At 51.6% G+C, this 70,618-nt stretch overlaps 1 protein-coding gene across 1 annotated transcript; it reads left to right on the top strand.

Annotated features, from left to right (window-relative positions):
* Positions 1-21,460: 21,460 nt before the first annotated feature.
* Positions 21,461-49,550, top strand: BDH1 (3-hydroxybutyrate dehydrogenase 1). Its single transcript, XM_041002849.1, has 7 exons — positions 21,461-21,665; positions 28,855-28,983; positions 35,843-35,915; positions 36,381-36,491; positions 44,118-44,259; positions 47,821-47,973; positions 48,812-49,550. Exons 2-7 carry the CDS (start codon positions 28,901-28,903, stop codon positions 49,279-49,281), a joined length of 1,032 nt encoding a protein of 343 aa, XP_040858783.1. The 5' UTR covers positions 21,461-21,665; positions 28,855-28,900; the 3' UTR covers positions 49,282-49,550.
* Positions 49,551-70,618: the final 21,068 nt, after the last annotated feature.

Below are 70,618 nucleotides of genomic sequence, written 5' to 3'. Positions count from 1 at the left end.
GTAGTTTTTGATATACATGTTGCAAATATTCTTCTCTATTTTTGTCACTATCTCTTAATTGTCTTGAGAATGTGTTGGTGTGTGTGTATGAAAATATATGTGTATACAAAGATAGATAGATGTTAGGTGAGAAATTAGCAATCTGTGTGTGTAAGAGAGGAGCCTAAAGTAGCAAACATCCATGGAAAGCGTGCAGGAGCCTTGGAATTCACCCTCATTTTACCCTGCAGAGTCCTGCTCATACCCCAGTGACGTTGTAGGTACGCCCTTCTTCCCCCAGGGAAAGCACCCCAGCACTATCCTGTCTGCCCTGTGCCGGGTATGCTAACATGGCACAATAAAATCTTGGAGGAATGTAGCCTGTTTCACATACAATCAGTCTGAAGCCAGGAGCTAGAAACTCCCACGTGGGTGCACATGTCCGGGTATTTGAGCCATCTTCAGCTGCTTTCCCTGGTACATTATCAGAGTACTGAATTGGAAGTGAGGTTGCCATGATTCAAACAGAAGCCCATATGGGATGCCAATGTTGCAGGTGCCTGTTTAACCTGATATGTCACAACAACACCCTCCTGCTATCTTGTGAGAAGACATGAGCCTCTCTTCTATCCATCTCTGCTAATACCAATGCATGGACATATCTTTTTAAAATTATACTTGTATAACTATGTAAAGATTTTGTGCTTAAAATTTATCGTTTTTGGGCCTGGCGGCGTGGCCTAGCAGCTAAAGTCCTCACCTTGAATGCCCCGGGATCCCATATGGGCACCAGTTCTAATCCCTGCAGCCCCGCTTCCCATCAAGCTCCCTGCTTGTGGCCTGGGAAAGCAGTCGAGGACGGCCCAATGCTTTGGGACCCTGCACCCATGTAGGAGACCTGGAAGAGGTTCCTGGTTCCCGGCTTTGGATTGGCACAGCACCAGCCATTGCGGCTCACTTGGGGAGTGAATCAATGGATGGAAGATCTTCCTCTCTGTCTCTCCTCCTCTCTGTATATCTGACTTTGTAATAAAAATGAATAAATCTTTAAAACAAAACAAAAAAACAAAATAAAATTTATCGTTTTTCTTTTTTTGTGAAATATTTATTTATTTGAAAGACTGACACATGGAACGCCCATCTGTTGGTTCACTCTTTAAATCCCACAACCTGAAGCAGGGCCAGGCCAACCTGAAGCTGGGGGCTAGAAGCTTAATCTGGGTTTCCTACATGGGTGCCAGGACCCAAGAACGAGCCACCACTGTTTCTTCCTGAGGTATGCATTGGCAGGAAGCTGGTGTCTGGAGCACAGCCAGGATTCCAACCAGGGACTCTGAGATGAGACGGGGGCATCCAAGTAACTTCCACCTGTCACACCAAATGCTCAACGCTTTTCTCTTTTTACTGTAGCTGTTCTTTACATACTTCATATATATTTTTTTTCCTGAAATACAGATTAATCCAAGAGTTCTTTTTAAAATACTACCTAAACTTTTTCCAACGCATTGTGGACATATATTGTGTCTTGAGTCAGTCAACCCTCAGCTTTAGGGGAAGTAGAATGGAGGCAGAACAGGAAAAAAATATTTAAAGAAATGATGGCCAGGAGCCAGTGTTGTGGTGCAGTGAGTTAAACCGCTGTCTGTGACACCAGCACCCCACATGAGTGCCAGTTCAGTTCCAGCAGTGGTGGGGGTGGGGAGGAGGGGAGTGGGTGAAAAGAAGATAAAGGAAAAATGTAACAGGAACAAAGGTAAAGAAGATAATAGATTTCCTACTAGGAAAAAATGCAAGCAGGAAAAAATGGAGCATTATCTTTAAAGCACTACAAAAAAATAAAAATTCCTGTTAACTAGAATTCTATAAGCAACACAAATACCCATCTCAAGGAAGGTGAAACTAAGGCTCCAGACACATAAATTCTGAAAGAATTTATTAGCAGCTAACCTGCACTATAAGAAAGCTTAAAGGATATCCTTCAGGCAGACAGAAAATGATAGCAAATAGCCTCGGCCCAGCCTTGGCCACTGCTGCAGGCATTAAGGGCCTGATGCAAGATCTCCTACTTTCTCACTCTCTCTGCCTTTCAAACAAGCAAGCAAATGAATACATAAAATTAAAAAAAATAATGGTCGCTTAAACAAAAATAAGAACAAGATGGTATAGGTTTTGTAGCTTAAACATAGTATGAACAACAACAAAAGGAAGATCAGGAGAGAGGTGAAAGTTGACCATGTACGGCTCTGGTATTACATGAGGATTACATGGTTGGAAGGTGAACTGGCTAAAGTTGAAGAGGATGTGTAATAAACCCTAAAACAGGCTTTTCTCAGTTAATGATTAAATATTCCTACCTGGGAAAAAAGAGCTTTTTTTGGCAAGCAGATCAATATAATATCTTTTAGCTGTCTGGTTACCATGACATTATATGTGCCTGGAGGCCCCTGGATCAAGTAATTCACAAAGTCAAGGCTGCGTTAATTCATTGAACAGATACCGTACATGGTGACTCATCTCCTTTCAAGTCTACTTCTGTTTCTTTATCCCCTGTTTTTCTCTCTCTTCCCCACCCAGAGAACAAACTTCCTAGTGGCCTCCAGTAGGTCAAGTTCTTTCCCTAGGTGTTTGGGTTCTGCCTGCAGTATTGGAGAGAACTCAAAGGCAAGAATAGCCCACCAGCCCTGGGTAAAGGATCAGAGCTGCAGTCACTCTGGTGCAGACACACAAGTTGGGCTAACGATGTAACTGCTGTCTGTTTGGTGTGCTGCTAAGGTCTGCCTCACAGATACACCTAGCTGCTTTTGGCAACATCACATCAGATGTCACAGACTCCACTTTGGGATCTGAGATGGTGTGCAGCCTTGTCAGCTATGCTCCCTGCGTTTCCAGAAGAGCCGTTGCTGCTGAGGTGGAATTCTCAGAGCTGCAAGGTAGTGAAGTGAGAGAAACCAGCTAGACGCCAATGTCTCTTATCTAAGATAATGGAAACTTTGTGTTTAACAGAGATCCCATCTGGTAGCTTAAAAAGAATTTGCATTATTTAATGATTTCCATCTTGTTTTTCCACATGAAACTAAGGCTCTCGAACTTCAATTTCCCCATTATTATAATGGAAAAAGAGAGAGAGAGAGAGAGAGAGAGAGAGAGAGAGAGAGAGAAAGAGAGGTGAGATTGCCTTGAGGGGTCAGTGTCACAGCATGCAGGTTAAGTCACTGTGATGCAGATTCAAGTCCCAGCTGCTCCACTTCTGAGCCAGCCCCTGCTGACGGACTTTAAAAGTAGCAGAGGAAGGTCTGAGTGCTTATGTCCCTGCACTCACCTGGGAGACTTGGATGGAGTTCTAGGCTCCTGGCTTCCACCCTGGCTGTTGCATCATTGGTGGGTGAACAAAAGGATGTAAAATCTCTCTCACCTCTCTGTCTCTTTCTCTCTCTCTCTCTCTATTCCCTCTAACACCCCCCCCCCCCACACACACACACACTGCCCTCAAATAGATTCAGCTGTTGGGTCACAGTCCTCATCTTCTGAACCACCACTCCCTCCTGCCTCTTGAACATACTTTATTTACTGGCTTACAGATCCCATTTCTTGGTTCTTACTCTCTGTTCTCTTTTTGTCTCCTTTACCACTTCATGCTGTCCTACATGCCTTTTAAATCTCAACAGGCCTTGGGATCCAGCCCTAGGACTACATCATTATCTGTACTGTCTTCCAGGTAATCTAATCCAGGTTCAAGATGAATTTGTTGGAGCGGTCGTTGTGGCATATCTTCTTAAGCTGCCACTTGTGTCACTGGTATCTGATGCAGGCTTTAGTTCAGATCATGGCTACTCCACTTCCCAGTCTAGCTTCCTGCTAATTTGCTGGGAATGCAGTGGAAGATGATCTAAGTCCTTAGGCCTTGGCATTCATGTGGAAACCTGGAAGAAGCTTTTTGTTGTTGTTGTTGATTTTTACATACTTGATTAGGATGCTAAGGATCAAGGGCTAGAGAAAGGTAGATGAGACTGTTGTTTCCATGTTTTCTTTTTTCCTTCCTGTATCTGGGGGAAGGCGAGAGATTAAGAAAGAAGTCACACCCAGCCACTCAACCATTCCTGGGTCCACGATGCGGGGCATGCTTTGAGGATCATGCTCAAGTGTCTTTTTAAACATATTTATTTATTTTTATTGGAAAGGCAGATTTACAGAGAGGAGGAGAGACAGAGAGGAAGATATTCTGTTTGATGGCTGGAGTTACGCTAATCCATAGCCAGGAGCCCAGAGCCTCTTCCAGGTCTCCCACATGGGAACAGGGTCCCTAAGCTTTAGGCCATCCTCAATTGCTTCCCAGACCACAAGCAGGGAGCTGGATGGGAAGCAGAGCTTCCAGGATTAGAACCAGGGCCCATATGGGATCCTGGCTTGTGCAAGGCAAGGGCTTTAATTGCTCAGCTGTGCCAGGCCCCAAGTGGTTTTAATAGTTCAACAGTTCTGAATTGTTGCCAATCTCACCACTCCAAGCATGATGAAATCTCTCCAGAATCCACTGGCTGACATAGTCCACCTTAGAGTATCCATTTACCCGGATATACACTGCCAACACTTGCCTGGGGTAGTTGATCAATTTATTCTGTCCTCCGTCCTCTGTTATGGTACCAGGTGTCCTCTGCAGCCCCAAATGTACTGCCATATCCTCCATATGCAACTGGATATACTGCCCATTGCTCCATCTAAGCCACTGAGAAGGTCCCGCTCTGACACATGCACTCCACAATCAGACCATGAAACCTGCAATTCTTTCCATGGTTGGAGTTCTGAGTCCAATGGTTCAGTTGGGGGGATCCCAAAAGAAACATCATCTGAGGGGATCTCAGACCTGATTCTTGTGTGTGCTTGCCAATTCAGTGTCTAGCACAGTCCATCGCCCAACTCAGTCTATGCACATGCTGGTGGTTGCAATTGCTGGGTCAGTTCTGGCTCCAGCCCTGTCTTCTACATAAAACAATGGGTGTTGGAGCTCAGCCCGATCCTGCCCACCACACAGTTGGCCTTAACATAAACCAGTGGGAGCTTCAGTCTAGTCAGAGTGGCCCCAAATAACCCTACCAGGCCCACCCTCTGAGCTGGTTCCTATGCTTGCCAGTATGTATAGCAGACTAATCCAGTCTGTCCCACATCCCATTCAGCTCTCATACATGTCAATAGGTATTGAAGCCGAGTCCAACACAACCAACCCCACTATCCAACCCACACACCTGCCAATGGGTGCCACTCTCTGTCTAGCCATGCCTACCCCATATCCTGATTTTCATGTTCACCAGTCAGAGTGGTAATCCCTAATGGGCCCACTCCCACTCCTGGATCTTGCACTGTCCAGGTGGTTTTGTAGTTTAGCCTGATAAAATTTGCCTCCCTGTGCCAGCATCTGCCAGCAAAGTCCAACCAACCCTCACCCACTCTGGCTTATGCATGTACTAGTAGGTATACTCAACCCAGCCTGGCTTTCCCCCGATCCAGCTCATATGCAGATCAACAGGTATTGTAGCCCTCCCTAGCCTGCTCTGCCCAAATCCCAGCTCTCATGCTCACCGGTGGGAGTAGTTGTCCAGCAGGGGAATCCCCCATGTCCCCCTACCAGGTTTGCCCCCTCCCGCCCCAGGTCTCATGTGTGCTGGTTGTGTGCTAGTTGAGCACTGTGGCCCAGTCTGGCATGGCCCTCTTCACCTCGGCATTTGCCAGTGGGTGCTATAGTCTGGCCCAGCACCGCCCCCAATTCCAGCTCATGCTGGTGAGGGCTACAGCCTAGTCCAGTCCTGCCAACGCCCAGTCTCAGCCCTAATGTGAACTGGCTGGCATTGCAGCCTGACCCAGCACCCACATACCATTCTGTTGCTCAGATTTGCCAGTTGGTGATATGGACTGGCCCAGCCTGGCTTACCTCTGACCTGAGCCAAATATTTGCCAGTGGGTACTATTACTTGGCCTGGTCTGAACTGCTCCTTGTCTTGGTTCTTGTGCTCACCTGCAGGGACTGTTCCCAACAGGGGAGTTCCTCAAGCTCCTCCATCAGAACCTCTTCCAGTGCCAGAGCTTGTGCACACCAGTAAGTCCATGACCCACCTCCACTTAGTCTGCTTCCTGTGCTAGCAGATACAGTGGCCTTTCCTGACTGGTCCTCACCCATTCCAGCTCTTACTGTTGGGTGCTATAGCCAACCAAACCTGGTCCACATTCAGACACAGCTCACGTATGGCTCAGCAAGGACAAAGACCTAGCCCAGCCCATCCTATACCCATCCTGGTTCTTGCAAGCCCCAGTGGGTGCTGGAGTCTAGCCTAGTCTGGTACACCCCAGAACCAGTCCATACCTGTGTGAGGGACACTGCAGCCATGTCCAGACCACATAGCAGCTCCCACTCTGGCCCTTGTACTCACCAGTGGGAACCACAACTCACCCAGCACATCCCCTTAACTCCCCAATCAGGCCTATTCCCAGCCACAGATTTTGCACATGCCAGGGACTGATCTCACCCAGCTTGGCATAGCCCCTCCCCTGTCTTGGCCTTTGCCATCAGATGCTACAGCCTGGCCTGACCCAGCCAGCCTCCAGTCCCAACTCTCACTTGCGGGTACTGCAACCTGGCCCTGTTCAATCTGCTCCATCCCTTGCTCATGCAAACTGGTAGGTATGTTGCCTAGCCTGGAATGACCTGTGCTCCAACTGTTCATGTGCCTGTCATGACCCAAGTGGAGCCAGCTGCACTGAAGCAGCTGGTGCAGTGGAATTCCCATGTTGGGAGGCTAGGCTGCACTCCCTCCTACCAGCCTCTGGATCCTCTAGGAATGGCAAAGCTTCCAGGTTACAAATCCTTGTTTCCCAGTTCTGAGGGTAACAGCCTCTCATCTCTATTCAGTTCCTCAGGAAATGTTGTAGTTTCTCTCCTCTGCCAGGTTCTTTGTCTCAGAATGAGGCACATGGAAAAGGAGGAATGAGCAAAGCAAACTGCTGGCACGTGTTTCCCCAAAAGGGTTGCCAGCTAAGACTGCCTGGCTTGGGATTTTTATGTGTTTTTATGGCAGGAAGTTTGCCTGATTGATCAAGGTGTATGTTAATAAGGCATTCTATGTGACCCAATCAGGGAGTCAGCCATAACCTGCATGTGATTAATTCGACCTGGAACGAGTCAGTATTGGCCTACATGGAGCTCTGTTAACATAGGGAAGTTAGGAGTGTACTGGAAGAGGTCCATGGTGGGCAGGACATTCAGCAGATGCAGCCATAGCCGAAGATTAACTTGTATGTGTTTCTCCTCCAGTCTACAGCTGGACCGGTCCAAAGCCAGGAGCCACAAATTCCCTCTGAGTGTCCTACGTGGGTACCAGGGGCTCAAGCACTTGGGCCATCCTCTGCTATTTTCCCAGGTGCATTAGCAAGATTGAAAGTGGAAGATTCAAGATTGAAAGTGGAAGATTGAAAGTGGAAAATTCCCATCCCATAGGATACTGGCGCCACAGATAAAGGCTTAACTTGCTGCGCCACAGTGCCAGCTCCTCTCTTACTGTTTCTTAAAGAGTGTCTCAAAGTTGCAAAAACATTATAACTAGGATTGTAAAAGTCAGGCAAAAAGCAGAGTAGTGGAACATTGGCAAAAAAAAATGAGGATAATGTTGAGTTTGTCTTTCACAGAATGTTCCAAGAGTTAATCTTCCAAACTTGCACTCAGAGGGGACTCCACTACCATAAACAAGTAACAATCAAAGCTGCAGGGCCCAGCGCAATGGCGCAGTGGTTAAGGTCCTCGCCTTGCACAAGCCGGGATCCCATATGGGCGCCGGTTCTAATCCTGGCAGCTCTGCTTCCCATCCAGCTCCCTGCCTGTGGCCCAGGAAGGCAGTTGAGGACGGCCCAAAGCTTTGGGACTCTGCACCCACGTGGGAGACCTGGAAGAGGCTCCTGGCTTCAGATTGGCTCAGCTACAGCTGTTGCGGCTGCCTGGGGAGTGAATCATTGGACAGAGGATCTTCCTCTCTATCTCTCCTCTCTATATATCTGCCTTTCCAATAAAAATAAAATAAAATCTTAAAAAAAAAAACCCTGCAAAAAGCCAGTGAGTCAGATCTCCATGGTCTAAACTGAAGTGTTCTCACCTGCTAAACCCTCCATCTAAGCAAGGAGATTGCCACCATTTTCTGAACACACAATGTATGAAGAGCATGAGTGCATCTACTCTCCTCTTTGCTAATCCTGAACACTTCTCCTGCCCGAGCTATAAAAGCACTGGCAGGGGCTGGCACTGTGGCATATCAGGTTAAGTCTCCATCTGCAAACACCAGCTTCCCATATGAACACTGATTCATGTCCTGGCTGCTTCACTTCCAATCCTGCTCCCTGCTAATATCCTAGCAAAGCAGCAGAGCATGGCTCAAGTCCTTAGGCCTCCACCCACATGTGGGAGACCTGGCAGAAACTCCTGGCTCCTGGATTTAAACCAGTTCATCTCTGGCCATAGCAGCCATTTGGGGAGTGAATCAGCATATGGAAAAGACACCCCCACTCCCTTCCCTTCCCCCCAACCTGCCCTACTACCTTTCAAACAAATAAAGTGAACCTTTACAGGAAAAAAAAAAAAAGCACTGGTAAACTCCTTGGAGAGGTAGTTTCTTTAAGAGACGATACTTTGCACTGTCTCCTTTTCTTGTCACAGTAAGGAAAGTTTTATTTGCTTAAGGCAGATTATGTAGTGACACTCCAAGCAGACAGAACATTGTGTCTGCTAACAAAATTGCTGACCCAAATAGGACAGGGAATCCCAGAGCAGGCTAAATGGCAGCCATAGCTCCTCCCTGGGGATTGGTCACCCTGGACTGTCAGCACAGGAGGTTTTGCTTTGTGTCTGGAAGTCCAGTTGCTGACCTTGAGATCCAAGATGGCAGGGGCCACCTGGGCCCCTTTCTGCTGAGCCAGTCCCAGAGTGGAGGAGGGAGGATTGTGGGTTTGCTGCACTAGATCAGTCCTTTACACAGTGCCTTACTAGAGAAAGGCCAGCTTGGAACCATCATGTCGTCCCTTTCCCAGTGGCATAGCCAGCATTCTCCAGCACAGACCGGTGACAAGTCTGGGGGAGGCATGTCCCCCTCCATCCATCAGGCTCAGAGGAGGGGAGAGAGCAGGGTTGATCAGTCAGCACCTCTGACTTGTGTAACTGCAAGGCACACTTCAGGTCTGAGCGACAGTCCTGATAAGAGGTAACTTACAACTCGTAATTCCACCCAGACAGGGATTCAGACATTCCTGATAGTGGAGAAGAAAGCTGTGCAAGCAAAGCCAGGCTGGAAGCCGACAGGCAGAAGAGGCCAGGCTAATAACCAGTATAAGACTGGCTACGGTGTTAGTCTCAGTAAGGGCCCCACAGTGGGATCCCAGTATGTCAAAGAGCCAAGGAGGTCAGAGCATTATAAACATATGCAGCTGGGGGCTGGTGCTGTGGTGCAGCAAGTAAAATCTGGGGACTTAACAGGTGCCATGTGGGTACTGATTCAAGTCCAGACTGTTTTGCTTCTGGTCCAGCTCCCTGCTGATGCACCTAGGAAAGCAGCAGAACATGGCCCAGATGTTTGGGTTCCTATGGACACACAGGAGACCTAAAGGAAGCTCCTGGCTCCTGGATTCAATCTGGCCCAGACCTGACTGTTGCAGCCATTTAGGGGATTGAATCATCAGATAGAATACCTCTCTAACTCTCCTTCTCTCTCTCTCCTTCTCTCTCTCTCCTTCTCTCTCTCTCCTTCTCTCTCTCTCCTTCTCTCTCTCTCTCTCTCTCTCTCTCTCTCTCTCTCGGATGCTGCCTTTCAAATGAAGAAATAAACCTTAGAACAAGAGTATGTTATGGAAAGGCTTGCAAGAAGTGAGCAGGTTCCCATCAGATGGAGTAAGCTAAGATGGCTACCACATGAACATGAAGAAAGTGCCTCTGCTTTCCCGGAGAAGCAAAGCGAGTCTCTGACAGTAAACTTCTAGGACCCTGATTCCTGGCAAAATCACACAGCCCTGAACACCTGTTCACAGCTCAGAGTGCTTCAGACATCCCAAGAAAGCTTCAGAGATGAATTCTCAGTCTGTAGAGGTGACCTGCAGAGCTCTGCACAGCCGCAGAGCTGCAGAAGATGAGCAGTGAGACACTAAGACGCAAGGGCAGGTGGCTTCACCAGCTGTTGTTATCCAGCCGGTCTTGGGGATTATCCAGGAAATTGAGCCAAGTCTTCATGGGCAAATAACTGGTCCCAACATGGAGAACTGACCACAGGCCACTAGATATGGTAGGGTTGAAGCGGTAAGCCCCTGTAAGCAGGGGAGGCCGAGAGAGGGGGTGGACTTGGGGTAAACCTCTTCCTCTCAGCAGAAGCCAGGGTGTTCTTGGTTGGATAAACCAAAACCTTCTCCAGGGAGCCTCTAAGTAGCAGCTCCACTTCTGCAGAAGTGCCCCAGAGCACTTGCTAATGCCAAGGGTGCCTGAAAGTAGTACAGCAGTCTGGAAGCAAGAAGTTAAGACAGGACCTGGGAAAGTCGGAACAAGTCAGATTGGACTTGGAAATGGGTCAGGCTGTGTGGCGATGGACAGATGCCATGAACACTGCAAGAGTGCTCCAGACTCACCAGGTAAAGTACACTGGCTGTGTGAGTCAGTTGGTGATGGCAGGAGACACACTATGCGGATGCAGCTGTCGGGGATGGATGCTGCTGCATCTAGCCCTGCCACCAAATACCCAGTTATCCAACCCACATCTCTGGGAACAGTTGTTGCCTGTCTAGGACAAGCTTTTGACCTGGGGCCCACATGTCTTTCTTTACAGCTTAGCTGTAAAGAACTGGAGAAGAACTGGGGGGGGGCGGGGGGGGAGAGCAACAGTCAAGAAAATGAGGTTCTGACGCTGGCGCCTTGGTGTAGCTGGTAAAGCTACTATCTGCTACCTGCAGTGCTGGCATGCTGTATGGACACTGGCTCAAAACCTAGCTACTTGACTTCTGATCCAGTTCTCTGCTCTTGCACCTGGGAAAGCAGTGGAGGCTGCCTCAAGTGCTCGATGGGAGATCTAGACAAAGTTCCAGGCTGCTAGCTTTAAACTGGCCATTACAGCCATCTAAGAGTGAATCAGAAGATGGAAGGTCTGTCTCTCTTCCTCTCTCTAATTCTCTAATTAAATAAATCTTTTTAAAAATGAAAGAAAAGGAAGAAAGAAAGGAAGAACAAAGACTAAAGAACTCTAAGGATTGCAGTTTCTGCTGGTTTCAACACATTTGGGAGCAAAATGATGCACTTTTTATATGGTAACTTTATTAAGGGAATGAACATCTACAACTTCACACAGCACCCAGGTTTGTTCCACCATAGATTTTACAAGCATCTTCCACAGACTTCCATAGCCCATGTGACTGAATGTCTTTCTGTTTCTTGCCAAAACACAGTCATCATACTCAGTAGTTTATCTTAGAACATGAATCTGGCAGTTACAACTGAACATGGGGCAAGTCATTCACTCATTGTAGGCAGAGGCCATAGTTGATGCTCACTGGAACACTATTGAACACCAGCTCTTCCTAAAGATTTATTTGAAAGGCAAAGTTGCACACAGAGAGAAAGATAGAGATCTTCAATTCACAGATTTAGTCCCCAAATGGTTGTGCCAAACAGGGCTGGACAAAGCTGAAGCCAGGAGCCTGGAACTTCTTCTGGGTCTCCAACATGGGTGCAGGAGCCCAAGCACTTCGGCCACCCTCCACTGCTTTCCCAGGTGCATTAGCAGAGAGCTGGGTGGGAAGTGTGCAGCTGGGGCTCGAACTAGTGTCCTTATGGGATGCCGGCACTGCAGTCAGCAACTTTGGCCCCTCAGAGAACTTTAAGAACAATAAAAATCAAAACAGCAAGAGTGGGCTCCACTCTTTTTCAGGGGCCCCTTGGACTGTCTTCCTTCAGGATCCAGAGGATATGGTAACCAATCAAACCATTGGGAACAGGACAGCTGGAGCTGTCTCACAGGACCTAGGAGAGGAAGACATGCAGGTGCCTGGCTGGCCCCAACTGCTCCACACAAGATGTCACCATGGTGTCCCTTGGAGACTCTTTGGCTGTCATCCCAGGAAACAGAGGCGACTTCTTGCTTCATGCATGAACTTCCCTCCAGTTGGCACTGAGCACCCCCCGCCACCCTGTCCACGACTGGGTAAACATTTCAGCCTGGCTTCAGGGTAGTTGCCATTCTGGCCCCATGCAAATGAGGGACAAAGTTTGTACCAGATCCAGGAAAAGATCACGTGTGATGTATTCAGTGTTGGGGTACTGTGTAAGTCCCCAAAAGGCCAGCAATTTGCCATGTCTCCAGTGTTACATCAGTAGTTGAAATTCCTCATGGTTTTGTAGAATGAATTAATACATGGATATTGGAGTTGAAAAAATATGATAGTGCCCTGCCTTCAGAAGTCTTCTACATTTATTTTTAATTAAAAAGAAGGGGGAGGGCCCGGCACGGCGTGGCCTAGCAACTAAAGTCCTTGCCTTGAACACGCCGAGATCCCATATGGGCGCTGGTTCTAATCCCGGCAGCTCCACTTCCCATCAAGCTCCCTGCTTGTGGCCTGGGAAAGCAGTTGACCCAAGCCTTGGGACCCTGCACCCACATGGGAACCTGGAGAAGGTTCCTGGCTCCTGGCTTTGGATCGGCACAGTAACAGCCATTGCAGTCACTAGGGGAGTGAGTCATCGGATGGAAGATCTTCCTCTCTGTCTCTCCTCCTTTCTGTATGTCTGACTTTGCAATAAAAATAAATAAACCTTTTTTCAAAAAAAGGGTGGGGGGAAGCCATCTGACCTAATGGTTAAGACATTGACTGAGAAACCCACATCTTGTGTAAGTCGGTGGGTCCTGGCCTGGCTTCTGATTCCACAGCTTCCTGCTGTTGTGCAGCCCAAGAAACAGCAGGTAACAGCTCATTCTCTTAGGTCACTACCTCCTGGTCGCTACCAGGAGGCCTGGACAGTGTTTCAAGTTGATCAAGCTTTCTTCCTCTAACCACCACCCTCAAAATGCACTGAATTCTAGATTAACATGAAAGGGAAAAAAATCCTCTTTTATAATGTTGCCTTCTTTTCTGGAACCATGCAATCCAACTTTCATGTTTTTCACTAAGGCTTATATTATAAGGGTTTTATGTATTCCTGTCATTGCCAGGTGCTTTACCATGTTTGTTGCTATTGTGATTACAATGAGTTCTTACCATCATATTTTCTAAACAGGAAAACTTTTCATTTCCTTCCCTATATTTGCTTTATTTTTAACCACCTTCCTAAGTGTCTCTATTTTTCTAATAGTTATGTTCTTTATACTTAGAAGTCCAGATTAGTCTCTGGTACCTGCTTTAATGTTTGACTCCTTTCACTTACTTCATTTCTGTTTATTGTCTCCTGCCCTTGCTCTTTAGAAGAGCATGTGAAAGTGCTGCGTCTTTCTCAGGCACCCTAGGAGCATGACTGTAGACCCTGAATTCCAACTGTGTGGGGGGCAGGGGAAGGCTTTTTGTGAGCCCTCCTCTGCCTGTCACCCTTCTCTCTTCTGTGGCCACCATCCCAGCAGAAACCCTGACGATGATTGGTTTGCCTTGAACTGTAGCACCCTGTTGTAGCTCACTTCCCACCCAGCCTGTCCCACCTCTTCCTTCTAGTACTGTCACCCTGGCAAGCCTGGACTGGACAATCTGGTGGCCTTTTGTGTCTAGGCCCCCTCATCCTTTTTTCCCTCATGCCTTCTGCTCTCTCGGGCTCTTCTATAACTGATCCAGGCCAAAGTCAAGTGCCAGGAATTTCTTCCAGGTCTCCCTCATGGGTGGGAGGAGCCCAGGCATTTGAGTCATCCTCTGATGCTGTCCCAGGCACATTAACAGGGAACTGGATGAGAAGCAGAGCAGGCATCTAAACAAGAGCCCATATGGGATGCCAGTGTTGCAGATGGTGGCTGCCACAATGCCAACCATGATGATAAATGTTCCAAATATTGTTACTGGTGAGGAACCTTTGTGAATTCTTTCCTTAGCTTAGTATACAAATAAAAAGCCAAAACACAGTTGCTATCAAAGGAGAAGCTTTATTAGCAAAGTAGAAGAAAAAGTACTTCTCAGTGAATGGTGAGATGGAGTACCGCAAGCAAGACATTGATTTTTAGAGTGTTCCTTGTGTTTAAGAATTCCCAAGATGTCCACTGGGTTGCCCAACTGGGCAGGGATCCTTCTATTGAATGCTTACTTAGGTACTTCCTTCATTGGGAGTTTTTGGATAAAGAATTAAACAATTCCTGTGTTGACTGCTGGAGAAACATGTTGCTGGCCATCTGGTGAGGAACCAAAAGTGGCTGCCTTCTCACTGGGCAACCTAGGCTTCCCCAGGTAAGCAAAGCACCCTGTTTCTCGCAGTCTTGTACAGTGAGCATGCTCAGTACATGCCAAAATGAACTAGTGGCATAGAGGCCAGAGAACTATAATGGCCTTATATGGGCTTACCCCAGAGCCTAATATGGAGTTCCAGCAGAACCCAGATGATCCCAAACATGAGGATAGCCTCATTCATTCATAGCTCTATAGCAGAACTGTCTGACCTTTTGATATCAAGGCTAAACTCTTTGGAAGCGATGGGTCTCCACATCTGCAACTACTTTCAATTGAGTCAGCACCATGCATGTTCATGTACAGGGAAGAAGATCAAGCAAGTGTGGCAAACCTCACAACCAGTGAATACTGATGATGAGTGTTCGGGTGCTCGTGACACTTGCATCTTTTCTGTTGAGTTTAAACTGTGTCAAGATGAAAAACTAAAGGAAAAAGACCCTACTTACCTTGGAATCCTAGAGTCAAGGCCATCACCTTCTCCATAAAACCCTTTCCTTGGCCCCACCCTGAAGAACGGGCCTCTTTCCCACCCTCCCAGGTCCCATGGTTATGCCTAAGCCGCCTGACCGGACTATGTGGCCTGGGCATACGGGTGGCTGCAGGTGTGGCCGCTACCTCCTTGGGCTGTGAGCACCTTGGTGGGAGGTGGCAGTGACCAAGAGGCCCCAGGACATAGATAGTGACAAGCAAGGTTTGGGACCAGAACTTTTACTTCTGACTTGTGCTCCAAGCCCTAGACAGAGGGGAATCAATTCCACAGGAGAGGAATCTGTTTCAGCTACTTCCACGTTGCATCAGATCCAGTCAGAGACGCTGGCCATTGGTGTGGATGTGGGTTCAACAAGTTCACGGAATATGTGTGTGTGTGTGTATCGAGAGGTGCAGTAAGGAGAGACTGTTTTTGCACAATTGGTTCCCAGCAGGCTGGGGACCCGGGAAGAGTTGCAGTTTGTAGCCAGAGGCAGTCTGCTGGGAGTGCTCTCTCAGGGGTGGTCTGCTTTCAACCTGAAGCCCCCAGCACCCCTGCACTACACAGAATGCAACCTGTTCCACTTAAGCTCCATCCACTTACATAATAATCCCTTTCAAAAAGTGCCATCACAGAAATATCTAGAACATCTGAGTAGATATCCCAGCACTGTGGTGCAGCCCAGCTGACACACTAACCATCAGAAGCCCACTCCTTGTCAACTTGGCACCTGTTCCTTATCTCACATTTAGCCTCCAGGTGGTCCTGCTTCTGCCACAGAGGGTGCCAAGTCCCAAGGTGGATGTTTAAATTCTTGCTATCATGTAATCTAAGTATCAGGATAGAAAGTTCACACTACTTAAATACCGTGGAATAAAAATATGTCTCATCATGTGATAAGAGGATAAGGAAAGGAAGAAATCAAAGCAATTTCCTATACACACACATTATTGCAAAATCTGGCAGAAAGATTTGTGACAATTAAACTTTTGTTTCCGTAACTGGCCATAGCTGCTATTTATTTGTAGTCGCCTTCTTCCACACACTATTCCTTCTTGCCTTTGCTCTCAACAATCACTTCAGCTGGTTCTGATCCTTTGCCAGCACAGTCTGGGTGGCGGTCCTGCCTGCATCAGGCTGTTGTGACTTTCCATTGTCTTTATCTGCAAGACACAGAGCATGTCCCTCCTTAGCTCAGCTGTACTTTTCCTTGCCTCCTTCACATCATGGTTATGGGTTTGGCCTCATCTTGCAGGCCCCACTGAGCCCTCCGGCAGTCTCTCTCTGTGCCAGTTCTGGGCTATGTTCTGGCATTCTCGGGATCTTCCTGTTGTGGTGAGATCCTCTCCTATGTGAATTTTTGCCCACACATACCTGATGGGAAGGGCTGACGATGGAGTCAACTGGGGCTGCCCTTTGGTATCATGTATCAAAAATTTCTTTCAACATTTGCATCTTCCCTAGATCCTCCACTTGTCAAAGGGTCAAACTCCCAGACATTTTAAGCTTAAAACAAACAGTTACACAGCTGGACTTTGCCTATTCCATGCCAGACACAGAAGCCCTAGTCCTGTCTGTCCTTTTATCATTCGGTGACTTTACCTGAGGAAAGTAGAGGAACTTCCCTCCTGTTCCAGGGAAAGGCAAGCCTGGAGGGAGGTCTCCAGGGGTTCTTTGGCCCCCTAACTGAGACGTGAGAGGATTCCAGGGCAGTTGGCTGCTCATTAGCCTGGAGACAGCTGAGCTCTAAACATCAAGGGTGCTGAGTGAGTCCAGCTGTACCTGCCTGTCAAGGTGAGAGGGGCTGAATGCGACAGCCCCAGAGCAAGTGCTTCCAGCCTTGGGGAGGGCCCAGGTGTGAGCGGGGCAGGTGGGTGGGCAGGAGCCAATGGGCTTGTGCAAAGAGGTGCTGGCGACCACAGGCAGACAGCAGCTCTGCAATCTGATTCTCTTTTCAAAATAGCATGCTCTGTCCCTGGCAGCAATCACAGAAATGAAAATAATACAAAGAAAAATGCATCCATGGGAGGAAAGACTGGGAAAAACTGAACAAAAATAGCATATACAATTTTATCTTTTTTTAAAAAAAGAAACAGCTTGTAACATATTAAATACTCTTTGGAAGATATCATTGGGAACTCAGAAAATTGGAGAATACTTAGAAGTTAAGAATCTTGTCTAATATTTTGGTCACTTGAAGTTGACATGCTCAATTAGGACCTAAGATCACTTCTTTTAGTTGAGGGCATCCGAAATGTACTCCTTGGGAGAGATTTCCATGTAACCAAGCAGTTTTCATGGGGTTAACTACAGAAACAGTGTCCATCTGGTTATCACTGAAATGTGTATGATGCACATGTGGGGCTTATCAAATCCCAAGAGACTTGTCTCTTCCCCTGCATGTGAGACTGACCCTCCCTTCCCAGATAAAGGAGAACTTTTCTTCTCAAAGAAAGAACCTAGGACATGTGGTGTGCTTCAAGCCAAGTTGTTGGAGAAGGACAGACTAGGTCAGGCTTGTCTCTTGTCACTTTTTACTTGTACTGCTGCAGGAAAACTGCCCCACCTCTCTTAGCTGCAAAATGGGCATAATGTTAGGTTGCTTTTAGGACCACTGCAAGAGTAAGGAAAAAATGACACCGAGGACACCTGGCAGGTACACGTGCCACCAGCTAAGCTGTATTAATCATGCTATGTTGTGTTATTGAAAACGGGGAACCGTCCCCAGAAGAACGTTGATCTACTAAAAGCACAGCAAAAGCTTGGGGTGTAATTGGGGCTCAATCACTGTCAACTGAGGGAACAAGCAAAGGTCGGTGATGGTTTCTTGTAACTCAAAGATACTGAGGTTGAGGCTGTGGGACTTGGTTGTTATTTTTCACATTCTTTCCTTTTCAAAAATGCCAATCACCTCAGAAGCACTTGGCTGTCCGGACTGCCCACTTCCATGTTCTCAATCTTGCAGCTTACACAATTGTCTTAAAGAAATCCATCGGAGTCACCAGACAGAAAGGAATGTGTGTGTGGGGTGTATGTGTGTATATGGGTGTGTGTGGTGTGTGTGTATGTATGTGCCTGGTTTCTCCCTCCTTCTACCCTTGTTTTCCTTGCTCACTCATACAGAGGAAGGGGCCCCTCTGATTCTCACTCATCGACAGAATGCAGCCTTGTGGTCATGGTAAGATTGACTGTCAAGCGCTCTTTCAACATGCCAGGTGCTAGGCAATAGCTGCATTTGAGAAGCAGCTCAGAATACACCTACACTAGCAGTTACAGAAAATGTTGCTTGATGCTTTTCCAGTTAACCAGATTAAATGTCTGGCTTCCAGAAAGCACAGAACAAAAAAGAAAAAACCTTAACTGCACCAAAATACACAGAAAACTTTTGGGGCCAAGGGTGGTGACAGTGTTCTGGCTGTGCCCCAACAGCACAGAGGCACACAGCTTAGGCTTGATGGAGGTGGTTGGCTTTAACCTGCCCTGTTGGGCACTGAGCACTCAACCGTGAGAACAGAGGAGCCCAAGGGCATTCAGAGGTGGGGTGGGGCTAAGGCCTTGGAAGGTGAGGGTGTGAGCAGGGAGGTAATTAGGTGCTGGTCTAGGGAGGACAAACATCCGTGGCTTCTCTGGACAGGGGGACATGTAGGATGCGTCAATGTCCCCGAGGGTCCTTGTGGGTGTTCTCTTTCCCTCAAAACCCACCATGAACTCCCACTAGTACCCACCACTTACACAGGATCCAGGATGATTCTCACAGCTTTCGCACAGGTCTCTCTTAGCTCCTTGAAGGCAGGAATAGGAGCTGCTTTACACCCAAACCTCTCTTGGCAATTTGCACTAGAACACTCTTGGGGCTGAAATGTGCAAGGCTGAGTCCCCGGCCATGGGCCTTGGCTCTAGGCAGAGGAGTGGCTTTTACAGGGGACAGTGGGGGAAGAGATTGAATCTTGGCACACACTGTGTTGGAAGTGACCTTGTATGTTCAGCCTCTCCAGTTCTGATGGTAGTAGCCAGAACCTCAGAGGGAGAGGACAGAGCTGAGGTGCGGCTGGGAATGGCTTGGTCTGTCTGTCACCATGTCCCAGCCCTTCAGCTGGCCCTGACTCTTGGGAGCCTCAGTATTTTCTGCCTATCTCTGAGAGCTTGTTAACGATGCCCTAGAGGACAGGGCAGTTGGAAAATAAGAGAGCAAAAGCTCAACCCAAACAAATGGGCTGTTAACAGGGTTTGGAAGGTTAGTGAGAAGAAAACTGAAAGGTAAGGTTGAGATACATCTTCCGGGTTTACCAGTTGGCTTAACCTGCTATCCCTGACTTTACACCCTCCCCAAAAGCTGCCACCCAGCAAGGTAGTTCATTCTGGGAACAGATCTATTTTGTGCAATTAAAATAGGGAGAGGATTAAAGTATCATAAATCACACTGTTTGACATATAGAAAGCTTCTTCCACTCTTTTTCACAAAGCTTAAAAGTAGGGGAGAATAATAAAGAACAAACCTCACAGGTTTATAGACAAGGTATGTTAGCCACAAAGTGTGTTCTAGTTTCATTTAGAGTCAATTATTGAAGTCCAGTTGCTCAGGACACAATCTGGTCTCTCTGGACACAAAGCCTGGTCAGAAGTTAGGGTACCTCCCTTTTCTAAACATATACTTTACTTATTTTTTTTAAGATTCATTAATTTTTATTGGAAAGGCAGATCAGATTAAAATTTTTATTGATTTTTTCATTGGAAAAATAGATTTACTAAAAGACAAAGATCTGTCTGCTGGTTCACTCCCCAAGTAGCCAGAGTTGAGCCCATCCGAAGACAGAAGCCAGGAGCTTCTTCCTGGTCTCCCACACAGGTGCAGGTCCCAAGGCTTTGGGCTGGCCTTGACTGCTTTCACAGGTCACAAGCAGGGAGCTGGATGAAAAGTGAGGCAGCTGAGACAAGAACTGGCACCCACATGGGATCCTGGGGCTTGTAAGGTGAGAATTTAACCATTGAGCCATCTTGCTGGTTCCCAACTTTACTGATTTGAAATGCAGAGTTATATGGAGGGAGGGAAGGAAAGAGTAAAAGAAGAAAGAGAGAGAGAGAGAAAGCTTCCTGCTAATGTGCCTGGGAAAGGAGCTGATGACAGTTCAAGTATTTTGGCACCTGTATTCATGTGGGAGACCAGGAAGAAGCCCCTAGATCCCGGCTTTGGCCTGGCCGAGCCCCCACTTTGCAGTCATTCGGGGGAATGAAACAGCAGATGGAAGATCTCTCCTGCCTCTCCCTCTCTTTCAAGTAAAGTTTTAGAAAATATTTTTAAAAAAAGAAAAGGGAGAATTGATCACCAGAAGGAAGAGAGGGGAAGCATTCTTCCACGGGCTCCTGCACTGTGCAGGTGAAAGGTTCCCCACCAAGATGTTTACTCCTCTGAACTTGTAGGTTTAGCCATGTGCTGGAATGGACAGGGGGCTCTTGCAGGGGTCTCAGGTTGCAGCCACAGAGAGGCCCTAAGGTAAGGAGACACCCACAGAGCTGAGGCAAGGTGACTCAAGTTACTCCTACACAGGGACAAGCTGGGTGGAGAGCTAAATGGTGGTCATTGGAGGTGTCTGATGGAAGCAGGGACCACCAAATGTCCACTATTCTCCATAAACAGAACAGTACTTCCATTTAATGCTCAAAGTTGGGGTCTACTCGTGATTTTCCTAGCATCTTTCAGCTGCTTCTCCAGCCATGGACAACCGGCAAGGTGACTCTCCTGGTTGTAGCACAACGTAAGGAAAGACCCCCATCCTGGGAGCAAGGACTCTGCCTTCCGTCTGTTTGTGAAAGGGCTATAAGGAGTATGGACCCTCCAGTCATGATTCTCCCCAAAGTTCTGGGTGAGGGGTACTGGGCATAAAAGGGAAGACACCACTTAGACTGGTAGGAAGCTCAGGGGCTGTGTCAGTGTTTCTTTTGCGTCTGCCTGCTCCTTTGCCTTACACTTTTGTCTCCGTAATTTATCTAAATATAGTCCTGCTACTAATGTGCCCTGCTGTCTTTTCTCCTCAGCCTGTCTCTCAAGCGTGGTTGGGTTTGCGGGGGGTGGGGAGGAGTCGCTAGGAGGAGACCCTGGTATGTGGTCAGTTTCCCTCTGAGGCTGGATTGTTGAAATTCGTGCTAGTTTTAAAGGATCTCTAACTGCTGAGGCCAGGGAAGGTGCCGCCTCCTCCCCGGCGTTTCCCCACTTCCTGGAGCCGCACCTTCCCTCCCCAGCCCGTGGCTTCGGTGGAGGCTGAATTCACGGGCACGCACACACACACACACCCCTTCACCCCCAATCCGCGGCTTCTAGTGGGGGCTGGGTTCTCCCCTCTGTGCGCACACATACCCACCCACCCACCCCCTCCAGTAAGCGGTCTAGGAAGGAGACGGTGTGAAGGGGGTCTGCGCCCGCCTGGGGGCCCGAGAATGGAACGGCGGGGGTGGGTTCATCTCGGGCTGGGTGCCTAGCCACTCCGGGCACCTTGAGCCAGAGGAGGGCCAGGCCAGGCGCCCGAGGGTGAAAGAGGCGGCGCGGGATCACTCCCCGCCCCCGCGCCACCCGCTGTCCCGCCCCGCCGGGCGCGGCCCCAACGCGCGCACTCTGGTGTGGAGGGCATCCCGGCGCCGGAAAGCCGAGGCTGCCAGGCCGCGCGAGTGGGGACCGGTGTAGGGGCTTCGGACCGGAAACGCGGCGGCAGCGCCCCCACTAGGTCCTTCGGGCCTGGAGCGCGGCCCCGGGCTAGGGCGAGCGCACCTGCCGAGCACTACGCAGCGGAGCCCCCCGCCCAGTTGGTTTGGGGTAAGACGAGGGTATCCGCACGTCTGCACCCGCGCCCTCCGCTCCCTTTGGTTTGGTTTCGGGCGACCCCCGAGCCCCATCGCCCGGATGCTGGTGGGGAGAGGGGACGCGGAGGGCTGTAGGCCGCGACGGGGCCGAAGTAGGAACTTGGAGCTGGTCTCGCCAGGCTCGTGTCCTCGGCGGGTGTGTCCTCACTCGCTGCCCTCCAGAGCCTCGGCGAGCACGATGGGGCGTTGATTATTCGGCACTGTGTGCTCCCGTGGGAGACCCTGGGTGGCTCCCGCGGGAACTCTCGGGGACTTGGCGTCCTCTGCTGGCCTCAAGACGAGAAGGAACTGGCCCGGCTCACGCGGTAGCCAGCCGTGTGCTGTAGACGCTGCTCCCGTCCCTACCCATCTCCTCGATTTGGTCCCGTGTCCCTTCAGCTCCCGCGTCCTCCACGTGGGTACTTGGGGGTGCTCCCTCCCCGTCCGCCACGACTTGGGGAAGGATGCTGGACCGCCCGCCACTTGAGCGTGAGGTGGAGCGGCGTGAGCCTCGCGGCCGGAGAACGAGGAGGGCCGGGCACGGTGGAGGAGCTGCGCGGGTGGAGGGTGCAGGCCGAGGCGGCGGCCTGCCGGGGTCCCGCCGGGGAGGCAGTCACGACCGCGCCCCGGCCGCAAGGACACTGGGGCTTTGTCTGGGCCGTCCCTTCCTGGCCAATGGGAAGGCGGCCCTGGCCGAGCCCCCGACTCCCCGGTCTCCCGCCGGCACGACGGGGCAGCGGCGCCGGGATTGGCTGCGCCATCCTCGGCGTCCCTGCGCGCGGCCTGCGCGATGGAGCGTGCCGGAGACGGCGGGGACCCGGCACCCGGATGGGGCCCGTCCTCTGGGCGGCGATGGCTGGGCCTCCGCCCTTGGGCGCCGCGGGGATGGCTGCGTGGGTTTTCCAAGCTGTCGGCTGATGAAGAAACATACTTAAGCTTGCGGTTCCTCCCCTGAGACCGTAGGGGAGGCACCTAGTTCGTGACCAGGGCGCCATCTGTGGGCCTGGACCTGCTGGCATCTTTTGTGGGGAAGGCAAGGAACTTAAATGCATTTATAAAGTGTCTGCTTCTTGACAGGCACTGGCGGGATAGTTTGAGGGGCCGGAAGTCAGTAATTGAAAACATGGGTTCCGGTGGTGGGGTGTGGGGGGGGTGGTGGGGGGGGGGTGGGGGGTGGGGGTGGGGGGGGGGGGGTGGTGGGGGGGGGGGGGTGGTGGGGTGGGGGTGGGCTGTGGAGGTGGGGGGGGGGAGGGGGGTGGGGGGTGTGGGCCTTCCTGTATTCCCTCCTGTTTGTAAGTCTGTTGTTCAGATAAACAATAAATGTGTATTTTTAAAAGATGCCCTCGTCCCCTCCCCCGCCCCATTAGGAGGAATGCCTGTGTTTGATTCCAGGCTCTGTGTCTTGAACACAGCGCCCGTCTGTTGAGTACCCTGAGAGGCAGCCTTAATGGTTCAGATAATTTGGTTTTTGCCTCCCACCTTGGGAGAATTGGATTGCATTCTAAGGCCCCAGCCCAGCCCTTCGTGTTGGTGTTGTGCTGGATTTTGATATCCCCAGAAAATCATCAAGTCTGAAGTTGGTGCTAAGGCATAAAAGTGGTTTATTCAGGTTAATGTAGGTCTCCCAACCACCTCTCCCAGCCCAGCAGGGCTGGGCTGGGGTAGGGGCAGCTGCAGCTGAGACTGCTGCAGGATCAGCAGGGAGGGCCAAAGAGGAGGCAAAAAAGGGCTGAGCTTGAACAACACAAGGTTCTTACACATTTCAGGACAATTCTATATAATTATACAGTCATGATTGGTCAGTTTTTGTTTTAAACATTTATTTTTATTACAAAGTGAGATATACAGAGAGGAGGAGAGACAGAGACGAAGGTCTTCCGCCCAATGTTTCACCCCCAAGTGAGCACAACAGCCGTGCTGCGTCGATCCGAAGCTGGGAACCAGAAGCCTCTTCCGGGTCTCCCACGTGGGTGCAGGGTCCCAAAGCCTTGGGCCGTCCTCAACTGCTTTCCCAAGCCACAAGCAGGGAGCTGGATGGGAAGTGGAGCTGCCAGGATTAGAACCTGTGCCCATATGGGATCCCGGGACTTTAGCCACCAGGCCACGCTGTTGGGCCCGATTGGTCAGTTTTAACTTAACTTTCAAAAATAGCAAGTTGGCAGGCTCCTTGTTGGTAGGTTTGAAGCAAGCAACTTCCAAAAGGTACAAACTGATGGGCTATAGGGCAGTAGGTCTTATCAAACACCAGATACCTCCTTCCTGAGGTGCTAGGTGTCCTGTGGGGTGTCACGTAGACTGACAGGCCTGCAGTTCACACAGCCCCCAGCCAAGCAATTACGGCAGAATCACAAAGGCAGAAAACACCTAGGTTCTTCATTGGGAGTGTTTGAAGCGGTGAGCTGATGGATAGTTGCCTGCTGTCCCTTTCTGTGTTTGTCTCTCAAATAATAAGGGCATAATAATAATGAAGATTTGTGGATAGGTAAGACTTGGAATGCCATTAACCACCCAGCAGGCAGTCCTGTAACTAGGAGCAGGTTTCAGGGGAGGTGGCAGGGCTGCAGAGGTTTACTAGGGAGCAGACAGCTCGTAAGTCATGTTTAAGACCGTGACAGCTCGCGATGATGGTGACCACAGGGCAGGACCAGAAGGCTGGGCCTCCATCATTGTGTGATCTGGGTGTTGGGTGGGTCGTGTGTGTCCCAGGCACAGAATACTTGATCTGGCCGTGGTGGTGATGATGGTAATGATGATCTCTGTAACATCTTTGTAACTCCGTGTGGCAGAAGTATACCTGCAGTTAGCATGGCAAGCACCCGTGGTTTGTTTACTGAAGGAGGGGAAGGAGCCCGCCTTCTGCGAGTTTTGGCTGCAGGTAATGGAAACTCCGGGCTCAGACACACGGAGAAGAATGACACAGCTTGCCTGGCAGAGCTGCGGGCAGGAGGGCAGCTGCTCTTGTTTTGCTGTTTGCTGCTATTTCTAGCTCATCTCTGCTGCTGCCAGCACATGTGTCCACACTCTTCCCCCTCCCTCCCTCACTCCCCACCCCCACAATGGCTCTCTCCACCTCCCTGTGGCTGCAGGGCCCAGCATATAGCAACTGACCTCGCTCAGCAGCCAGGTCACATGGCCCTACCCCCTACAGAGGCCCGTCCGCATTCTTTCCAAGGAGAAAGGGGACAAATGAGGGGTTCATGTCGGGCCTGTGACTCTCTCTGGCCTTGTCTGTCCCCTGTGGCAGAAGGGACAACCTCTCTGTCCAGCTAGTTGCCAAGGCCACGTGCTGTGGGTGGCCAGCAGGTCTGACTGGATGGAGGCATCAGATGAGCCAGACAGACCTCTCCTAAAAGGTGACTCTGTAGAGTATTTGCATTGTGTTATCAGGGGAGAACTAGTCTAAGCTGGTAACTGGAGTGGCTGCAGACCAATCAGAGTTCAGTGGGCGTGTCTGCTGAATTAGGCTGCCAAGTTAAAGACATCCCCAGCTGTTGAAAGTTTGTGTAGGTAGCAAGGAGAGTCCCACCTGTAGGTGTGTTGGTGTGTTAAAGTGACCCTGAGAGCTCTGTTTGATAGGTGTCTTTCTGGATGAGGACTTTATAAGTTGATCTTTTTTTTTTTTTCATTACCTCAATAAGCTCCAAATAACTATGAATTTAGCACACATAGTTGGGCAGGGCTAAAAAAAAATATTTCTTAACTACTTTTTAAAAAATTTAATGAACTAATTAATTAGCTATTTTTGAGAGATAAGAGATCTCTGATTTGCTGGTTCATTGCCCCAATGCCCACAACAGTGAGAGCTGGGCCAGGCCAAAGCCAAGGGCCAGGCATTCAGTCTGGGTCTCCTGTGTGGGTGGCAGGGACCCAATTCCTTGAGCCACCATCTACTGCCTCCCGTTGTGCACTGGGAGTGGAGCCAGGACTGGAACCCAGGCACTCTGCAGTATAGGATGCAAGCATTTTACATACTGCCCCTAACTCCTGCCACCATGGGCCGGAGCTCTGAAACAAGATTGTACTAAAATGACTAGAAGGAAAATGGCCAAAGGACAATATATCTCCACGTGGTTAGGGATCTCTAGGCTCCAGTAGTATCTGGGGCAAAGATTTTAAGACAGTAAGTGCAAATTTCTAGTGAGTTGTAGCATAACTTAGCTGGCTCATATTGCTTTGGAAAACACTAGGTTGAGGCCCGGCACGGTGGTCTAGCAGGTAAAGTCCTTGTCTTGAATGTGCCGGGATTAATCCTGGGCACTGGTTCTAATCCTGGCAGCTCCACTCCACATCCAGCTCCCTGCTTGTGGCCTGGGAAAGCAGTCGAGGACAGCCCAAAGCCTTGGGATCCTATACCCACATGGGAGATCTAGAAGAAGTTCCTGTCTTGTGCTCACTTGTGGGGGGTGAATCATCGGACGGAAGATCTTTCTCTGTCTCTCCTCCTCTCTGTATGTCTGACTTTGCAATAAAAATACATAAATCTTAAAAAAAAAAAAAGAAAACACCAGAATGGCTAGTGTGTGCATACACACGCGCGCGCGCGCACACACACACACACACACACACACACACGCTCTCCCAAAGAGCAGGCACGTCAGACACACTGGAAGTTTGCTGCCCAGAATTTGAAATCTTAGCAGAGACCCACAGTCTTCAGCTCCTCAGTATGGTCACCTGCATTAGGGTTGCACTAAGTAAACAGGTCTTCCCCTCCCATGTAGTGGTGTCAATCATCTAGGCTTCTTATTCAGAAACCCTTCCAGTCTTTCTGTCTGAGGCCTGCTCCCCTCCTGTTTCTTGTTTCCCGTGAATGCCCTGCCTCCTCTGAGATATCAGGTCCTGGCTGTGTGTGCCCTGCCCATGGCTCGCAGGGAAAAAAAAAAATAACTTTGTCTTCTGCAGGTCAGAATACAATGTAGAAAGCCCAGCATCAGAACAGGTGCTTCATTGGAGAGAAGGGTTGATTGCTTCTCAGGGGTGATTACTCACAGTAAAGAGGGGGGTGCCCTCGGAGAGGGGACCCCAGGCATCCCTAGCACTAGGTTTCTCTGAGACAAGAGATTGAATGTCAGCGTCTTGACTTGGATGATATCTTAAGGAATTTGGTCCCCACTGAGCAAGCCCCCATGCTCATCATCCTTGGGCACCTCACTGTTTATTTGTTGTTCCAAGCAATGGAGACCATCCCTGGTTCCCACGGCTGCTCTGCCTTTTTCTCACTGTACTTGCCTCTGACAATCATTTCCATTCCCAGACCAAAAGGCAAGGAAATAGCATTTCAAGTTTGAGAAGTGAATATTTATAGAGAAAGCCCAGCACAGGGCATTAAGGTGACAAGCAGCAATCCTGAAGAGTCTTTGGGAGGCCCAAGGTCTATTTTATTGTTGGGAGTGAAAGTAGCATTGAGTCTCAGAACAGAAGAAAGAAGTCTGCACTGGTATGGTCCCACATGCAAGAGACTGCATTGTGGAGCAGGCTTTTTGGCATTATAGTTAAGATGCTGCTAAGCAGGTGATGGCTCAAGGACTTGGGTCCCTGTCACTCGTGTGGGAGACCTGGATGGAGTTCCTGACTGCATTTCTCAGCCTGGCTCACCTGTGCTTGGGTGCAAGGCATTTGGGGAGCGAACCAGCAGGTGGGAGATCTGTGTCTCTGTCTCTGCTTTTAAGTGAACAAAAGAGCGTGAGAGAGAAGACTACAGTGTAAATGTGTTATTCAGTGGACTAAGTTTTTAATTCATTCTAAACTGCACTCCTGGACTTTTAAATACTGCTGTCTCTGCGGAAAATAAAAAGTTGGAAGCAGCCCTCTAAATGGTCTGCTTTCTGCTGCTGGAACAGGATATCTGGGCCTGGGTCATTTGTGGGTTATGTGGCTCACGGTTCTGGGAGCTGGGGTATCCAGGAGCATGGCACCAATACCTACCCAGCTTCTGGGAGGCCTTGTGCTGGTTTCAAGGTGGGTGTGGAAGAGGCAGGGTATGAGAGGACTTGGATTGTAGCAATGTACACTTTCCAGAGCTGATCACATTCCACAAGAGTGTGAAGACTTCACGAAAGCATTAATCTCCCTTAACCCATCCAATCATGTCTTTAAGGCCCCATCTCTCCACATCCCATACAATGGCCATTGAACTTCAGTATGAGGCAGCAGCTTGTTGTGCTGCATGTTAAGCCACAGCTTGTAATACTAGAATCTCACATCAGAGCACTTGTTCTAGTCCTTGCTCTGCTGACTCCAATCCAGCTCTCTGTGAATGAACACAGGAAGCTACCAAATAATGACTCAGGTTCTTGGGCACCTGACACTTGCATGGGAAATCTTGCAAGTGGAGTTCTGGGCTTCTAGCTACGGCCTATCATAGCTCAGCCATTGTGGCCATTTAAGAAGTAAACCAGTTCTCTCTCTCTTTGTCTCTCTCTCTCTCTTAAATGGTAAAACTTACAGAAGATAGAGGCTTGATCCCTTTGTGGAGTTTGGAAGTGGGTGTGATTCAGGTTCCTTGGGGGTGTGCCCTTGGAAGATGGGAGGAAAGGGTGGTTGCAAAAGCTGAGCTGGATACAGCCTTTCTTTCCTTCCCTTTGGTTGGGGCAGGAGCATAACTAAAGCCCACGCAGATCAGCAGTCAGCCATGACTGAATAACCCTGCCCCACTGCTCCGTAGTCTGAAGATGACACCAGGTTATACATGGCCTCAGTGTGGAAAGGCCGATTTACCCTTCTATGGAGAGGGAAGGGTGTGTGTGTGTAATTTAGATTGAAGAGTGTCTCGTCTTGCAGCTCCAGATCCCTTGCCCAGACTCCACTCCTCACTCCCCTTGCTCCGTGTGTGTCAGTAGCGGGAGGGAGGAGAGCTGGGTTAGACAGAGTAGGAAAGGCCACCTGGGGCATGCAAGTGTGTGGGCAGTGAGGGTCCCCACAGGCAGATGCTTTCCTTGGCATGGGGAGTCTGATAAAGGGAGCAGGGCTCACCAGGTTGGACTGCCCCCTGCCCCACATTAGCACTCGAGTGCAGCCCTGGGTGAGTTGCCTGGTCCCAGATCCAGACCTGAGCCTAACAGACCCCGCCCACTTCAACTTTGCAGCCTAGAAGAGACATGGCCGCTCCTCGCCTCAGCGCTGAACATGATAAGGTCACACTGAGGATGCATTTTGTGTTTCAGAAGCCTCAGGAGGAAGAGGAAGCGACCCTCCATCCTGTTGTCCACCATGCTGGCTGCCCGCCTCTCCAGACCCCTGTCACAGCTCCTGGGAAAACCCTTGAGTGTCCACAACAGGCAAAGTGGAGCAAGGTAAGCCGCCGAGGGCAGGGTTGGCTTTGGACAGGGGAAGGGGGCACTTTCTGGACAAGGAGAACCTTTGACATATGGGCAGAATGGGTAGAGCTGAAGTCAGACTGGCTTCAACACCCAAGGACACCCACAGGTGTGCTTGGGAGATGACCCTGCAGGACCAACAGCACAAAGGGGCGTGGCCTCCTACCTTCCCTGGAGACCTTTGTGTTTTGGAAACCTTCAGGCTTGCATAGAAGCCCCTCTGGAAGGGGCAGGACTTCTCAGCTCCCCTTTCCCTGGCTCCCTCGAATGTGAGTGTCTTACACACAGTGCAGGCAACGAAGTCGGGCTGTTGCCACTGATGGAACTGCAGAGCTAATGGACAGCCCTTACTCAAAGGCTGGCCAGCCAGCAATCTCTCTCGTCCAGGCTACCATACAGAATCCCACCTTCCATTAAGTTGTCCTATCTGCTTGCTCTCGTTCCTGAGAGCCTCGACCCCAGTCCTTTTCCATTTGTGGCTTTGGCATTCAGAAGGAGCGCTGCCCGGTTGTTCTGGAGATTGTCACGGTTTGGGTCTGTGGGATATTTGCTCTGGGTTTCATCCAGGTATGTGTGGCTGGTGAGAGGTCTGGTGGCACGTGGTGGTGTCCCCCTCTGCATCACGTCAGGAGGCATGTGGTGCTCACAGAGCTTGAACAGTGAGTCTTTTGTCCTTTGCTTGTGAGAGCAGTTTGCTCAAAATGTTTTGACGTGTCACTGAACTATTGTATGGTTTAGGAGAATTACAAAATAGCACAAATGCATTTTTAAAAATGATTTACTTATTTTTATTTGAAAGGCAGATTTGCAGAGACAAGGAGAAACAGAAAGAAACAGAAAAATCTTCCATCTGCTGGTTCACCCTCCAAGTGGGCACAACATCCAGAGCTGATCTGAAGCCAGGAGCTCCTTCCAGGTTCCCCACATGGGCACAGTGGCCCAAACACTTGGGTACCTTCCGCTGTTTTCCTAGTCCTAAGCAGGGAGCTGAATCAGAAGTAGAGCAGCCATGATACGATCTGGAGCCCATATGAGATGTCAGTGCTGTGACAGAGGCTTAAGCGACTATGCCACTGGAACTGGCCCAATGATGAAAATTTAAATAACTCTTCCTCATGGGCAGATGTAGTGGTGTATTAGGCTAATCCTCTGCCCTATGGCACCAACATTTCATATGGGTTCCTGTCCTGGTTGTTCTACTTCCCATCCAGCTCCCTGCTTATGAACTGGGAAAGCAGAGAAGGATGGCCCAAAGGCTTGAATCCCTGCACCTGCATGGGAGACCCAGAAGAAGCTCCTGGCTGTTGGCTTCAGATCGGCTCAGCTCTGGCTGTTGAAGCCATTTGAAGAGTGAACCAGCAGATGGAAGGCGGCTTTCTTTCTGTTTCTCCTTCTCTCTAGGTAAAATCTGCCTTTCCAGTAACAATTAAGTAAATCTTTAAAACAAAAACAAAGCTCTTCTTCTAGAGCTTCCGTGATCCCCTTACCCAAGGGGGTCCCATGAGCCGTGCTACTGCATTTTTCTCTTTTGCAGCCTGTGCAAGAGAAAACTAAGAAATGGACAGGGGAAAGGGGACTTTGAGGGGGGGATAGTTCTTTCCCTGTACTATTTCAAGGAAGTGAAATTGAATATCAGGTTAAATTTAAGGCTCCAGTGAACAGAAAATCATCCTTTTTTATATTGGTAAAATATGTCCAGAAGAACATGCATCTCAGCTTGTTGCAGCAGTCACCTACATATACTTCTTGGAGCTCAGAGGCTTCACTTGGAGGTGGGACTTTGGCTGCTGGAGGACCTGGTATGAGCAGAATTTGAAATGTACCCCAGCACTCCCTCCTCAGCAGAGAGGACTGGAGGCCGCTGGGAGGCATGGAGCCTGGCATGTGGACGAGATTTTAAAGGAGGATGGGTTTTGGGCAGTTTTTTTTTTTCTCGGTGAACATTTCCTAAAATGACAGCATTTGTCTCAGAAGAGACCCTTTAGAGATTATTTTTTCAATAGAGGAGAAAATCCCAAAGGGAGTTAGAAGACTTTTGTCTCCAACTTCCAGGGACATGGAACAACCAGAAGCTTCGTTTGAGGGGGCAGAAGGGCTGCCCAGTGCTGGATGGTCGGGGGATGTGGAAAGCCCATGTGCATGCTTTGTCCTCAGGGAGAGGATGTCGGCAGAGGCCAGTGGGGGAGGCCAGGGGCAGCAGGAGGGCTGGCATGACAGGTGATCTGGCAGGGGCCAGATCGGAGCCCTGGGGGAGCAGAGAGAAGCCTGGTCTAATGGTTCAGCTTGAATCTCAGCTGGGCAGAGCCAAACACTTGGTCTCCACCTGTGGGTGGTGCTGAACAAGTGACCTTCCAATTTCTGATTATCCATGTCCCGGGGTGGCAAGGTCACCACCTCTCCTGGCAGCAGCCCTGTCTACTTAGCAGAAACCTGTCCCCCTGTGACTGCCACCCCTTCCTCCCAGGCCTGCCTCTGAGGTCACACTGACTGAATGACTCCTTCCTCCTGGATCGCCAGGCCACCCCGTGTGTCCCCTCTTCTCGTGTGTGTGTGTATGTGTGTGTGTGTGTGTGTGTGTGTGTGTGTGTCTCCCATACTTCCCCACACGGCTTCTGGGAGTCCTTCCCCAGCGAGGATTCCCTTCTGGCTCACACTGAGCAGGATGCTCAGTGCCACTCACATGCCACCAGGGTAGAGGTACCTGCTCTACGTGCCTGCCCACCCTGCCAGATACCCAATAATCTTTTCAGCTAACCGGTTCTGCACGGCCCTCATGTTCTGAATTTCTTTGAATACCTCTGTCCAGCCCCCATTATCCCCGCACCCTGGGGCGCTGCCTCCTGAGTTGCCGTGACACTCCATTGCTCAGCTATGGCAGCCCAGATGAGACTCATGCTATGCCAGGGGCCCAGCCTGGGCAGGGAGAAGGCCTTTAGCAGCTACATCTTATCTGTGACCTGTGGTTGCCCTAGGTTTTATTGTCATGGTGAAATGCCTGGGTCACTTGTAAAGAAAGGCCAGTTCATTTTGGCTCCTGGGTTAAGGGCACATCCAGCAATGGTCTTGCTGAGTTCCCAGGTGGTGCAAGGCATCATGTGACAAGGGACAGGGAGTGTGTATGCATATCTTCCTCTTTTTTTCCTTAAGATTTATTTATTTATTTATTTATTTATTTAAAAGAGTTAAAGAGAGAGAAAGTAAAGGCAGAGAGAGAGAAAGGGAGAGGTGGACTAAAGGACTTGGGTCATTTTCCACTGCTTTCCCAGGCACATCAGTAGGGAGCTGAACTGGAAATGGAAGAGCCAGAACTCAAACCAGTGACCCTATGGAATGCAGGCATTGTAGGCAACAGCTTTACCTATTATACCATAGCAGGAGACTCATGTTCTCCCTTCTCATCAAGTTTCAGGGCCCTACTCCAGTGCCCTTATCTGACCCTGATCACCTCCCAAAGGCTCCACCGTCTCAATATGTGGCTGTGGGAGTTGAACTTCAATATGTGAACCCAAGGTCGTTGCACTGTAGCTGTATCCTGGCCATGGCCAAGGTCAGCCAGACCCAATTCTGGTGGCAGGTGCCGCCTCAGCCTGTGATTCCCCTGAGCTGCCCTTTGCCATGCTCATCTAATCCCACCTCCTTAGGTTCCGCCTGCGAAACACACTAATGGCTCAACTCAACAGGAAGCTGAGATTCTGATTCATGACGAGATCCACTAGGGGACTAGAAATGCAGGCTGGAAAGGTGGGGAAGAAGCCAGGATGGGAAGGCTTCCCAGATGCAGCCCAGCATGCTGCAGGGTGCCAGGGTTCTGAGGAGCAGCAGCTGCACTGCCTCTGCTGTCCCTGCTGATCCTGCTTGTCCTCCAGATCTGGTGGCCATACCTTGTGAATGGGTGCCAACTGTCCCCAGTACACCTGTGGGCTTGTTGAGCAGTGTCAAGAGGCTTGGTTGACCAGTTGCTTGCCACTACAGGTCTCACCCCATCCCCAGCTCTACTTTAGTATACTCTAGGAAAATATGTACTGTTTGGTAGTTTGGGGGTTGAACTTAACACTCAGAGACACTCTTCACCCTGGCAGGCCAGAAGATCCCTTGGATTTGTGTCACACTGAGGAAAGCAGGGACCTTAGAAATCTGAGCTGCTGTGTATCTTCTGTGACTTGTGACAGAGAGCATCTGTCAAGCAGGAGACAAGACGACATGGAGGAAAAGAGCAACAGCGCCACCTCCAGAAAGCACACTGTCCTCGCAGCCATGGCAGGCCTTTGCGGACTCCTCACTGGCCATGGCCAAGGAAGTGGCGTGGGAGGAGCTGGGTACAGGCCATCCCAGGACACGATCCAGACCTGGGCAGTGAGGAGGAAGTAAGGGGCGGATGTGGGCAGGCAAACAGTATTGTCTGCTACAGCCAAGAGAGCTTGGTTTGGGCAATCCAGAGATGGAACAGGAGACTCCTGGGGCAAGAGTCTCCCATTCCTGGGAGAGCTTTCCAAGTCGGCTTGTACAGGCAGAACAGAGCAGGGAGAAAAATAAATCGTCCCTCCTGGGGATTCTGATTTCATTGGTCAGGGGTGAGGCCAGGTGTGAGAAGTATTGAGAAAGCCTTCCTGTGTGGGGTTTTGTTTGTTTGTTTGTTTGCTTTTAATGATTTCATGAAAAAAATCTCTAGTCTGTATAAAAGTAGAAAGTAATGCAGGTGGAACCTCCCTCATCTGTGAAGCTGACAGCTGACATGTCCCCATCTCTGGGACATGGCTGTGCTGCCACGAGTGGAGCATTTCACAGCCGACCTTAGATGATGAGTTACGGGCAGAGCACCGGTGCATGGAAAATCCTGCAGGAATCCACCTGTGGGCTACATTCATTCGGTGCATATGCAGCCTAGGTGAATTCCTTGTTTAGATTGGGGTTCCACTCCCGGAACATCTCATTATGTATATGCAAATATTCCAAAACCTTTTCAAGTTTTTACCTGTGGAACGGGAACCACTTCCGGTCCCAAGCATTTCAGGTGAGGGATGATCCACCCACGTCTCGATCCTGGATGTACACGTCACCTGAGCCTTCATGTGTCTTTTGGCACCTATGTGCTCCTTTTCTGCATTTTCTTCCCCTTCCCCAACCTTACTGAGTTATTTGGAAGCAGATTCAAGTCTCGGTACTTCACTTGCGAATGTGAAGGACATTTTACCAAAGAGGATATTCAGATGATGCTGTGGGTGAATGTTTGCATTGCTCCCAAGTTCATGTCTGGCAATCCAGTGTCGCGCCCACGTGTCTTACCGCCCAGCAGTAAGAGGCAGACGCGAGTGAAGCCTTCTGCGGTAAAGTTTATTGCGCGCACAAAGATGAGGAAGAGGAAGGGGGCGACCCTGTCAGGCTTTCTGCTCTTATGTGCTGACTGGCCCCGCCTCCGCCGATGATAGGTCGGCGTCATGATCACGCAGGGTCCTGGGCGACCGGATTCGTCAGTCCCCAGTGTTCACGTGCCGGCCACGCCGCAGCTCACTGCGCATGCCTGCGCAGTACCGCGAAGGCTACGTGACTTCCACCACGCACGAAGGTGTGGCTTCTCCGGCCGGCGCCATTTTAGGCACAGCATGTGGCCAGTTCATACAGATGCGGCTTGCAACAATCCAGCTGATAGTGAAGGGGATAGTATTAGAAGACAAGGCTTTGGAAGGTGATAAGGCCATGAAGACAGAGCTCTCATGAATGGGATTCATGTCCTTACACCTCCTGCCCCTCTGCCATGTGATGTCTGTGGGCACCTGGCTAAGCAGGAAGTGCACCCTCCCTTCACACAGTCCACTGGGCCTTGATTTTGGCTCTCACGCTCCAGCATTGTTGGAAACACACTTCTGTTGTTTATAAGGCACCCATCCTACGGTGTTTTGTTTTTACAGCCCAAAGACAGATGACACAGGAATGTAGGGAAAGATGTTCAGCATCATTAGGCATTAGACAAATGCAAGTTAAAGCCACAGTGCATTGATACTGCGTATTTTTCAACAGGGCTGAAATGAAAACCAGTGGCACTGTGAAATGTTGGTGAGATAGGGGAAAAGCGGACCACCCATGCATTGCTACTAGGAGTGTAGAATGCCCCAGCACTCTGGGAAACGATTTGGAACCTTTTTACAAAACTGAGACTGAAACCACCAACAACTGGTCTCATGGTCATTTATGCAACAGAAACAAAAACTCATGTGTGTACTAAAACCTATATAGCAGTGCTCCTTAAAAGAGAGAGAGAGAGATTTGTTTGTCTATTTGAAAGGCAGAGTTACAGGGAGAGAGGGAGAGACACAGAGAGACTTCCATCTACTGGCTCACCCACCACAGTGGTTGGAGCTGGGCTGGTCGAAAGCCAGGAGTCAGGAGCCTCTCCCAGGACTCCCTGCTGGGTACAGGAGCCCAGGCACTTGAGCCATCCTGCTGCTGAGGTATAGTTCTGAAAGGCTAACACTGTGGTATGGAGACGATCTGGGTCTTGACTGTACCGGTGTCTATATCCTGGTTATCAAACTGACTGGTCAGAATCTCCAGCAAAAGTAGCTCTATGCCTGGGGAGCTTGGCAAGGCTCTTCCTATTGGGAAACTAAGATGACCACACAGATGCCAGCTCTTTCCATGGGAGCAACAAGCTGGTGGAGAGAAGGCCATTTCCTCAGCATACTAGGAACTGGGTCCCAGCACCCGGGCTTGGTGACACAATCCATGCCACTTCAGACTGAGGGTCCTTTGTGTTGCTCCCACCCTAGGACCAGGTCCAGGGTAAGACCCTCCCCCACCTCTACCCCATCCATGCTCACAGGGGTCTTTTCATTTGCAGGCACATGCTCTTGTTCTGCTCTGCTTCCTTCCCCACCATTGGCCGCCGGACTTATGCCAGCAATGTGGACTCAGTGAGTAGAAGCCCACGGGACAGCCAGATGGCCGGAACCCCTAACCGCTGACCCACCCTTAGAGTCAGCCTTCGTGGCGTCCACAGCACTCAGAGCCTCATTATCTTTCCCCCATCCGTCACAGCCCCCCTGCAGGCAGAAAGCCCACAGGCCTCATACCTCTGGGGAGCAGGGATACAGTGCTAGGCCCCCAACCAGCAGGACAGCCATGGAGAGGCAGAACTACACCCCCAACAGGACAGCTGGCTGATGTTAGGATCCCCCGATTCTGAATTCAGCCACTTTCCAGCACCACACGCTGCCCCACACAGCAGGGGCTGGGTGGGGAGGGGCCACTCAGTCCCTCACCCCACCCCACCCTGCTACTTGTCACTGCCTTGGGCCAGGGATGTTGGGCTGCAGGAATTCTGGTGGCTTGGCCTCAGGACTGTGGACTCCTAACATGGACTCTCACTTCATCTATAGGCGGGCAGCAAAGCTGTCCTGGTCACAGGCTGTGACTCTGGATTTGGCTTCTCCTTGGCCAAGCACCTGCACTCAAAAGGCTTCCTGGTGTTCGCAGGCTGCTTGTTGAAGGTAAGTCATGGCTCATTTCTGGCACCATTGGTCTTAGTGGGTAGTTGCTCTTGCTGTTTCTCTTTGAAAATGGCTGTCCCAGCAGCTGGTCACCTGTTGCTCAAAACAGCCTCTACCTTATTCTTCATGTCTTCACCTTCCTTCCCTCCCTCTCTTCTTTTTCCCATACCCCTTTCCTTCCCTTCTGTCACCCACCCAGCCATTTGTTTATTCATTTGCCTGCATCAGCCACCTTGCTGGGTGCTGTCCCAGAGTGGCACTGGCCCTGCCCCCGAGGCCTTCACTGTTCCTCCATGAGGGGACAGCTGTGGACAGACACAGCTGAGGAGCTGGAGTGAAGAGGCCTGCTGTGGACATGCAAGGATGTGAGTGTGTCCAGAAAGAGGGGCCTGACCATGGCTCCCAGAGGAGCTGACATTTGCTCTGGGCCATGGAGAGTGAATAATAGTAAATAATACAAAGTCCTTAGGAACAGCCCTGCCCCCTAATTTAGTTATCTAGCCATCACCACAACCCACTTTTAGTACATGTCCATCATTTGGAGTTCCCTTTGTTGACAGTGTACAATTAATCGCCACCCCACCCCTGGGCGTGGGCAGCCTCTGCTTCTACCTCTCCAAGCTTACCTTTTCTGGACATTTCACTGACCCAGAATCATGCGATGTCTGGTCTTCTGACTAGCTTGTTGAATGTGTCAGTGGGTTCCTTATTGTTGAATACCATTCTGTTGTGTGATGACTGCTACATTTTCATCCGTTCGCTGGTGTATGGGTATTTGGATAGAAACATCTGGGTTTGGGGTTATTAGGAGTAATGCTTCTTTGAACATTCACGTAAGTGGGGGTGTGTTTTACCTGGTTCCTAGAGTGGAACCTAGAAGCCAAGATCTGGGCCCTAGGCATGCCCCTTGCCGAAGGGGAGCTGTGTGTTGTTTCTTCCGGTGCACAAAACCGGAAGACCATGCATCATCACACATACACACACATACCCTGTCTGCTTGGGTCCCTCTCACATTTGCATGCAGTTAGCATGACCTCAGGTTTTATTTGTTTTATAGATAAAACCAGTGATTCATGAGGTCATGCTGACCTGCTGTTCCACTTCCACACAACGGCGTTCTTCCTTGTTTCCCTTGTTCCAGATTTGCTTCTTCCTTCTGCAGTGGGAACCTTGCTTCTTAACTATCTCAGCATATCCACTCGCGCACTTCATCCCGTGAACATGCACAGTGGGTTCAGAATGGCTCCATTCAGACCACGACAACAAACAGCAAGCATCCACTAAGTATGTGAAGCAGCTCTGCTCCTCCCAGAAGACAAGGCCACACAGGCGACTGATGAGGACCAAGAGGGCCCAGAGGGAGGGGCGGGCTGAGGCTTCTGGTCTGGGAAGGAGGGCCCGGCAGGCACCCTGAGCCTGGACTGGGTTGGAGGAGGATCCCCAGGATGAGGTCGCCTGATAGACAGGACCTGTGTTCTGCAGGAATAGCCCAGGGCTCCTGCCACCCTCTGTTGCTGACAGAGAGGAGCCAGGACCAGCACAGCCATGGCCGTGGCACTCACCCTGAGGTGGCCAGAAAGCTGCAGTGGCCAAAAGCCATCTGTTGGCCGTTCCTGCAGGAATTGTTGAGTAGGGAATTCTTGGGGCCACTGCAAGAGAGCTTAGGACTTCTAGAAGGCATTTGTATAGCTACAAAGACACACAAAATGTTGATTCAAGTTAAACCTTACTTGGATCAATTTTTGGGTTTTCTCTGTATCATTATTTTGTTTATAGTCAACACAATGTGATACACTTGTGATACACTTATTTATTTGAAAGTAAGAGAGAAAGAGAGAGAGAGAGAGACAAGCCCAACACGGTAGCTTAGTGGCTAAAGTCCTCGCTTGGCAGGCACTGGGATCACATATGAGTGCCAGTTCGTGACCCAGTGACCCAACTTCCCATCCAGCTCCCTGCTAAAATGCCTGGAAAACAGCAGGAAATGGTCCAAGTGCTTGTGCTCCTGCCAGTCACATGGGAGACTAGGATGGAGCTCCTGCTTTAGCCTGGCTAAGCCCCAGCCCTGGTGGCCGTTTGGGGATTGAACCAGCAAACTCAAGATCTCTCTGTCACACCTTGTTTTTCAAATAAACCCACATATAAGATCTTATATAAAATCTTACCATAAGTACCATTATTCTTCTACCTCCTATCTTTTCTACTTTTTTATTTGCCCCTTCTAACACAGTGTTTGCATGTTGTATATAGTCTTCTGTAGTTATTTTTTTTTAATTTAAGAATATATCTTGAAAATCACTTCATAGATCACAGAGATCTTCACTTTTTTCAAATATCGATTGATTGGCGAGGGAGGGAGACAGAGACATTTGCTGATTCACTCTAAATGTGTGCCACGGCTGGGGTGGGCAGGGCCAAACCATGAGCTGGGAACCCAAAGGCTGGAGCCATCGCTGCCGCCTCATAGGGTCTGCCCGGCACGAAGCTGGAGTCAGGAGCCAAAGCTTGGAAGAAGCTCCATTACTCTGATGGGGGGGGGGTGCACGTGTCATAACCTCTAGGCTAACCACCCACTCCCTGCTGTTTTAAAAATTATTTTTAGTGTATTTTTATTGGAAAGTCAGATTTATATAGAAGGAGAGTCAGAGAAAGATCTTCTGTTCGCTGATTTACTTCTTAAGTGTCCACAACAGCCAGAGCTGGGCTGGTCCAAAGCTAGGAGCCAGGAACTTCTTCTGGATTTCCCAAGCAGATGCAGGGTCCCAAGACCTTGAGCTGTCCTCGACTGCTTTCCCAGGCCACAAGCAGAGAGCTGGATGGGAAGTGGGGCCACTGGGACACAAATCAGCACCCATATGGGATGCTGGCACATGCAAGACAAGGACTTTAACCACTGCTGTTAACGTTTTTTGTTTAGGGCCCTGCTGTTAACTTTTTTTAAAAACAGCCTTACTGTGTTCCATCGTGTGAGTGGACCGTAGCCCACTGCACCAGTCTTCTTTGGATAAGCATTTCAATTGTCTGCAAAAATTCACAACTACAAATAAAGCTACAAGGAATAACCATAGGCATATGTATTCTTGAATTGTTGGAGGCTTATTTTTAGGATGGGTTCCTAAGAATGAGATTACTTTGGATCAGAAGATAAATTAAATATGGTATTGGCTTTTAAACTCCAGTATTCCTTGTGTGCCTGCTGGTTACACATCCACACCATAGCAGCAGATTTAAAAAAAAAAAAAAGGCATCTTTTTGGGGTAGGCATTGTGGCACAGTGCTTAAGCTGTCACTTGGAATTGCTGCATACAGCAGATAATGGGTTCATCCCACCCAGGTGGACTTTTTGGTTTCTGGCTTCAGCCTGACCCAGCCCTGGCTGTTGCAGGCATTTGAAAAGTGAACCGGCAGAATGACCAAGAAAGAGAAAGAGATCGCCCGTCTATGGTTCACTCCCCAGATGGCTGTAACAGCCAGGGCTAGGCTGGAGGAAGCAGGAGCACCAGCCTGGGCTCCCACCTGGCTGGCAGGGGTTCGGCTGCCAGGGTCATCTTACATAGCTTTCTTGGACACCTCGGGAGAAAGCTGGACCGGAAGCAGAACAGCGGGGCCTCAACCTGGTCCTTCAGTGTGAGAGGCAGACAGCGGCAGCAGCAGCTTCAGACTCGGCACCCCAACTCCAGCCCCTGCCCTTTTAAGCTGCTCTCCTTTTGAATGCTGAAAGTGAGACGTTTTCATCAAGCATTCAAACAGCGCAGAAGTGCGTGCTGTAGAGAGCTGACGTCTTGCCTATCTCTGACCCAGGGTAACTTGAATGTGGCTGAACATACTGTTGGTGACGTTTGTTGTCATCAACGAAGCCACAGAGAGTCGCTTTACACACACACCTTTGTATGCTTTCCGTGATAGTGCTTAGGAAAAACTTGTGGCTATGAAAGCCCTGGCTGGGTTCAGGTGTGTGGATCTGCTAAATTCCTCCCCCAAAATGGTTGTCCCGAGACAGTGCCAGGGAGAACCCTTAGGCTCTAGCACCATGCTCCCTGCTAACCCACATGGGGGACCTGGTCAGAGCTCCCAGCTCCTGGCCTGAGTCTGACCTGGCCCCAGCTCTTGCATTTGGGGAGTGAACCAGCAGGTGTAAACATTGCTGTCTGGTCTCTCTCTCTCTCTCTCTCTCTCTCTCTGCCTTTTAAATAAAGAAATAAAAATAGTGAATGAGTTACACAGCTTGTTCTGGAACACCAGGACAGACACAAACTCTGGAGACCCTGCAGAGGTTAGCCCAGAGAGCCTGGAGCCAGTTGAGGGCATGGTGGAAGCCGAGGAGGGCACCTAGACAGTGTGGGTCTTCCATTCACTGGTTCACTACCCAAGTGACCACAACAGCTGGGAACTGAGCTGATCTGAAGTCAAGAGCCAGGAGCTTCCTCCAGGTCTCCCATGCGGGTACAGGGGACCAAGGACTTGGACCATTATCTGCTGCTTTCCCAGGCCACAAACAGGAAGCTGGTTGGGAAGCAGAGCAGCTGGACTCCAAATGGCGCCCATATGGGATGCTGGCAAATCAGACAGGAGATTACCCTGATAAGCCACTGTGCTGGCCCCTCCCTTCTAGCTTTCATGCCTTACATATTACATACATGTATTTAAGATTTATTTATTTGAAAGTCAGAATTTCAGAGAGAGAGAGATTTTCCATCTTCTGACTCACTCTTTACATGGCCTCAACAGTCAGGGCTGGGCCAGACCAAAACTAGGAGCCAAGGGCTTCCTCCAGGTTTCCCAAGTGAGTGCAGGGCCCAAGCAGTTGGGCTATCCTCCTCTGCCTTGCCAGGCATAATAGCAGGGAGCTGTATTGGAAGTGGAGCAGCCAGCGCCCATATGGGATGCCTGGATTGCTAGCAGTATGGCTTATCCCACAGCACCACAGTGCCAGCCCCCTCTGCAACCCTGTAGATGCAGTGCCTGGACTTGATGGGAAATCCAGGGGGGTTTATAGCCAAGCCTGAGACCCACAGGGCCCCCAAGCTGCCTGCTCTGAGCAGAGGTGATAGAGGGAGGTGAGGATAAGATGTGGGTTGACATTCCTGGTGCCTGGCTGGACAGAAACTTCAGGGTCGTGCCAGTTCCTAAAAAGAGCTGTGGGGGGTGGCTAGCTGGGTCCTTTTCATGGAAAACCAAAGGGCAGATGATGATAGTATAGGAATGGGAGTGGAGCATGAGGAGGTCTGATGTCTCCTGGTCTGTCTGTCCTGAGCCATGCCAGCTCCCCCCCAAAACCTCACCCCCAAATGAGCCCCCCAACCACCTGCCACTCTTGTCTAAACTTCCCCCCAACGGTCACTCCTTATTTTGAACTGAACTTGATATTTTGGCCCTGGTTCTGCCCTCACACAGCAAGTCGGTCCCCATAGTCATGTCCCTGTCCCCCCGCCCACCAAGTCTTCTCTCGGAACCGATCATTTGCAGCTCCATTTGCCCCATCTGACATGGCCTTTTTACCATTTTTCCTGTGTCCCTGCAATGCTGCAGGTTGCAGGCGCTCCAGTCCAGGGCCCTTCTGGTCAAACCACTTGGTGGGCTCAGCCCAGCCAGTGGGAAACTCACCACACGTAACCCATGCCACCCATCCTGGACTCCCACTCTTGCCCAGAACCTGGCATGCTTGCTTCTGTGCCAGGGAGGTGTGTTTGGGCCTCCCTTCCCCAGGAGCAAGCCCTGGGCTGCAAAGTAAGCAGTCCTCTGTCATTGCATTCCCTGGCAGCCACTCCAGTCTTTCAGGAGGATGCATCAGGATTTCAGGTACCACTTAGAAAAACTGCTTCCATAATTTAATAATTACACGCAACAATATTTATTTTCACATCTAATGTAGCTTATTCCTATTGAGGTGGTGGGGTGGGAGAAGCAACCCTGTATGTCAGAGCAGGCTAACGTGTGATAGCAAGTCCTGCCTGGGGATGGGAGGGCCAGTGTCATGAAGGCCATCAGGTGCTCAGATTAGGGAACACTCAGCCACTGAGGGCTGCTTTGATGAAAACCCTGTGGCTGCGGCTCACCAGTGCCCCCTAGTGGATATCTGCCCGCCTCCCCAGCCTCAAACCCGCGGCTCTGGGCTTACCACAGCTGGCCCCCTGTGTCCTGAGGCCCCTCCTGTGTGGTCAGCTGTCACCACTGTGGCAAAGTTTCCCTTGCCCTTGCCCCCATGCTCCTCCTGGTGTGTTCCCTCCCGCCTCTCACGGGGTCCCCTGCACACCGCACTGTCTGCTCCTCTGTCTCCCCACTATGATGTTTCTCTGCTTCTAATCCACAGCACGAAGGAGACCTTCAGGGGGCTAAGCAAGGGACACCTTCCTCGTGTCGAACCAAACCTGAAACTGAGTTGTGCTTTGTGGCTTAACCAGTTCTTCTTTATTTTAAAAAGTAGTTGTGGGTTTTTAAAAAATTCTATTCATTACCCACCAACTAGTCATTAAAAAAAAAAAAAGATTCATTCATTTTTACTCAAAGTGCAAATTTACAGAGAAAGGAGACAGAGACGGAGAGAAGAATCTTCCATCCACTGGGTCACTCCCCAAAAGGCTCAATGGCCAGAGCTGAGCCAATCAGAAACCAATCAAAAGCCAGTCAGAGCTTCCTTTGGATCTCCTACGTGCAGGGTCCCAAGGCTTTGGGCCGTCCTCGACTGCTTTCCCAGGCCACAAGCAGGGAACTGGATGGGAAGCGGGGCTGCCGGGATATAAACAAGTGCCCTACAGGGGATGCCAGCACTTGTAGGTGGAGCACTAACCAATTGAGCTTGCGCTGGCCCCTTTAAACAGTTTCTTTAAAACCTACTTCCTTATTCCATGCATCTGAACAGGCTGGCACTAGTGGCAAGGTCCTTATTTGACAGCAGAAAAAAAAAAAAACAGCCTCTGTTAAATGGGACACAGGTGAGTGCACAGAGCCTGGCTAGTGTCCACACAGGGACCGAGGGCCTGGCACCAGCACTGACCTCTTACCACCTTGCAGTTGATGGGTATTTGGCTCGGAACAGAGCCAGCCAGCTGGCATCCTGCTGGCCCTGTGTGGCCTGGGGTGTACTTTGGCTGGCACAGTGGATGGCTTTTTCCTCTTGTTTCAGTATTTGATTTTCATATGAAAAGTTCCAACACTTAAAAAAATTAAACTACCCACAGATGTCCCAATCGCTAACTTCACCCTCAAAGCATCTGGCCAGCTGGGACGTATACCCCAAAACTGATGTGGGCTCTGTGCCAGCTGGGGCTTACACCCTCACACTGGCATGGGCTCTGTGCCCCAGGTTCCTTTCCCTGTCGTCTGTTTGCAGTCCCTGCCCGGGGGGGGGGGGGGGGGGAGAATGGTATCCCAGAGGCCTTTGGAACAAGGTCTCAGCTCTGTTCCCAGCTGTGTCTGTGGCACTTAGCTCAGTCCTGGATATGTCATCACTGTCTAGGGCAGGCTGGCTAGCTATTCCCTACCCCAGAGAATGCCACCTGCAGGGACCTGGGTAGTCCCTGAGGCTTAGGCAGGGACCTGGGGCCTCTGCCTCAGCAGGGACTCTTCTGCCCCACTGTGCCTCGGCCAGGGGAGGACAGAGGATGACACGGCTCCCCTTCTCCCCAGGACAAGGGAGATGCTGGGGCCAAGGAGCTGGACAGCTTGAACAGCGAGCGGCTCAGAACCATCCAGCTCAATGTCTGCAATGGTGAGGAGGTGGAGAAAGCTGTGGAGGCTGTCCGCTCAAGCCTGAAGGACCCTGAGAAAGGTAGGTGGTGGCAGGGGTTGACAGGGGCTGTGTGTATGGGGGGGGGCTTCCTAAATGCCACCTGCCACCTGCTGGCATGCTGCCCCTAGGCTCCTCTTGCTGCACCCAAGGCAGCATATGGACAGTGTGTGACAGAATCAGTGATGGACGGATGTGCCCTGCTTCAGGCCAGTTCAGCCAGCGCTTCCTATGTGCTGGGGATACAATGATGGCCACGTCTGTCCTGAGGACCCCATGGTAGAGTAGCAGGGGTGGACTGATTTCACCTTCAGGGAGCAGGGCGCTGAGAGAGGCAGAGTAGCACAGGAGAGAGGAACTGTCCCGGCTTGGGGACAAGGTTGAAGGGGAGGAGGCCAAGCATGGACAGCCACAGGGAGCAGCTGTGCTGAGGGTGATGTGCTGTGTTGGTCCTGGTCAAGTCTGCTGGAGGCTGCGGAGGGAAAATGGTCCAGGCCCCAGGCAACTGCAGGGGCTGCCCTGAGGGAAATGGCCTACCCCCCTGGGGACTGCAGAGGCCACATAAAGAGTGGCTCACAGCAGGTGCCAGGGTTCAGGGAGGGTGCTGGGAAAAAGGAGGGATCAGCTGTGACGAATGGAAGGAGGCCATGGTGGCCCGACTTAGTGACTTGGATATAGGGGGCCGAGGGAGGGAGGGGAGAGATTCCCCCTCCCTGCAGGAAGTCCAGCGCCCCTGGTGGAAGGTGTTGGGAGTGAGGGGATGCACTGAGGGACCCTGGGAAAGTGAGTACAGTATGTGTCTTGGGGTGCAGGGGGCAGAAGCAGTTGTCTGAGAGGCCGGGGACAGTGGGCAGAAGCTAACAGTAATAGGATTAAGTTGCAAGCGACAAGGGAAGGATGCTGCAGAAGGTTCCTGTAGTTAAGCACTCAGGTGTCTCCCCTCCCCCCCCCCCCACCCCCTAGTGCAGCCTGGGGGGCGTCCTGGGGAGAGGGGTCAGCTACAGGGAGGGGTACTGGGCCAGCTCGCCTAGACGGCTGGAAGGGGCCTTGGGCCACAGCCGGTGCTGAGCGAAGACCCTGTAAAAGCGCCTGCACGCGTCTCCAAGCGTGGAGCCTTTGTGTCCCGGGCCCAGGCCTTGCTGTCTGAACATCTGGTTCGCAATCAGTTGGCAGCACCGGCGTGGGTCCCGTTAAGGAAAAGCAGGCGGGGTCCAGCTGCGGTGGTCGCCGGACAATGGCGGCGGCCACGGGCGACTCCAGAAAGTGCCAGGCGCGGGAGCAGCAGCAGTCGGAGCCGTTAAGGTCAGACTCCCTCACGGCCGGCCAGGTCAGCCCTGCTCCCTGGCCACGCTCGCTCCTGACCCCGCCCCGGGCGCAGCCTCCTGCAGCTTGGACCGGCCACGCGGAGAGCTCCCCAGCGCCCGTCCTAATGCAAATCATTCCCCGTGACAGCGTCCACGGGGCGCGGGCCGCTCCCCCTGGCCTGACTAAACCCTCACTCAAGAGGGTTTTTTTTTAATGTCTGAGTGAGAAAACAGGTCTGTCAGAGGGACGAGCTCCTGGCCTCCCGGCTTTGTTCTCGCCGATCCGCCTGTCTCGGGCGATGCTGGCTCTGAGCGCCAGGGGGCGCTCTCGCCGAGCCCTCTGCCAGCCTGTGTGCCTAGCAGGCCGGTCCGCAGGTCCACCGGTCCACCCGTCCGCCGGTCCACCGGTCCACCAGTCCAGCCGTCCACCCGTCCACCAGTCCACCGAAGGAGGGTGGCAGGGAAGGCCGTGTGACCAAAGCAGCTACGCGACTGCTGCATCAGTCGCTTTCCAGCAGCCGGGCTCTGAGGGCCTGGACATCTGGAGCCCACTACTGCCCTCCCCCAGAGAGAGCTGAGGGGGGCAAGACCTGAACTTGGCACGGACCCACAGAGCACGGGAGTCAGGGCTCCCCGAGGGGCAGAAAACGCAGCTATGGAGAGAAGAAGAGACAGATCTTTGATCTGCTGGCTCACTTCCCAAATGGCCACAACAGCCAGAGCTAAACTGATCCAAAGCCAGGAGACCAGGAGCTTCCTCCAGGTCTCCCACATGGGTGCAGGGCTGTCCTCTGCTACTTTCCCAGGCCACTAACAGGGAGCTGGATGGGAATTGGGGCAGCTGAGACATGAACCAGTGCCCATAGGAGATGCCAGTGCTTGCAGGGAGAGGATTAGGCGGGTGAGCTGTGACACTGGCCCCTGGACAAGGGTCTTTAACACAGGGAGCCCGGGATTTAGAGACCACCTCTCAGATGATGCACACTGACTGAGCGCCTGAGGTGTACAGCAGTGAAGAGACAGAGCCGGCCAGGTGGGGACTGCAAAAAGGCAAGGGGATGGGGAGTGGAGCACAGAGTGAGGCGTCCCACTCTTCCCAGCAGGAGGCAGGAGACGTAGGCAGTCTGGAGGTTGAAAGCGGGGACTGTCCCGGATGACTAACGACTGCATCATGAGTGTCCACTGAGAGGACCCTGGTGCACCGAGAGCAAGGTAGCCTCTGCCCAGCAGGCAGGGCAAAGCAGGGAGCTCTTCCCCCACACTTTAACTAGTGGTTTCCTGTCCCTAATGAGTGTCCTTAATTCTCCACAGTTGAAGGAGAGTGCAGCAGAGGCCAGGCAGGGAAGAAAGCAGTTAGGGACCAATTATACAGAACTTTCGGTGATTAACTGGGAAAGTGAGCAGGGCTGTGTGCCCTCCGGCAGGGGTGTCCCGGGAGGGGTACTGGCTCAGTCCTGAGGGTCCCACTCCTGCCTCCACTCCCTGTACCCCAGAAAGCTGACCTCAGCAAGGGCACTGCCAATCAAGGCTGCCTCCTCCTGGCTCCCTTGCCTCATCGTCCCTGGAAGACCCTTCTTAACTGGGGAAACAAGCCTGGCCCTTCTCCTAGAGGCCCAGCTGTCCCCCACGGTAAGCTGAATGGATACAATAAGCTCCAAGGCACCTCAGCACCAGCTTCTCTCAGTCTCCATAAGCCACATGCCCCTCATGAGTCTTACAGGAAACAGCCGCCCCAGTGCACTGCTCCAGCCCTGTGCGCAGACCTCTGAAACCACCTACATCTTGGGGGTGGGGTCTCCCTGGCAGAGAGCAGGTGTGTGCACGTGGGATACTGGGGAAACGGGTCACCATGTCATCAGAGCTCGAGCAGACAGTGCCATAGCTTTAGGGAGGGAGAGGAGAAAGAGGAATCCCTGCCAGGAGGGTCTGGGGGTGGAGCTTGATGTGTGACACGTGAGACCTGCTCTGGACCTCCAGGGGGCACTTGGCCTGGAAGCCACCTGAGGGTCCGCTGGTATCTATAATAAAAGAAGGCATAAAGCAATAAGTGCAAGGTGATGGGTGAAGGGTGGGGTGGCATGGAAGTGAGTGAGGTGAGGAGGAACACCAAGCAGGGGTCCCAGTTAAGCCAGGTGCACTAGATGTAAGGACCGGATCCTGTTGACTTGGGGGACGGTGACAGCCAGCGCTGCACATCCCCTCCAGCCCCTGTCAAGCTCCAGGACCCTAGACACTGTGAAGTCCCCAGGGGAGGGCAGCAGCTGGATGCAAACCAACAGCTCTGCCTTCTCCCGTGCAGGCATGTGGGGCCTGGTGAACAACGCTGGCATCTCCACGTTCGGTGAGGTGGAGTTCACCAGCATGGAGACCTACAAGGAGGTGGCGGAAGTGAACCTGTGGGGCACGGTGCGCATGACCAAGTCCTTCCTCCCACTCATCCGGAGGGCCAGAGGTGAGTGGGCCGGGCAGCTCCTGCCCGCCCTCCCCCACGCCGCTGTGCCCACTGTGGGTGTCCCTCTTTGCTCAGAACAGAAACACCTGGGCCTGCAGAGTCAGCAGGACTGAGATGCTGAGTTCGGGGGGGGCAGGGGGAGGGTGGGCGTGGGGCAGAGATCCAAGGCCAGGTGAGGGTAGGGGCAGGTGGCTTTCAGAAGGAAGGACAGCCTGAGCAGCAAAGGCTCTAAACGTGATGGTGGCTGTCCCACTCCTGGCACCCCAGCTAAAGAAAGGGCCACCCTGTGCACCCGGCACTGTGTGTGCACGTGCCGCCAACAGGGCATGGCCACCTGCGTGCTGGCACGTCCATGCTACAGGCTACTGTGCTGCAGTCACCCATCAGGCAACCATGGTGGCAGGAAACGCTAGTTCCCTAATCAAAATGACGAGTTTGGGAAAGCAGACAAAATACCCAGTCACCAGGTCAGCCAAGTATAGACAGGTCACCATTGAACACGGCCTCCATTTGTCTCCTTAGAAGAGCAGACAGCAGGGGAGAGGAGCAGGACCACATGCAGCTGGGCACACTGGGGAGGGAAACTCCAACCCTTCAGCGGACTTGGAAACTGGAGGCTTCCAGAAGGTTCTTCTTCCCAGTGTCCAGGATACTTCCTGGGTGCACACAGGGACGAACTGGGCCCTGGCCTACCTCACCTTATCCAGCTAGACTGAGTAGGATTCAAAGGCAACACCACGACTCCACGGGCCAGGGGAGTCACATCAGACTTGTGGCCCACTACCTGGGGTGGGCATTGCCCGCCCTGAACCAACCCTCACTGTCTCCCTCCCCTTAGGCCGTGTGGTCAACATCAGCAGCATGCTGGGCCGCATGGCCAACCCGGCCCGCTCCCCGTACTGCATCACCAAATTCGGAGTGGAGGCGTTCTCCGATTGCCTGCGCTACGAGATGCACCCGCTGGGTGTGAAGGTCAGCGTGGTGGAGCCCGGCAACTTCATCGCGGCCACCAGCCTGTACAGCTCCGAGCGCATCCAGGCCATCGCCAGGAAGATGTGGGACGAGCTGCCCGAGGTGGTGCGCCAGGACTACGGCAAGAAGTACTTCGAGGAGAAGATCGCCAAGATGGAGACCTACTGCAACAGCGGCTCCACGGACACGACCCCGGTCATCGACGCCGTCACGCATGCGCTGACCGCCGCCACCCCGTACACCCGCTACCACCCCATGGACTACTACTGGTGGCTGCGGATGCAGATCATGACCCACCTGCCCGGAGCCATTTCCGACATGATCTACATACACTGAAGACTGCACTGGGAACCTTGCTGGGAGGGAGGAGATGGGGGTGTGGGGGAGGAAGGGGCACGTGTGGAACACCAGTCAGTGATGTTAGCATTAATCAGTGGGGGTCACCCCGTCTGCTTTATCACACAAAGTAGCTCAGGCCTTGGCAAACGGGGTGCCCATTGGCAGGCAGGGTTCCTGAAGGCCGGTGCATTGCTGGATCGCTCTCGGGTTGATTTCATATGGGATTTTTGGAGAAACATCTTTGTATTAAAACTAAATTTACTCTAGACTGTCATCCACATCCTTTGACGTCTTTGAGCCAAAGCATCCACTCAGAAGAATAAAATGTATCCACATTTGATCCATTTGTGAGCCTCAGGGGGTCAAAAGGCAGAGCTGGTTTGCTTTTTTCCTTAAGATTTATTTTTTTAGGGCCCAGTGGCGTGGCCTAGCGGCTAAAGTCCTCACCTTGAAAGCGTCGGGATCTCATATGGGCGCCGGTTCTAATCCCGGCAGCTCCACTTCCCATCCAGCTCCCTGCTTGTGGCCTGGGAAAGCAGGGCAGCCCAAGGCCTTGGGACCCTGCACCCGTGTGGGATACCCGGAAGCAGTTCCTGGCTCCTGGCTTCCGATCGGCATAGCATCAGCCGTTGCAGTCACTTGGGGAGTGAATCATCGGACAGATCTTCCTCTCTGTCTCTCCTCCTCTCTGTATATCTGACTTTGCAATAAATAAACAAATCTTTAAAAAAAAAAAAAAAAGATTTATTTATTTAACCTGAAGGAGTTTCAGAGAGAGAAGAGACAGAGAGATCTTCCATCTGCTGGTTCACTCCCCAAGTGGCCATAAGAGCCAGAGCTGAGTCCACTGGAAGCCAGGAGCCAGGAACTTCTTCCAGGTGTCGTATGTGCATGCAGGGTTCCAAGGCTGTGGGCCACCCTCCGCTGCTTTCCCAGGCCACCGGCAAGGAGCTGGATTGGAAGAAGAGCCTCTGGGACTCCAGCCTGTGTCCACACAGGCTGCCAGCGCTGCAGGTAGAGGAGTGGCCTGATACACCCCTGCACCAGCCCCTCGTTTGCTTTTGAAGGTTAGAGGGGATCCACAAAATGACACTTGTGTCAGTTCAGGTCTTGTGCCACTCGCTACCACAGCTGCAGGAATGGCCATGCCCCCCAGGGCTGCCCTAGGGCTTGTTTCTCTGAAAACCCTTGTGCCCACTCTGTCCTCACTGTGACACTCCCACCAAATGCCTGTTGTGTATACCCACGTCAGCCCACACACCTGTGTGTCTGGAGAGCAGGTCACCTTGGGACTTACCATTTGAGAAGCGTCCATGTTGTCTGAGGGCCTGGACTACTCACGTGTGGGTGCTGTCTGGCTGGACGGCAGGCTGTTTCTGCGTGGGATCTGCTGGGCTTTGCCTGGAAGCACTGTGGCTGGCATTGAAGGTACTTTCCTGGCAGGAGTAGGTCCTGTGACATCTTGTCCCTGAGGGGCGGGTGATGCTCCCTGTCTGTGCTCACTGGGTGCTCGCATGCACACACACAGCTGCCCTGCTGGGCTTCCAGAGTGGCCGTCACCAAGGCTCACCCTTCTCTGTGGCCTTTGAAATGAGAGTGAGAGAGCTTCCATCCACTGGTTCATTCCCCAAATGCCCACAACAGCCAGGGAAGGCCAGGCTGCAGCCAGGCAGTCAGTGGAATCAGAACTGAACATCTAGGCACTCTGATTTGGGGGTACAGACATCCCCAAACTGAGCCTTCATCGCTGTACCCAACACCCGTCCTCGTGGCTGTATTGATATAGGATTTGTAGAAGCTTGTTAAGACGTCAGCAGAGTCTATGTTGTCACTTTTTGAGCTAGGGTTTAAAAGCTGCCCCCTTGCAATTGCCGGCACATCACCAGCCCTGCAAACCTACCTCGGTGGAAGGACCACATCCGCCGCTAGGGGGCGTGCCGCTGCCTCTGCAGCCGGCTCCAGGCGCTGCCACCCCCAAGCCAGCAGGGTTTCTCCAAGGGGACTGGGAGCCAAAGCGAGTCCCGTTTAGAAACAGCGTCCCTGCTATTCCAGCAGCTGCCTGCCTGGAGCCTGGAGCCGGGTGCCAGGAGATAGCAGAAGAGCTCAGGCAGCTGGCACAGGCACTGAGGCTCAGGCGGTGCCAAGGGACGGGGGGTAGGGCACAATGAGTAAATTCAGCTTTGCCTTTGCGCCTTTGTCCCATCCGCCTTCCCACTTCCTGTCTGCAGGGTGAGCCAGGGAGGGCCTGGGGGAAGGGAGACTGGTGTTTACATACGGGAAGATGCTTGTGTAGCACCAAAGTTGCTTCCAGCAGGAACCTTTCTGAATCCTATCCTCTTGCGAGAGCTTATTTTCATGCTGTTTTATTGAAGCGGGCTCATGCCTCCCTTGGGCCTATCCACAGTGGGGAGCTGGAGGCAGGGGAGTGGTCTGCAGGTCCTGGGTGCCATCAGCAGCTGCGCCTGACTGAGGGCAGTTCAGGCAGTCAGCTGGGCCAGCAGGCTAACCCACGGTGCGTCCTGGAGATAACCTCCATGCTCATTAACACTGGAGCGTTTTGCCCTTACTTTCTGCCACCTGGGAGCCTGCTTGTGTGCAGTATCTAGCTCTAAGTTTTATAAGATAATTGGACAGATCAGAGGTGGTTGTGCCCATTCTAGAGATGAAGCGACTGAGGCCTCTGGAGGGGAAGTGACTCTGCCTCACAGTGGATCTGGGACATAATTGAGTCAGAACATGGCCCCTGAATGTTACAGTTTGTCCTCCCTGTGCGCCCCAGGAGCTCCAGCAATCCCAAGAGAAGTTGGGTGGGTCACCAGGCCCCTAGACCTGCATGCCTGTTAGCTGGAGGGGGTCTGGCCTGTCTTGTTGGTAGGGGGAGGGAGGAGCCTTCTAGAAGCTGCCACCAGCTCTCCCTGCCCCCATCCTGCTGGGAACAAATGGTGTCCACAGGCTGTGTTGGGTGGGAAGGCAGGGGACTGCAGTGCGCATGCCTGGGCAAGGTTCCTGAGGATGTGCACTGACCCCTCAGAACCACAGCTCCCAGCCTGGCCCACCAAAGGACCCTCCCGTCTCCCAGGTAACAGGGCTGTCACTGGCCAGCGGCAGGTGCTACACACTCAACCACATCTTCCAAGCCTCATCAAGCCCTACCCCCGCAGTGAGACTATATTTTGAGATAGAATTTATAGAAGATTATTAAGGCCAAATAAGGCCACAAAGGTAAAATCTTGATCCAGTAGGGTTGGTGGCCTTCTAAAGAGAAGTATGATGAGTTATACCACCGCCTGTGGAGACGGCATCCCAGTTCAGAGCACTGGTTTGAGCCTGGCTGCTTTGCTTCCCATCCAGCTTCCTGCTCACGCACCTGGGAAACAAGCAGGAGATGGCCCAGTGTTTGCCCTGCGCCCGTGTGGGAGATTGGATGGACCTCTAAGCTTATTTAGAGTTTCTAGTCCCAGCTATTGCAGACTTGTCTGCAACCAGTAAGTGAAAGCGCTCTCTCTTTCTTTCTCCTCGCCCAGCTTTTTGTCTTTGTGTCACTCTACATTTCAAATAAAATAAAAACAAAAATTATTTTTTTTTTAACAAAACGGGAGAGAGAGAATGGGAGCTGCGCATCTCAGTCTGGCAGCCTCTAGAACCGTGTGTGAACTGTTGTTGAAACCAACCAGGCTGTGGCATTTTGCCGCCTCCCCCCACCCAAGCTGACCCTGCAGCCCGAGCCTGGCATCAGGAGGCTCTTTGATCCTGCAGGGAGAGAGGCTAGTAGCCCCTCTCAGTCTGCCACCCACGGAGGTGGGCCATGAGCCCAAGCATGGGGCCAGGCACTAGCCTGGGGCTGAAGGAAGGAGGTTCAGGCTGGGTTCAGCTTGTACCCAGAATTTCTCCCAGCAGCCCTCTACCCATGGGGCACCTGGTCTGGTGCCTCTCGCTGGCCCAGACCACACACACACACACACACACACACACACACACACACACACACTCAACGCCCCGGTGGTTGGAGGCTAGGTGAGTTCTTTGCCAGATGTTCCTGACAGTACCTTGTTAGCAAACAGTTTGTTCGTATCATTCCACCTTTGACCAAGAAGACACCTGGGCAGGTGACAGGCCACCCAGCCCTGCCTGGCACAAGCTGCTGACGTAGCACTCCTGCTGCCAATGGCAGGAAGCCTGTTGCCAAAGGCCCCCATGTGAGGACTGCTTGCTTTCTGTATTGTATTGGCCCTACAAACCCATGCCAGCATCTGTTGGGGCCGTGCCCGTACGAGCGGGCAGAAGCTCTCTGTTATGGCCCAGGCTCGAGGGCAGCACTGAGCATTACCCGGCTGACGTGCACCCCTTATCACCTGGTGGACAGGTTTTTCCAAGTCTCTCACCAAGAGAGGGACAGAGGCAGGGTGCTGAGCCAGATCTAACCTCCGGCCCAGAGCCAGCAATGCACGAAAATCAGGGCAGATGGCACCAGGATCTAAAATAAGGAGGGGAAAAAATACCTCCGTTACGTAAGACTGAGAGAAGCCTTCGAGCTAAGGGGTGGAAACGACCAGAGAGGACGGCCCAGCGCCAGCTCCTCCTTCCTCTTGCTGTGGGCTCTAAATCCCCCTGCCCTTCCATAGACAGTATGTGCTGGCAGAGCAGTCCCTGCCAGGATCCCAAGCTTGGTGAGGCTGGCAAGCCACTTCCATCCAGCTTCCCCCCCTTGTGGCCTGGGAAAGCAGTAGAGGACAGCCCAAAGCCTTAGGACCCTGCACCCACGAGGGAGACCTGGAAGAAGCTCCTGGCTTCTTGCTTTGAATCAGCTCAGCTCTGGTTGTTAAGGTCATTTGGGGAGGGAACCAGCAGGTGCAATCTTTTTTTTCCTATCACTCCTCTCTGTAAATTTGCCTTTCTGATAAAAACAAATAAATATTTTTTTAAAAAATGGTGGGTCCCTGCCACCCTCATGGGGACCCAGACCAGGTTCTCTGCTTCCTCTCCACATGGTGCTGCTGTCCCAGCCATTGTAGGCATTGGACAAGTGACCCCCCGGAAAGAACCTCTCTCTCTCTCTCCATTTGTATCTCTGCCTCTCAATTAAGAAAAACAAAAACCCACCAACTTAAACTTAACCCCTTGGCACATCAGGTTACCACCCAGATCTGCATAGACAGCACAATGGAACCCATCTCAGGCAATGCCCCTAATACTAAGGGACAGCCCAACCCCACAGTTGCAGAGTCCAGGCCTCTCGCCTGGCAAGGGTGCAGTCCTCCTTGCTTCCAAGTGGAGGGCTTAGGCTGGGTAGTTTCGCCCCTTGACCAGGACGGTGTATTTAGGCCTAACTGGCCACCACAGCCCAGCACTAGGACAGGTGGACAGTGACAGCTCCTCACTCAAGTGTGCCTGTCACATCCAACCATGCACACTCATGGCCATCCCTCATCCGAGCCTCCTCAGCAGCTTATGAATTAAGCAGCACTGTCCTTCCCATTTTACAGATGAGGAAACTGAGTCAGGCAGTGGCAATCAAGACACAAACCAAGTGGTGAGGCTGCCTCAGTTTCCCCATCTGAGCCATAGGGCTGGACTGAACTCACTGCTCAACCCAAGGTTGGCCATGGTAGCCTAGTGGAGGAGCACAGGGTAGGGAGCACTAAAGCCACTCACCCTCTGGTCCACAATTACACAGAGAGCCGTGTGCAATGAGGACCCGCCCTCCTGTCTCATAGCAGGTAACTGCCATGTTGAAGGTATCTGCCTCTCCTCCCCTCATTGGCCTGAACACCCATGGCATATAGGGTGGCACCTGAGACTGTCCTGCCTGGGTTCCTGGGGGGCTGTATCCTGGTAGAGAGGGGGGTGGATGAGGGCCAGTAGTGCCAGAGACACCTTGTGCTGCTCTCAGTGAGACTTAATTCCTCTATCAAGTGCAAGGCTTCTCCTATTGCCCTCCGAGCAACCACACACAGTCCCCTCGTAGATAGCAGCAGGCTGTGATTGCTGGCTGCAGCTTCAGCCACAGACACCCCAGCAGCAGGAGGTCTCTCTGAGTGCTGCTGGGCTGTTGTCAGGGGACAAGAGCAGGACACTCAGGGATCCCTACCGGCCAGTGCATGAGTGGTTGGGCTAGTGGCTTCTGGAGCTGGATCCTCTCCTTCCTCCTCCTGTTGTGCCCTGGACAGCATGGTTCCCAGCTTCTGACACAAAGTGGGCAGTGTTGTGGCACCTGCCAGAAGAAGTGAAGGGACAGGCATTCCGTATTTGCTGCAGTAGCCAGGTGGTACCCAGAAGCCTGATTTTGCACTCCGCTTCTTCGGACTCCAGCATCCTGCTGATACACACCCTGCAGGTGATGCTCCAGTGCTGGAGTCGCTGCCAACCATGAGGAAGACCAGGAGTTTTTGACTCCTGCCTGGCCCAGCCCTAACTGTTGCAGGCATGTGGGGAGTGAACCAGCACTTGGAAGCTCTCTCTCTTTGGGGCTCTTTGCTTTTCAAGTAACCTAAATAGATAAATGCAAGAATAAAAGAGAGAAAAGGAAAATGAGAGAAGAAAAAGCAAAAAACAAGTGTGCTTGGTGACAATTTTTATGGAGACTTGGGGTCACCTGCAAGACAACTGGATGAAGAGAAGCATGCTGGGAGGAAGGGAAGGGGACGGGCCATTCTGCCAAACTCCATGCACTTCCTGCACCTGCAGGTTCGGCTGGCTATTGTTTCAGTAGAAGAGCTGGCCCAGTGTGGCTTTAGGGGTTTTGATGTGAAGGAGAAGCAGTTTGACGCTCATGGTCTAAATGCTGTTTGCTCTCTCATGTCCGGAAGTTTAGTCCTGTGTTCACAGTTTCTGCTCCCACTGTCTGTTTTGTGCCAGGCCCTGTGCTGGGCACGTGGGGATCCGTGAGAGCAGGCGACCGTCTTCACTCCCAGAGCGCACTGTCTGTCTAAGCTGCTCTAAGTCAAGATGACAGGTACCAAGAGCTGGGACAGAAGATGAGGGGAAAGACTTGGCATTGCAAGCTATGACTAAAGACAGAGCCATTTCTGGTTTGCACACAGTCACACTGTCTTCTTCCATGCACAGCTTGGAGCTGCTTGCCCACCGTGATGAGGGTATGAATATGTAGGGTAGATCCCAGGACCTTCCCACGTGTGATAAAAAGTGGGTTGCCCAGGGCCCGGCGCGGTGGCGCAGTGGTTAAGGTCCTCGCCTTGCACACCCGGGATCCCATATGGGCGCCAGTTCTAATCCCAGCAGCCCCGCTTCCCTTCCAGCTCCCTGCCTGTGGCCCGGGAAAGCAGTGGAGGACGGCCCAAAGACTTGGGACCCTGCACCCGTGTGGGAGACCCGGAACAGGCTCCTGGCTTCGGATTGGCATAGCATCGGCCATTGCGCTCACTTGGGGAGTGAATCATCGGATGGAAGATCTTCCTCTCTGTCTCTCCTATCTCTATATCTGCCTTTCCAATAAAAATAAAATAAATCTTAAAAAAAAAAAAAGTGGGTTGCCCTAGAAACCAAGGTGGCAGGGTGGCCAAGCAAACACAGCTGAGTTTGCCTGAAGCAGGACTGGCCCTGGGGCTGGGCCCACTGCACGCAGGCTGAGAGCTGAGTCTGACCAGACATGCAGGTGAGCCCAGATCTTCCAGAGTGCCCCCTTGAGGAGTTTCCTGTCCATGCAGTTAACTGAATGACAAAAGAATCCAGTAGAACATTCTTTTTTTTTTTTTTTTTTTTTTTTTAATATTGAAAGAGTTATAGAAAGAAGGACAGAGAGAGAGAAAGAGAAAGAGAGAGAGATCCATTGGTTCACTCCTCAAACGGACACAACAGGATCCAAAGCTGGGAGCTTCTTCCAGGTCTCCCATGGGTGCAGGGTCCCAAGGCTTTGAACCGTCTTCCTCTGTTCTCCCAGGCCATAAGCAGGGACCTGGATAGGAAGTGGAGCAGCTGGGACTAGAACCTACACTTAATGGGATGCTGACACTACAAGCAGAGGTTTAGTTTACTACATCACTGTGCCAGCCCCCAGGACAGTATTTTAACAGAGGCAGGCAGGCTGTAGTTTTCAGCATACAGACAGGGCACACTGGGAGAATGCCTGGCAAATGTTCTAGAAAGCGACACCCATTAGGAATGAATTTGGCTTCAGAGATCCTGTAGCCATGAGGCCTGGGAACGAAGCTGGGCTTACTGGCAATCTCCTTTGGGCTGAGGTTGGTTGGAGAGAACATTCAGGTTAGCCAAAGCCAGATAGAACCAACCTTGATTGTGCTGTGCAACTCCCAGCTGCACCGGAAGGCAGAGCCCTCTATCTGCTTCCCCAGCAGGTGCACTTGGCTGCCAGGGTTCACCTCCTTGCTCCGCGCCTTTACAGGGGGGCGCAGAGTGGATTAAAGAGTGATTGGCTTTGAGAGCTTAAGCTAGAGAGCACCTGACCCAGCCAAAGGCGGGTGGGAGGGCAGGGGGTATCTTCTGTCCAAAGATTGGCCCGTGTCTCCTGGGTCAGCTCCGTCGGCTCCCCACGGCTGCCTGTGCCAGGACCCTCCCTGTAACTTCACAGCTGTGTCTCACCTGAGCCCTGGCTTCCTTTTTGTCTCTTGTCTGTCACCCCTGAGAGGTCAATAAGGACTCAAAGCAGTCCGTAATCAGGCTTCAGGCAGCTTTGTTAAGATGGCAATCCTAATCTCCAGGCTGTCCCAGTCACACAAGGCTGGCCGCATGGGGAGGGGCAAGGGCACTGATGGGGTGCACTGATCTGGGGACTCAGCTGTCACCCAGGACAGCCTGTGCTATAACAAGTACACAGACAGCATCGGGCAGCAGCCTGTAGGAGGGGCAGGGAGGCCTCAAGGACGAGCACAGGTGTTACCTGATGCAGCCCATGCTTCAGCTAGTGGGGGATGGGAGGAAGCGGCAGGTGCAGTCAGAAGGCAGCCTGGGAAGGGCCCAGGAGGATTAAAGACTCCAGCTCCAAGAGGAAACTGTGAGTCAGACTTGACCTGGTCAAACAGAGGTCACTCCATGAGGACCTCAGAAACCAACTATCTGGAGCCAGCATGGTGTTGTAGCACGCTAAGCCTCTGCCCGTGGTGCTGGCATCCCATACAGCCTCTGCATTTCAAGTCCCAGCATTTCCACTTCCCATCGAACTTCTGATAATGCACTCAGAAAAGTCACAACGGATGGTCCAAGTTCTTTTGGCCTCTGTATTCACGTGAGAGACCTGGAAGAAGCTCCTGGCTCCCAACTTCAGACCAGACTAACTCTGGCAGCAATGGATGGAAGATCTCTCCTTCTGTCTCACCTTTTCTCTCTGTAACTAGTTTTCAAATAATAATAAAAAAAAAAAGCATTAAAAAACAAAACAAAAAGCACCCATCCCCTTGGCTCCCAAACCACAGTTCATGAATCTCCTGGGGAATAGCCAGGTCAGGGGAAAGATTCTGGGACCAGAACCCTGGTGTCCCGTCCCTGCTCTGTGTTCCTTCCTGGGGCAAATACACACACACACACACACACACACACACACACACACACACACACACACACACACACCTGTGGCCATGGCACTGCCCATCTCCAGCAGTGAATCACCTGAAACACAAGAAGGCCAAAGTTTATTTCAGTAGCACCAAGCATGGAGGTGCTGGAAAACATTCCTTCCCTTTGCAGAGACCCAGCATGGACAAGACAGATGTGCTAGGAGCCTGGTCGCAGCCAGTGGCAGCCAGTGGTGGCCAGTGATGATCGGTGGTGACCAGTGGTGGCCAGTGTCCTGCCTCAGTGCAACAGTTCTCAGGAGCAGAGAGGCCAAGGCCCCACGGCTCAGGCACTGGCTGGTGAGCTGGCTTTACCACCGTTGACAGGTGTGTGGCCCACCTGGGCAGCTCTGTCGAGCTGTGCCAAGTCTGCCTGCTTGCTGAGCCATGTGCCCCTGCACACTGCAGCTTTGCTCCATGTCCTATCCCTGGCCAGCAGTGAGCAGTCAGCTGTGTCCCCAGTGTCCCTTCTGCTTTTAGAGTTGAGCTTTGTAATCCCTAAGGAGATGGTGAAGCGGGACAGGGCTCCCTTGGCCCTTGGCAGGAGGCACAAGTTCCAGTCGCAGCTGTACATACTCAACTATAGACTGAGCCACTTGGAAGCAGCTTGCTCCCACCCTTATATTTTAGGGAGTCTGTCTCCCGGTACCTAGCTGGTCTGGACTAGCAGAAGGCTTGGGGGTGGGGACTGACATGTCCTAATTATTCCTTCTGTCTTTCATGTTGTAATGTAGCCACGAAAGTTTAGCTGGGCATTTGGCTGCTAAAAACTGCATTTCCCAGACTGCCTTGCAACTAGAATGGTCATATGAAAATATTCTGACCAATGGTAGTATAACAACTTCCAGGAACTTTCATTAAGCGAATTGTGGGCCCAGGGCAGTAGCCTAACAGCTAAAATCCTTGTCTTGCACACTCTGGAGTCCCATATGGGCACAGGTTCTAATCCCAGCAGCCCTGCTTGCCATCCAGCTCCCTGTTTGTAGCTTGGGGAAGCAGTGGAAGATAACCAAAGCCTTGGGACCCTGCACCCCAACATGTGAGACTTGGAACAGCCTCTGGGCTCCTGGCTTTGGATTGGAGTGTCTCTGACCATTGTGATCACTTGGGGAGTGAATCAATGGACAGAAGATCTTTCTCTCTGTCTCTCCTCCTCTCTGTATATCTGACTTTCCAATTCAAAAAGGAGAGAGGAGAGTTGTAAGTACCTCTTAGCCTGCCATGCCTTCATCCTGTCACACCTTTTACTATAATAGTGCCAGCTTTCATTATGAAGCCAAGGCTGTTCATGGCCTTGCCAGACCTGGATCCCACACAGGGTAGAACGCTTTTCTACCCTTGAACATCCATTCAGATTTTAAGTGACACATAAACCACCCTGTCAGCCTTGCTACTGGTTTGGAGTCTGCAGAACAAGTACATCCTAACGAAGGCAGGCCTCTATCCCAGCCGGACAGAGTGGCGGGGGCAGCACTGCAAGCACAGGGCGACAGGGAGCCACATCTGCTAAATAATGAGCATCTACAGAGTGCTGCGTATGTGCCAGGCCACAGGCCAAGCACATGACACGCGTTATCCTATCTGATCCTCCCAGGAATACCACGAGGCCAGACTCCTAATCCCAATTTTATAGATGATTAAACTGGAGCTTAGGTTTAAACGCCTTGCCCAGACAGTTAGAAATTGATAGGATTCGAAATGAGACTCTCTCTCTCTCTTCCCCCTCTCACTGCTGGGAAGGGACTTAGCATTCCTTAGGCAGGCAGGAGGAGCCCTGCTCAGCTGGCCGCCTGGATTGGGAGTGGGGGTGTTTTTGGAAGTTGCAGCTGCCCCTAATGTGAGGATGAGCCAGGCTGAACCTCCAGGCGACCGCTAGTGCAGCCTCTGTTCTGCGATTTGGAATCTCCCATATCCCCCAGGAGGGTCGTGTGCTACAGCGGTGTAGACTAGGCACCTCCTACCTCCTGCCCCTGCTCCCTTGGTGAGCCTCCACACGCAGGTGCATAAATGGCCCCCCAGAAAGAAGGGACGGTTTCACTTTCCTTTACTGGAAACGCTGGACTGGCCTGCATTTACAGTAACTTTTTTTTTACTTTTCCCTCTTTTTTTAATAAAAGATTTATTTTAAATTTTTATTGGAAAGGCGGATATACAGAGAGGAGAGACAGAGAGGAAGATCTTCCGTCCGATGATTCACTCCCCAAGTGAGCACAATGACCAGAGCCACTCCAATCCAAAGCCAGGAGCCCAGAGGCTGTTCCAAGTCTCACATGTTGGGGTGCAGGATCCCAAAGCTTTGGTCATCCTCGACTGCCTTTCTAGGCCACAAGCAGGGAGCTGGATGGCAAGCAGGGCTGCTGGGATTAGAACCTGTGTTTATATGGGATCCCGGTGTGTGCAAGGCGCGAACTTCAACCACTACGCTATTGCGCCAGGCCCTTACTTTCCCTTCTTGAGTGGCTTGGTCACATTCTGTTCCTCTGAGCAGTGGCGCTTTCTGGGACCTCCCACATGCTGTCTGAGTGTGGCAGGGAGCTTTGCCTGAGTGCTTGGTGAGAAAGGACTGTGCAGCATTCCTGTTTTGTGGGCCCTGCGGCTGAGGGGCACATCCAGGGCGGCCTCTCTTGCACCCCTGTCTAGGCCTCCTCCATCCTCCCTTCTCTGCCAACCCCACCACTTCTGAGATGATCAGATGAGAAAGCAGGCTCATGGTGGGGCTTGAGCCTGATAAACAAGCCAGTCGTTGGTAGAATGGCAGAAGAATCCTGGCATGGGTTTGTACCAGAGTGGATAACATCAATGAGGTGCAAGATGATAAAGAAGTAATGAGGGTGGGCCTGGTGGTGGCATAACAAGCTTACCCTCTGTCTACAGCACCAATATCCATCCAGCAGCGACGCTAAATAATGAGGCACACTCTCGAGGGTCTGGAAAAGCCGGAACCACAACCGGACCCCTTATTGCCAAAAGCGGCTGCGTTTATAGCCTTCTCTCCACTGCCCCTTTCCCCATTGGTCTTAGCTTTCCTCCCCGCTTCTCCAGCCCGCTCTCCGCCACCCTTCTTCCCGTTCCTCTCCTTGTAGGTCTGCATTGCTTCCATACTGCTTTTGTACCCCTCTCTGCCGCTTTCCCTCCCCCTACGCCTTAGTTCTTCCACCCAAAGATCTTAGCCCCTCTTCCCTTCTCTGCTGCCCCGTTCTTCCCGTTCCATCCTTCGTTCTTCTCCCCATCTTTCTCCTTGTCGTCCCTACTCCTTAACTTTTACCAGCTGCTTTTATACTGCTCTCCACCAATCACTTCTCCCTGTGGGTCCACTTGGCTCTACCTGATAGGCCAGTAAGCAATGACATAGTCGCAGCAAGGGCATCAGCCTATCTCTGTGACTTCCTGTTTACCTGCTGGCGAGACCAACCCCGCCTCCTGGCTCTGGGCCTTTTCTATTCCAGGGAGGTACTTCAGCACCCCGCTCCTCACAGATATCCCATTTGGGTGCCAGCTGCTCCACTTCCCAGCTCCCTGATGATAAACTTGGAAAGCCATGCAGAATGACCTTGGGACCCTGAACCGACATGGGAAGCCTGGAAGATTCTCCTGGCTTCAAATCAGTCCATTTCTGGCTGTTGTGGCCATTTGGGGAGTGAACCAGCAGGTGGTAGGTCTTCCTCTCTTTAGCTCTGGTTTAAAAAGAAAGAAAGAAAAAAGGTGACTGAGCCACTCGACCCTCTTGAACATACTCAAGCAGCCTAAACAGTTCTGAAGGACAGGGTATGGGTAACTCCCTTGATTCACTGGGCTCCTCTGAAAAACCCCAAGGGCTTCTGAGATAGAAAGTTCTGGAAGTACCAGGCTGGCTGCAGAAGAGCCCTGCTTCAAGGATGCCCATCCTTTGCCCAGTGTGCGCACGCACACACACACACACACACACACACACACACACACACACACACGCACACCTGTTGGTGAGAGGGGTCCTTGACACCCATGCTGACACAGCACAGGTGAGCAGGAGGGCCCCCTTCTGGCCAGCCAACCTCTGAGGCTCTGACTCATCCTCTCCCCACCCGCTCCAGCTGGCAGCTTCTCTGCTTCCTCTGCTGATTCTGAGATGGGCCTGGGTGTCCTCACGGGACCCTGAGTGGAGATCAGTATTCCAGCCGCACCTGCGACGTCTGCAAGCCTTCTGCTCAGCAGTGCTGGGAGTTTACCCAGGACATTCCTGCCAGAGGCCGGTGAGACATGGCCGTGGATGGCAGACCGTGCATGAGCTCCCTTCTTACAGAACACGCAGCGCTGAGGGTCAGGAAGCGGAGTGACCCATCCAAGATCACAGCCTGCTACCAGAAGTCCAGAATCAGAACCTAGGCTTGCCTGTGGGCTTTCCCACCCAGCAGCCTCGCTGGCCTACATAACAGCAGAGTATACATTCCTTGTTATAGCATTTCCCCAAGACAAATGGCTCCTCTCAATCAGAAAAGAAAGGGTCCCAGTAGGGGGCCAAAATCATGCAACTGACATGGGCAAGGCTTTCTAGACATGAGAAGGATGGAAGGAGATTTGTTTGAACGGCTCTGTTTCAGATCACCTCCGACTTCATTGCAAACCCTAGAGCCTGAACCTTCCCCCGGGCTGAGTGCACAGGGCTCTGCAGCTGGGGAGAGCCATGGGGACCACCCTCCCTGTGTGGAGGTTCCCCAGGGCCTTGCCTGTCCTGACACCTGTCATCCGAGGCATCAGGAAGTGTGGCATGTGTCCTCTTCCTTTCCTGTAGACTCGAGGTCAGAGAAGTGGAAAAATCAAACAGATGAACAAGCATGGTCTTCTCAGGTAAAGCAAAGCAGGTGCAGGGAGGCCCACAAAGGGTGGGCTTTGCCTTCCCAGGGTCTGGAGAGCTCAAGCCAACTACGCTGCCACGGGATCCAGGTTTCCCAGGTCCCCAGGCTGGGCAGTAGAAGGTGACACTCAGACACCCATCTAAACAGTCAGACAATTTCTCTGGTGTGGTCTCTCTTGATAGATTTTGGGGTGCTCCAACCTTGTCTGAAATCTGGCTGGCTTAAGTGCAGCCTTCTCTGGCTACCCTTGAAGACTCCCCCAGTCCCCCCACATCTTCCAGCTACAAAGTGGATCTGTTCACTCCAGGGCCATCTGCATGCTGGGAATGACATTGACATTCACGTGCTTGGCTACACAGGGAGGTCAAACCTCCCTGCCTGCCGGCCCCCGTCTAAGCCAGCTGTGGCTCTGGGCTGCAGAAGCCAAAGCTGGCTCGTTCAAGCAAAAACAAATTTCTTCAAAGTGAATGTGCAGTGTTGAGACTCGCCAGGAGGGCCAGAGAACCAGGCTAGGAAAACAGGAATGAAGCTGGCTGCTTCCTGGAAAGACTCCCCAAGACTAAAGAGTGAGGCTGGGTGCTGTGTCTGTTCCCACATGCACACAACCTGGAGGAGGTGAAAATCGTGCGTGATTTTTTGCCATGGCTGGGGCCAACAATTACGTCTTCCAGCTCTAGCTCTTTGAAATCCCGTTTGAGAAGAGTTCTACTGGGAGTAAGATGGGAGAGGTTAGAGCTGAAGGAGGAGAGGGCTTGGCGCAAGTAGTAGCTAAAGTCTTGCCTGGCATGTACTGGGATCCCATATGGACCCTGGTTCGTGTCCTGGCTATTCCACTTCCCATCCAGCTCCTTGCTTGTGGCCTGGGAAAGCAGTCAAGGATGGCCCAAAGCCACTTTACAGATGGGGAAATTGAGGCCCAAAGAGGTTAACCACCTTGGGCAAGGCCACTTGACTTATGAAAGGTGAATCTGAGATCGCAAAGCACTTGGTCTTCAGCACTGTGCTGGACAGTGCTAACCACTGTGTGGAAAGCAAGAAGCAGGCTTGTTTATGTTCCTGGCTTGTTTATGTTCCTGAACTCTGCGGCGCAACTTTCCCTTCCTCTCTGTGAGCATTTTCCAGGCATTTCCACTGCCCTCCTCAGATGAACAGATAACCCCTGTGGCCAAGCCGCTCCCATCCAGCCAGAATCAGCTGGCAGAGATTGGAAAGATGTGCACACCCCCAAACACACACATCCCCACACTGTGTTGACGGATCGGCAGGTCCATCACCAGTGAGAACCCTGAGTCTAGCAGCTGCTGCTGACTTCATGGTGTTGTCTGTCCCACCCGTCCACCCACTCCAGGTACCTTAGGAAGCACTGCTATTGCCAAGCACAAAAACTGGAGGGGGCACCCAGACCTGGCCTCACCCAGCCCACGTCCTGTCTGTCTGCCTTGCCCATGAGCCCCTAAGACAGGGGAGTAAGTGTTTCCATCGAGGGTTGACTCCCGGATGTAGGTCTCCATCCTCAGCCGGGCACTTCCAGGCTGCCTGTCCCTGTGCCAGCCTTGTGGTACTGTCATGAGAGTAAATGATTTCATATATGCAGGTGCTTGGCACATCCAGAGAGAGTTATAAAACAGCTTGCTGTCCTCATCAACATTCAGGCCTTGGTTTCCCACCCTCACACTTTAAAAAAATCAAAACTGTGTGCCATATGCAAAGTATTTCTTTAATACTTTTCATTTAAACCAGTTTTATTCAAGCTCATTTAAAAAAAATGTGACCTTGGGCCCGGCACAGTGGCACAGTGGTTAAGGTCCTCACCTTGCATGCCTAGGATCCCATGTGGGCGCCAGTTCTAATCCCGGTGGCCCCACTTCCCTTCCAGCTCCCTGCTTGTGGCCTGGGGAAGCAGTCAAGGATGGCCCAAAGCCTTGGGACCCTGCACTCGCGTGGGAGACCCGGAAGAGGCTCCTGGCTTCGGATTGGCATGGCATCCTCCGTTGCGGTCACTTGGGGAGTGAATCATCGGACGGAAGATCTTCCTCTCTGTCTCTCTTCTCTGTATATCTGCCTTTCCAATAAAATAAAATAAATCTTAAAAAAAATGTGACCTTGCAATCACAGGTTTGATAGTCCTAGTTATATTCTTTTAAAAAGGATTTATTTTTATTTATTCTTTGAAAGGCGGAGCTAGAGAGAGAGTGTGTGAAAGAAAAACTTTCCATCCGCTGGAGCACTCCCCAAATGGCCACAACAACGCGGACTGGGCCAAGCTGAAGCCAGGAGCCAAGAGCTTCATCCTGATATCCCACATGGGTATAAGAGCCCAAGCACTTGGGTCATCTTCTGCTGCTTTTCCAGGCACATTAGCAGGGAACTGGATCAAAAGAGGAATAGCTGGGACTCAAACCATTGCTCAGATGTGAAGCCAGCATTACAGCCAGTGGCTTAACCCACTATGCCACAATACAGTTATATGCCCCTCTAGTTATCTTCCTTTTTAAACATTTTAAAAATTTTATTTGAAAGTAAGATTTACAAAGAGAGAAGAAACAGAGAAAGAAGTATCTTTCATCCGCTGGTTCACTCCCCAAATGACTGCAACTGCTGGAGATGAACTAATCTGAAGCCAAGAGCCAAGAGCTTTTTCTGGGTCTCCCATGTAGGTGCAGAGGGCCAAGGACTTGGGGCATCCTCCACTGCCTTCCCAGCCATAAGCAGGGAGCTGGATCAGAAGTGGAGCAGCTGGGACTGGAACCAGTATGCTTAATCTCAACCAATACTGCAGGCAGAGCCTTAGCCTAGTATGCTATGGTGCCACCTCCTCCCTGAACCCAGTTACATTCTTACATACTTGTTTGAGAAACAGAAACACCCTCTAATCTGCTAACTTACTCTAGGACAGGAGCCAAGAAATGGAGACTCAAAGCCAGGTGTCTCACATGGATGGCAGGGATCCAAGTATTTGAGCCATCACAGTTCCCTTCCAGGGTCTGTGTTCATTGGAACTAGGAACCAAAGCAGAGTATCAAACCCTGTGATATAGGATTTGGATATCTTAACCAGAATCTGAACCCCTAAGCCAAACACCTGTTAGGCTTCCAGTCCTGTTCACAAAAGCTCATTACAATAAGTATGAGGGGTCTTTAAGAAGCTCTTAGCAAACATGTATCAGGGAAGAATGCTACACAGGTTTCAACTATTTGCACCAAAATAAATGTGTCTTTCACTTCAATCTCCCAGGAACATCGCACACTTCCCTGTGCGTGTTAAATGGTTAGTTTGCCTGACAGCCCTGGATCCCTGTGTGCTGACAGCGCTCTCACACCTGCCTCTGTCCTGCAGGTGCTGTGTTCCTGCCCTGCAGCTGCTAGCCTGCCCCAGATGTCAGGAAATGAAGACCCCAGGAGCTCCATCTCCCCTGGCTGTGTCACTGACCTCTTGCTCCCGGCCTCACCTGACACCAGGAGACAGGAAAGGTTTTTCTCTGCATCTGAACCTGAGGCCACTGCTCAGATTCTGCCTTTCCCATCTGCCTGATGACTCGCGAGACGCTCTGTATGCATCTCTTCTCACTCCTCCTCATGTGCCAGCCACCCAAAGGTCGGAAGCCCGCGGCCTGGCTTCGTATCTGAGAGGGTGCAGACAAACTCAATTTGGGCAGGAGAACCAGTTCCCCAGATGTTTTGCTTGCCCTGCCCAGTCAGCCATCCACGGCCTCACAAAGTCCCTTTCAGAGCCTGGTGAAACTCACCAGACACAGGAAAAGCAAAAAGGAGCTGGGGACAAACTTTAGATGAGCAATGATGATTTCTTTCACTGCATGGGAGAAAGGGAAATTGCACAGGTAGGGGAAGTGACTTTCAGTTTCTAATACCACTTTATCCTTAGCTCAGCTGTGCACCTGGAGTCCACAGAATGGGCAAGAGCGCTTGCAGTGTGTCTGGCACAGCAGCCCAGATGCCAGCAGGACCTCCACACATGTGTCCCTGGGTCTAAACAATGGCTCTGTTCCCAGGTCCTACTTCCTGCCAGTCCTCACGCTGGGAGGCAGCAAGCGCCGGTTCAAATAGTTGGCTCCCTGCCCAGGAGTTAAATTTCAGGCTCTCCTGGCTTAGCCCAGCCCGAACTATTGCAAGCATTTATGGAGTGAAGCAGCAAATGGGAGATCTCGCTCTCAAATATAGAAAACAAACAAACTAAACAAGTTCTTTCAAGTTTGAGCTGTGCCTTCCAAGAGTCAAAATCCATAGAATCATCTCCATCTCTCCCCCCCCCCCACCAAGATTGGGAGTCCTGGGGTCCCCCACAGCTTTGTGTCTCCTAACAAAGCCTGAGGACCCACCCACTTCACTTTCTCTCCTTTCATGCCCTTCCCACACTCCAGCTCCTTCAGCTGTCCTCATCTCCCTACTTCCACTCTCCAGTTCACAGTCTTCAAGACAAGTCTGACACGGCTCCCTGGGTCCTGCCATCCCAGGGCTGGGACTGGCTGGAGGCTGCAGGGAGCAGTGGGGCCATCGGGTCCCTCAGGAGGATGGACCTTGCTCGCTGCCCATTGGGCCTCCTGTCAAATCCCATGTCTGATCCTCCAATGAAATCTCTCCTTCCTTGTCAACTGACCTAGCTGTAGCCTCCCCAGCCAGGGTGGAGGATGAGAAGACTCACGCTGTCCTGGTTGGGACACTCAATTGCATCCTTTTGCAGGTTTGCATTTCATTGAATTGTCAACTTCGATCAGTGATGACCAGAAAGAGTTGTTTCAGCTTGTGGGCTTCTTGTGGGGAAACACTACCAGAACGGTGAGACAGTGCACGTCCCACAGAATCAGCCAAGTTGAAGCTGGCTACAGGCATTACTTTCCTGATGACAGCCTCATGCCTTGGGATGGGCAGGACATGCACAACAGAGAATCTGATACAGCCACAGGATCATAATCATTATAATCCAGTCGCTGGGCCCCAAGTCAGAAGGTGAAGGATCAGAGTTAGGGAGAGGCATTCAGCTGAGCAGGTGAGATGCTGGAGTAGTTGGGTTGGATGCTCAGCTCTCGCTCCTGATGCCAACTTCCCTGCCCTGCCCAGCATAGCTGGCTGCCTGCCATGAATGGGGGTGGGAGGACTGTCTGGATTGAGTACAAGCCCCTGGATTTGATTATTATAGACATTTGAGGGATTGAACTAGTAAAGAGATCTCCTTCTCTCCCTCTCTATATGTGTACATGTGTGTGTATAATGCATATATTTTATGCGCTAATGTTATAATACATGCATTTTAAAGAAAACGTTTAAATTAAAAAGACATGGTTTTTGTGCTGGGGGTGCCAGGTCTAGGTCAACTTGACTCCAAGAAGCTGAAATGATCCACTTTTCTCTGCCTTACAGCTCTGTCAGACAGGTGCAGCTGCATCTTAGGACCAGTCTCCACCCCCACAGTGCTGTGTGCCCAGATGCTGCATGGTCGATGCGTGCCTGCACAGCCCTTGACCTTTCAGTGCATGTCACTATGGTTTTTATTTCCCAGAGGAATTCCCATTGCTGAGAAGGAAACATCCTTAGTCATCCCAAAGGCTTTGGGCAAGGCTCTGCCCAGTCGAACACCTGCACTACGTTTTGCTAATGATGATGATGTGCATGTTGGCAAAAACTCGTTCAATCACCATATCCTAGTGTAATTTTTTTTTTTAAGAATGCCTGACTAGAACTTCCAAGTGACAAAGAGCAGTCAGGAGAGACTTCTTTTAGAAAATGATAAAAGTATTTGCTAACTCGGCAAGTAGAATGGAGCACCTCCTTGCAGTTTTGTCTCCACGAGGCACTGTCTAGGATATCCCCCAAATGACACCCCATCCCCGTGAGGCCTCAGCCCACCTGGTGCTGTCTTTCAGGGCCAGGGCCCATCAGTGCCCGAGTACTGTCCTTTCTGGCTCCCCTGGGCTTCCTCTGTGAGAGACACCGCCAGCAGCCGTGGCATGGTTTGTGGTATCAGCACAATCCGTGGCTCTGCAGCAGTGTCAGCAAGAAGCTGCAAGGTGGCTACTTTGATTTTTCTTTTAAAGAATTATTTATTTGAAAGGCAGGATTACAGAGAGAGAGACAGAGACAGGAGGGAGAGAGAGAGATCTTGCATCCACTGATTCACTTACTCCCCAAATGACCACCATGGCCAGGGACAGTCAGACCAAAATCAAGTAGCCTAGACCTTCATCTGTGTCTCCCACAGTGGTGCAGAGACCCAAGCACTTGGGTCATCCTCTGCTGTTCTTCCAGGTGCATGAGCAGGGAGCTGAGTTGGAAGTGGAGCAGCATGATAGCTCAATGGCTAAATCCTCAACTTGGAAGCATCAGGATCCCATATGCGCACCAGTTCATGTCCTGGTTGCTCCATTTCCTATCCAGCTCGCTGCCTGTAGCCTGGGAAAGCAGGAGAGGATTGCAGAAAGCCTTGGGACCCTGCACCCATGTGGCCAACTTGGAAGAAGCTCCTGGCTCTGGCTTCGGATCAGCTCAGCTCTGGCCATTGTGGATATTCTAGAAGTGAACCAGCAGATGGAAGATCTTTATCACTGTCTCTCCTTTTCTCTGTAAATCTTATCTGCTTTTCCAATTAAAATAAACAAATCTTTAACAACAACAAAAGTGGAGCAGCTAAGACTTGAACCAGCACCCACATTGGGAACCCCGTATCCTCCATGGTTGCCATGGTTATGAGAGAAGGGCGGAGCTTGATCTGAATTAGACTGGTCATTCTGATTTACGCTTGGATCTGAAAAGGGCAGCTGGAATCTGACATGCCCCTGAAATTGCAGGGCTAATGACGAACAACGATGGACTCAGGCCAACATTCCTTACCTAATAAGGACCAGAGCAGGGCTTGCTACAGCTTCGGTGTCAGGAGGGGTGTGAACACCCCATGCACGTTCCCTTGCTTGCTTTCTTGTTCCTCTGCAGCTCTCTTCTCCGTGTCTGTCTCTTCACTGTGCTGGAG

Source organism: Ochotona curzoniae, unplaced genomic scaffold (assembly GCF_017591425.1).
Source record: "Ochotona curzoniae isolate NIBS_2020 unplaced genomic scaffold, NIBS_Ocur_1.0 scaffold_2587, whole genome shotgun sequence".
In the NCBI taxonomy this organism is placed as follows: domain Eukaryota; kingdom Metazoa; phylum Chordata; class Mammalia; order Lagomorpha; family Ochotonidae; genus Ochotona; species Ochotona curzoniae.
This window is presented reverse-complemented; position numbering and strand designations above follow the sequence as displayed.

What these genes read in the sequence shown, in the direction of transcription:
- BDH1 (XM_041002849.1), top strand. Translation starts at nt 28,901, where the DNA reads ATGCTGGCTGCCCGCCTCTCCAGACCCCTGTCACAGCTCCTGGGAAAA. An exon ending in AACAGGCAAAGTGGAGCAAG is followed by an intron (nt 28,984 to 35,842) that starts GTAAGCCGCCGA and finishes TTTCATTTGCAG; the next exon opens with GCACATGCTCTTGTTCTGCT. An exon ending in TCGCAGGCTGCTTGTTGAAG is followed by an intron (nt 36,492 to 44,117) that starts GTAAGTCATGGC and finishes CCTTCTCCCCAG; the next exon opens with GACAAGGGAGATGCTGGGGC.